Source organism: Aquarana catesbeiana, linkage group LG01, assembly GCF_042186555.1.
Source record: "Aquarana catesbeiana isolate 2022-GZ linkage group LG01, ASM4218655v1, whole genome shotgun sequence".
NCBI lineage: Eukaryota > Metazoa > Chordata > Amphibia > Anura > Ranidae > Aquarana > Aquarana catesbeiana.
The window spans coordinates 208,954,868-209,026,956 of NC_133324.1; positions in this window are offsets into that span (position 1 = coordinate 208,954,868).

Below are 72,089 nucleotides of genomic sequence, written 5' to 3' on the forward strand. Positions count from 1 at the left end.
GAAACCCAACATGGGACACAGTATTAAACGCACATTCCGGGGTGACCCCAATGAGGGGCAACAAGCAAAGAAACTAACCCTTGAAATTCCTAAAAAAACCTATCCCCCCACAGGTACACAGGAACCAATTCCTAAAACACTTAATGCACAGAGCAATACACACACCCCGATAAGGGATACGAATCCCCAATCAAACCCCTCGACAGTCACAACATTGGACACAATTTCCAATGACCCATCTTTTTTAGAGAAAATCCTGATGGGTGTACAACCCACACAATCCAACCCCAATACCTACACTCAAATAGCACTTTAACTGTCCCTGACACTGATCAAGAATCGAAACCCAACAGTCTCAATATCATCAACCTTTCATCATATAGACTCTCCCATGACGAAACCAATGTCCTGCAAAAAGGCTTAAACTTTTGCCCTAATCAAAATTTGGACAAGTTTGAGATCTATAAGGATCTGCAACTGTTTATACGTAAGCTTATTCTAAAAAAACTATACCACAAGCAGGAAAGACCCACTAATTTGACGCCACAGGAACACCAAGCATTAGAGCAACTGGTATCCCTTCTTGACGAGAACGATCCAACTGATCTCATAGATGAAATTAATCTATCTCAAATACTAGATTCCATCGAAAGACCTAATGAACCCCCGAAGGGAAATACCTCCACACTTAAAAAGAAGTCTGATTTCTGCCCTGCGCCAAGTATCCATCCGAACGCAGCAGCCTTTTTAAGGTTAGTTGGCAAAGAATTGGATAAATTAAGAATTTACAACAAATCCCCTGAAAATCTCACTAAAAATGAGAAGATAGCACTCAAATCATTGTCAAAAAATGACAGTATTACGATCAAAAATGCAGATAAGGGTGGGAACATTGTAGTATTTGACAATAAAGATTATATTAAGATGTGCAATAGATTACTGGACAACCGAGAGTGGTACCGCCCTATACCGGTGAGTCTGGTCAGTAAATATAATAGGGATTTTTATACACTGATAGATACGGCATATTCCAACTCTACTATCACTAAATCCCTATGGCAATTTATCAGAAATGATTTTCCACGTATACCGGTCTTCTATGCATTACCCAAAGTCCATAAAGACATCAAAAATCCCCCCGGTAGACCGATTATCTCCGGGATAGGGGCCATTAGTGAGAATGCGAGTAAGCTGATAGACGAAGTACTAAAACCATTTGTCCACGCCCTCCCCTCTTTTGTAAAAGACACAGTACATTTTCTACAAATTATTGACCAACAAACAATTCCCGAACATGCCTTGTTCGTTACGATTGATGTCGAATCTCTCTACAGCTCTATCCCCCATGAGAAGGGTGTAGCAGCCATAAAACATGTCCTTCGCACAGCACAAGATCTGGACCCTACATACAGTGAATTTATCACCTCACTTTTGGAACACATTCTTAACCACAATGTTTTTGCTTTTAACGGCTCCCACTACCTCCAGGTGCAGGGGGTTGCGATGGGGACATGTTGTGCCCCATCGTATGCCAACCTGTACCTGGGGGAGTGGGAGGCCATGTTCCTCAATGATGAGGGCTTGTCGATGTACACGGACCACATATTGTGTTGGTACCGGTACATCGACGACCTCTTCATCGTGTGGGACGGATCGATCGACCTCCTGAGGGAGTGTCTACTGAGGATGAACCGCAACGACTTCAACCTCAGTTTCACTATGTCATTCGACAAACAGTGTGTTACGTTCCTCGATGTAGAGGTCTGCAGAGGTGAGGAAGGCAATATCACTAGCAAATTATATAGAAAATCAACTGCAAGTAATGCCATATTACATGCAAGTAGCTTCCACCCCAAACCCCTCCTCAACTCTATTCCATATAGTCAGTATTTGAGAGCAAAACGAAACTGCTCCGATATTAATACCTTTAAATTAGAGGCAGATAAGCTACGTGATAGGCTACTACTAAGGGGGTACTCCCATGCATCTCTGAAACGCTCTTTTAAAAAAGCCCTCGGGCAGTCAAGAGAGGAGCTATTATACTCCAAAAAAGCAAATAAATCTGATAAGAATGATATCGATACTCTTAGAATTATTACTAAATTCAACAATCAACATAGACAGGTGAGGAACATTGTGACGAAATATTGGCACATGCTACAATGCGATCCAGCATTAGGACCATTGGTTCCACAGAGACCTCTTTTTACATTCAAAAGAACTACCTCTCTGGGAGATAAAATTACAGCTAGTGAGTTTAAGGTAGGGAATAATAAGACACATTGTAAATATAAGGGGACATTTATGTGTGGCAAATGTAGATACTGTAAATATATGCTTACAACTAAAAACCCGATCCTTCCAAATGGTCAATCCTTCCACCCCAAACATTTTGCCAATTGCAGGACCTGCGGGGTGATTTACCTACTTCTATGTGAATGTACATGCTTCTATATAGGAAAAACTAAGACAGAATTTTGGAAGAGGGCATATAGACATATAAGCATGGAAACTGGTGACCCGGACCTCCCACTGGGAAGACACACCCTTACAGTACACAATGGCATATGCCCAAAAATCAAATTTCTTATCTTGGATCGGGTACATCCAGAGTCGAGGGGGGGGGACTGGAACAAGACACTGCTGCAACTAGAGTCCCGGTGGATATACAATCTAAGAGCCACCGAACCCCCAGGCCTAAACGAAACCATTTGGTTTAAACCCTTCCTCGAAGGCTTTTCATCCGGTGGTAGAGAGCAGTAGGAAAGATCACCCCATAGACAATCATACGTCTAGGGATGGACTGGAGACTAGTCGTTTATCCCTAGTCCATCCATTACTACCCTTTATATAGGGGACACCGCCATTGGCCATATGGCCGTCTATACATCTGGTGAACCCCCACCCACTTGCTATCTACACCTACTTATAGGTAAGGAAAGGCTCTAAACTTAACATCCTATGCAGCAGGTGAGCTTGACTATTATACACGGGCCCCCCCCTTAGTCTTCTTAGAAAAGGAAACCTCTACTGTACTACAGGACGTACGGTCGATATACTATACATTGTGCCACTCTGGGACATAAATAAAACTGTTGTTATCTATTCTGTATATTGCATTATATGACACTTAAGGTTACTAATGTCTAGATCATATGTATATATACCTGGTGTCATGTATGACTCTTATCCATGTAACATGCCTTCCAGCTGCACATCCCCTATATCTGTATGTAATTACCGTTTTTGCTATATGTCCCTCCTTTAGGTTACCTTCCTAACCCGTATCATACTGCCCACCAGTTCTGCTTCTCCGCTATAGCAACAAAATTCAGCATACTATTACTTTTATCTTTTTCTTTTATTAGATGCACATAATATGTGCTTTAACTCATTGCTTATTGGTCCTACATTACGATCTGCCATCCGCCCGGCACGAAAAGAGCCGCCTGAGCGAGTCTGGACTCATGGCGGCGCTGTGTGAGGTACAGTATTTACTGTCCTCCATCTTGCGACCCCAACGGACATGCGCAATCCGTTGGGGAAGCTAGACGTGCCGGCGGGTGCAGTGGGCGTGGCCACGCCTCATGACGTCGGCGCACGCACGCGCTGTGGGAGCCTGGCGGCGCGCACTCCACCCGGGGGGCCAGCTAGAGTGTGTCCGTCCCTCCCTCACCATAATCAGCTGTTGCCTCTTTTCATCAACAGCTGATGGATGGGGAGGGCTTTATATGTCCAGCTTTAGCTCACACCAAGCGTCATCTGCTGCAGACAGGACGCCATTGGTGTGAGCTGCTGTGTTATACGGTTAGTAACTTATTACATACTTATGGACTTAGACCTCTTTATTGACATCCCCAGCCATTACCCTATCTGTTACCTGTCTTGCTCTATTTACTTCATCGGTCACCTGCTATGTCCTATGGTTCTTCCTTCCTTTACAATACACTTAACGATCCAGTCTTTTCTCCACTAAAATCACAAGCCATTTCTGCTACTTGGATGTCCTTTACTTTTCTCCTGTTCTCGGTTTCTTCGCCTACTTTCTTTCTTTATTCCTCTCCCCTTCATTTTCCCTTTCTCCCCTTTTCCCCCCATTTCCCTTCCCTTTCTGTTTTTCTTTCCCCCCCCCCCCTCCTTGTTTTTCCCTCTTCCCCTCTTCCCCTCCTACTTCCCATTCCCAAAAAACCCCCTCCCCCCCCTCCCCCCCCCTCTCCTTTCCCCCCCCCCTTCTTTCCCCCCCCTCTCCCCTTCCTCTTTCCCCCCCCCCCCTTCCCTTCCCCCCTTTCCCCCTTTCCCCCCCCCCTTCCCCCCCCCCCCCGCTGTTTTTTCTTTTCCCCCCCTTCCCTTGCCCCTCCTTTCCTCTTGTCTCTGTTTCTTTTCTTTTCCTTCCTTCCCCCCCCCTCCCCCTTTCTTTCTTTATCAATCAGGGTAGTGATATATTTTCTATTTCCATGTTGACTCTCCAGTGATCTGGGCCTTACCTGATCCACACCCACCATCAGCCACTGTCCTCCATACTATAGGCGGACCAGGTAGGATACACTTTTTTGGACTTTCCATGTACTACTCTGGCTGTTCATATGCATGCACATTTATATATATATTTTCATGACTTACAGGACACACATTCGGCCCCAGTGTGATCTCAGATCTAAACTGCTATACGCCCTCGATTAATGGGCCTCTCTTTCCATTGGAAGGAAGAATAAATTACTTCATATATTCATACCTATCCATTTCCACCTTGACAGTGGCTATATGAATATTTTTGCTATACTCTACTAAAGCTCTACACACTATGACCGGGGAATGCGTCTGACGGGCAGTATGTGTCAGTACATTTATGTTCTTTTAAACCCTTTCTGGAATGCATAAACCAATATCTATAGATACCATTGTAAGTATAAACAGAAAAATATATTTATACAGATTTATGCAATCATAGGTTTTCTGTTCATGATTTCTATTGTGTACTTACTATGTTTATGTTATATATACCATTTCCCATATAGATAATTCTATTGCAAACCCTACAATCACCCCTGAAGAAGGAGGCATAAGTAACTCCGAAACGCGTCGGGTACTAATGTATTGGTATCACTAGTTTTGTATCTATGGAACTGCATTCCGTGTTTTTAATTATGTGATTGTGTGATATTCACTCGATGATTTTTTGTAATAAATAAACTGTTATTTACTTTATATATTTTTCCAAATGTTTTTTTGAAAGTGCCTTTAAAGTCCACTAGGGGATTTCCTTTTGCTTCAAATTTGAATTTAGGATGTGGCACAATTAGCAGATAATTGGTCGATCAAAACTTTTTGCTCTTCCACATGAAAGAACAAAATTACCCATGAAGACTCCTGGTATGTATGATATAATTTTGGACCAGGCCAGGAACAGGAAAATAACTTAAGAAGTGTAAAAAAAATGTAAAACAAGTTAATATAATATACCTTACTATCTATTTGCTAATACTAGCAGCATAAGGATTAAAAATAGTTAAAGCACTTGTTAACCCAAAAATATTTTTTATCCTGCTCATTTAAAGTATGTTATTTGACACAGTGCTTGTGCTGTGTCATTTGGCCCCCTGTAACACCTGAAATACATGGCTTATCCTGCCAGTTTCTGCCCTCCCCGCCCACTGCTTGCATAACTGTAACATGTATGCACCACCAGCACTGTCTCCTATTGTAGTGTCCCCTTCTGTGTGTGATTTATAAAAAAAAATATTGTAAATATCTAATTTTAGAGCGGCGATCCACGGGCACATGACCGGCCGCCTCTCTCCTCCTCCTCCCCTCCCGACTGACATCAACAAGGGAATCTCTGCCCTGCCCCCTGCATCTGTCAGATGGGGAAAGGGGAAAGCTGGCCATTCATGTGATCTTGGATCTTGGCTCTGAAATGAGGTATTTACAACATTTTTTTAAATCACACACAGAGAGGGACACTGCAATAGGAGACAGCGCTGATGGTGCATACATGTTAGAGTGGCTTAACAACCACTTTAATGTTTAGTGAGAGTAAAGTTCCAATTGAATGCTATGTTAAAAGAAGGGGAACACACCAAAACATGCAGCAAGCGCATCCTTGCATAGTGGGTCCCACCAAGTGTGAATACAAATAGATGTCCACAACTCTTATGCAATAGAACAGAGAAAAAGGCATTAAATCTATCACAACAAAGCAGGTGGTATCTGCTCCAGGACTGTGTGTGGATTTAGGACTATAGGTGTGTCTTGTTAATTTGCCTTATATTATGTACCATCTGGTACACAGGGGGTTGTCCTTTAACCCTTTTCTTTTTCACTGGGAACAGGATTGTATTAGCAGGGGATGTTATTGGTGCAGAATTCCTTTCTCACAATAACCTTTACCCTGTTCATTTATACCTTGTAGTTTTTTTATACTAAGTGAGTACTGTGCATGTCTAGACAGAGGGGTACCATGTTTAACTATATCACTACAGGATTTACTGTCAAAATATATCATATCATATTGGTCTTTAACCCACAGTGTATGGGGGCCTGTACTAGATTAACAGAAATTCAAATTATTTTTGCAATAACATCAGCTGCAGATTTAGCTAAAACGTCTTCCGTAAGAACATTTGTAACCTGCACCCCTTCTAGAGTGTGCTTTATACAAGCTTGCATTTGACTGTCGCATTTCATATCCGAGAGGGCATTTATGATCTTTGTATTACACTTCTGGTCACTCCAGTATTCACCAGACAATCAATTTGTTAATAAATGACAAAATCAATAATAGGAACTGACTTGGCCTTGGAAATAAATGTTGATAATGTGGACACACTGCATTCATTATTTTCTTGCATAGGAGGAGTTGAGGATTGTCTCTCTCAGTCCAGTTCTTTACAATCAAAACAAAAGAACTCGCTGCTCCAGGTGAGACAGGAAGCCTAATGAGATCATGGGTGCCTGCTTGGCTCACCTCCGCATAAGATCAACACTGAAGAAATAGCTGCACTCCAAGATCCATCAAAATTCTTGTTTAATAAACGAACATTCCAAGTGTTACAAACAGTGTTATCAGTTCTTTACAATAGTGAGTAAAATAATGCATTTTGTTACAACTATAACTCTTGACCTTTAAACAATCCTTTGGGACTTTGTGCTGCTATTGTGGCTGTTTTATTCTTTTCTGTTTTGTTATCCTATTTATTTGCTTTGGGCTGACTTGCTGGTTAGAGACCACATACATCACTTTCTGTGTTTTTTTCTTTACTTATGATCTAGATCACTCTTTATATTTCTTGCTACAGGCAATTAATCTAAATGCCTAGCTCTTCAGTCTGGTCTTACTATCTACGACCTTTTCCTAATTCTCCTTTTCAGCCCATTCACCTTTGACTCTAATGCCGCGTACACAAGAGCAGACTTTACAGCAGACTTGGTCCGGATTTCGTCGGACAATTCGATCGTGTGTGGGCTCCAGTGGACTTTGTTTTCTCAAAAGTTGGACGGACTTAGATTTGAAACATGTTTCAAATCTATCCAACGGACTCGAGTCCGGTCGAAAAGTCCGCTCGTCTGTATGCTAGTTCGACGGACAAAAAGCCACGCTAGGGCAGCTATTGGCTACTGGCTATGAACTTTCTTATTTAAGTCAAGTTAAGTTGTATCTATTATGTTGGGAAAAACATTACAGTAAATCCACACATTGCTAGAACACTGTAACAATAGCCTGGCCTTGCTTTCCAGTCAAGAACACATATCTTCTGTTGGTAGAGATTCTTTTCAGAACAATTCAGAACACCTGTTTTGAATTTTCAGAACAATAGTTTGACCTTGCCATCTGTCTAAACCTTTATGCCAAGGGACAAGATGTAGAATTAAAGTAGTGTTAAACCCAAAAGCAAACATTTATTATATTGCAGTTCACTGATTTTTAGATGTGTTGGGTGCATTCATTTTTATATTTTCATCAATTGTTTTTTTATTGATTTAAGAGTATACAGAAGGAATACAATGTGTACATTGTCTCACGATTTACAGGTTATCATAAAATGACAGTTATGGAATATCAACTTGTATAGTAGTCGTACATAGGAGTAAATGAAACAGTATGACTATAAAGAAGTTGCACTAAAATGCTAACCCAATGGGAATATATACATTATACTCGCGGTTACCTCCCCTAGACACCCCAGTGGGATCTCAACTGCGTCTCGAGGGAGGGTGGTGTCATGGTAATTGAGTTCAGCATAGTATCTAAATCTACATTCTAACAAGAATAGTGTACTGCATAGCCTGCGATCACAGTAGGACTATATCAAGGTATTAGTTGTGGATGTTTTAGGAAACCGGCGGCTCCCAACCACTGTTCCCACGGTGTCCACTTATTTTTTTCTTTGGATAACAGACCCTCACTGGAGGCCATCATCAATTCATAGCTGTAGTGAAGATAGACAGTTTCCAGAAGCTGATTAATGGAGGGAGTCTTGTCCATTTTCCATAACCTAGTTATGGACAGTCTAGATGCCAGGAGGATGTGGGTCGTTACATGTAAGTGAGTAAGGTATTTCTTCTATGGTCAGGTTTAGAAGAGCTAGTCCCAGAGTAGGGGGGATATGTAGTCTTGTTACGTCGGTTATGATTTGAAATACGGTATCCCAAAAGGTCTGAATTTGTTTACATTTCCAGAAAATGTGAAGGATATCTCCTTTGGTAGAATTACACCTCCAACATATGTCTGGTAGCTTGGGGTTGTACGATGCTAACCGCGAGTGAGTTAAGTACCATCTAAGGGACAGCTTTTGAGTTAGTTCCCACAGCGCGGAATATTTTTTGGCTTTGTAGATGGAACTTAATGCTCATTCCCATTGTTGTTCTGTGAAAGTCATTCTCCCAGTGAGTATGAGATATTGATTTTGTGAATTTTCATTTTAGGTGCAAGATGTTATATATGAGGGATATGCCTTTTGTTTTAAGGGAAGGAGAATTCAGGTATTCCCATGCTGCTGCTGGGATCGTTTAGAAAGGAGGTCTGATCTTATCAAGGCAGTGCTTCACACGGATATAATTAAAGAGGTCCGAGTTGGACAAATTAAATTCATTTTGGAGGATAGAAAAGGTTTTTAGATGAGAATCCTGGAACAGCTGTTGAATAGAAGTGATACCTTTCCTAGGGGCGTGGACTGGACGGGGACCAAGATGGTAGCATAAGCTGATAGCTCCTGCGACCCGGGGACCGAATCCTGCCTAAAGGGGAGCCTACACCTTACCATTATTATGAGCAGAACCACCCGGAGCTCCTCTGCATCCCATGCTGCTATGGACCCAGGTACACAACTGAGCAGAAACATCCTGGAGATTTTCCGCTCACAAAGGCTGTCCGCACACGTGGCATTACAGGCCCAGACCCCGAACTCGCCTAATGCGATGCCTGACATGCAGACCTCGGGAAGTTCTACTCCTAGCCTCGGACAAGCGCAGCCACCTAGTCTATTCAACCTTGAGAAAGTGGCTACAGATATTAAGAATACAGTTACGGCTGCGATCGCTGACTTAAAATCGGACATTCATGCGGTTGCCCAACACATTGATACTGTGGAGCAAACCGCCCAGACTCATGCGGCCACCATTCGTCAGGTGCAATCCACCTACGACTCTCAACTTTGCCAACTGTTCAACCTCCACAGATATGTGAAAGACCTCGACAATCGAGGCCAGAGGCATAACATTAGAGAACGAGGAGTCCCTGAAAATGCCGACCCGAGCTCACTACAGCAGGTCCTGTGTACAATATTTAATGATCTGATCGATCGCCCCGCAGACTCTCCTATTGACATGGAAAGGGCCCATCGTGCTTTACGCCCCCAACCCCGTGACAACGAGCCACCCAGAGACATTATATGTTGTCTGGTTAATTTTCCCCTGAAGGAGGAAATTCTTCGTAAAGCGAGAGAAACGGGACGAGTATTTACAACGGCACTGAAGAGAAACTGTTCCAAGACTTGTCTCAGATAACACTCCAAAATAGAAGAGCCCTGCGCCCCCTGCTGAATGCTCTCTGTGCCAGAAACATTTAATATCGATGGAAATTCACGCACTATATGCGTCCGCTAGGGGCCGCTCTGCCCTACTACGCACACCGGAAGATTTAAAAGGCTTTTGCGACCTAGTTGACCTTCCTCGGGTTGAACTTCCGGACAGACATGTGCAGGATGAAAAAATTCGTTTAGTTTAGTTTCGTTTCGATTCGTTATTTAACTAAATTCGTTTAGTTAAATTCGTTGCATTCATTACATTCGTTTTCGGAATTTGTTTCGTTTCGTATTCGAATTCGAAAAAATTCGACCGCATTCGAAAAAATTCGACCGTATTCGAAAAAAACTATCAAATTCGAAAAAATTCTAACACATTCGAAAAAAGCTGTCAAATTCGAAAAAATTCTACCACATTCGAAAAAACTATCAAATTCGAAAAAATTCTAACAAATTCGAAAAAAACTATCAAATTCGAAAAAATTCTACCACATTCGAAAAAACTGTCAAATTCGAAAAAATTCTACCACATTCGAAAAAACTGTCAAATTCGAAAAAATTCTACCACATTCAAAAAAAACTATCAAATTCAAAAAAAATTTTACTACATTCGAAAAAAATATCAAATTCGAAAAAATTCTACCACATTCGAAAAAAAACTGTCAAATTCGAAAAATTTCTACCACATTCGAAAAAAACTAAAAAATTCGAAAAAATTCTAACACATTTGAAAAAACTATCAAATTCGAAAAAATTCTACCACATTCGAAAAAAACTGTCAAATTCGAAAAAATTCTAACACATTCGAAAAAAATATCAAATTCGAAAATATTCTACCACATTCGAAAAAAAACTGTCAAATTCGAAAAATTTCTACCACATTCGAAAAAAACTATAAAATTCGAAAAAATTCTAACACATTCGAAAAAACTATCAAATTCGAAAAAATTCTACCACATTCGAAAAAAACTGTCAAATTCGAAAAAATTCTACCACATTCGAAAAAAACTGTCAAATTCGAAAAAATTCTACCACATTCGAAAAAAACTGTCAAATTCGAAAAAATTCTACCACATTCAAAAAAAACTATCAAATTCGAAAAAATTCTACCACATTCAAAAAAAACTGTCAAATTTGAACAATTTCTACCACATTCGAAAAAAAACTATAAAATTTGAAAAAATTCTACCGCATTTGAAAAAAACAATAACTGAATTTGAAAAAGTAAACTATATGTATGGTTATATATATATGTATATATATATATATATATATATATATATATATATATATATATATATATATATTATATATATATATATATATAATATACACATACACACACACATATATATATATATATATATATATATATATAACCATCTTCCGAAATTTGAATTTCTTATAAAATGAATTCGAATTTGAATAGGAAAGATAGAAAACAGAATAGAAGAAAATATAATATATATATTATATTTTCTTCTATTCTGTTTTCTATCTTTTCTATTCAAATTTGAATTCATTCTATACGAAATTCAAACTTCAGAAACCATGTACCGAAATTCGAATTTCGTATAGAATGAATTCGAATTGAAAAGACTATTACAGAATATATAATATATATATATATATATATATATATATATATATATATATATATATATATATATATATATATATATATATATATATATATATATATATATATATATATATATATATATATATATATATATATATATATATATATATATATTCTGTAATAGTCTTTTCAATTCGAATTCATTCTATACGAAATTCGAATTTCGGTACATGGTTTCTGAAGTTTGAATTTCGTATAGAATGAATTTGAATTGAAAAGACTATTATAAAATATAAAATAATAGAAAAGAAAAGCATAAAAAAACAATAGAAGAGAATAATAAAAAAAAAAAAAATTATATATATATATATATATATATATATATATATATATAATTTTTTTTTTTTATTATTCTATTGCTATTGCTTTATTATTTTATATTCTATCTTATTGTTTTTTTTTAGAAAAATGTCTTCTATTTTTTTCGAATTCGAGTATGTTTTCGAATTCGATTCGAATATGTTTTCGAATTCGATTCGAATATGTTTTCGAATTCGATTCGAATATGTTTTCGAATTCGTTCGTTTTTTTTTCGGATTCGTTTAAATTCTTTACTTTTGTAATTCGGAAATTCGGATGCATCCGAATTTCCGAATAATGAAAAATTCGTCCGAATTTCGATTCGGAACGAAACGAAATGCACATGCCTACTTCCGGACTGGTATGAGCTCTACTTCCCATTGGAACCATGGCTCCCGGTCACTCTCAACCCATCACCGAAGGCTCCACGCCAGAGATCGCGTAGACACAAAATGGATCCGGTGTCTCCGAAAGCCCACTCATCACGCCGCGACCTTTACCAACCTAGCCCGGAACACTCACCTTCGCCTCCCATGAGACGGGACCGTCCAGAGGCCTAACCTACCTCGCTCCAGCCATACACTGCCACTCTTGAGTAAACTCCTCTACATATGACTCCTTCTTCTTCCTCCTGCTGTATGATGTACATCCTGTTATGCATTGCTTTCTCTTGTTGGACTACCTACCAGGCTTTCACCCAGCCTGCTTTACCCTTCATCCCCTAGCTGCAGTCACTTTACTCTATATCCTAGATGGATACGGAAGAGAATTTCTTTTGCTCCACACACATTGCCCGGACACACCCGGACTGCAAAACCCCATTCTGTGATGATTACAGCTATCTCATGATCACCAAACGTAATCAGTTTTGCTTCCGTAGGTCTTATCCTACATGAGGTAATACTATCCCTTTTACACTCACACTGAAAATGACTCTGCCCACAGGTTCAAGATCTTGGTGGATTCAACTGATCTCCTGCACACCAGTTCCCTGCAAATTTCTAGGGGGATTTCCACCTTTTATTTACAACCCAATACTACAACATGTTGCCTCATGGGACTACTCTTTTACATCTTCTTTAGAAAGTGTATCTATAGGAGCAATGATACTCAGTAATGTTTTACTTTAAACAAAGTTGTGGATTTGTGCACAAGACCGTAATTGATACTTACCATCCTGAATACCAGGGATGTATCATTAGGATACTCTCAAAATACTTATAAACCCCTATCTTATGTTGCTGGCCGTGCATACTAATCTTTGAAAAATATCCACCTAAGCCACCTAAAGGAGGTTATATGCTTCTAGCGATCTGGTATGACATCCCTGGTTTTCAGATACTTATGCAAATTAATCAGAGATAATTACACATTATGCCGTATACTTAATTTGCTACTGTTGCACAATTGATCCCCTAAGCATCTAGCATCTAATTTGAACAACATGCTCCCATTTAGTGCCCTCCTACAGACCTACTGAATAGGTCTCCCCTCCTATCCTACCCCCTTTTCCTTACCCCTCACCCCTTATCTATCTCCCGCCCACTGACATATTTTAATAATCCTATGGGGGGGGAAACACTAAATAATGGGGAGAAAAAAAAAAAAACGCCTTTTCTTTGCTTCCCCTCCAGACCCTCCCCTCTCCTTCCCTCCCTATTCCCCTCCCCTTCCACTCCTCCCCTCCTTCCCCTTACCCCCTTCCTCAATCCTCACCCTTCCTTTCCCCATACCCCCTCTTGCTTCTCTCCCCCCTCTCCTGAGAGAGATCCCTTTTGCCCCAAACCTAAATTTGGTTTTGATACACTAGAGGAAACTGAAGGCTCAACCTTTTCTATCTGCTCACTCTTTGCTTCAGTGATGGAAATAGGCAAAAGCAATGTATGGCTGGTCTGCTATAAATGTTATAAGTGTTAATACTAATGTTTCTACCTTTCCTGTTTTGGTTACTGTGGTAGCATGTTTATATTGTTAGTAGGCTCCCCACTTAACTACAATTTTTTTACACTTTATGTGTATTTTCACCACAATTCTATGTTCGACCCCTGGTTCACAAACACCCTGAGGTTCCCGCCCTTTCTTTCACCCCCACACAGCAGTCCCCTTGGGACGTTGGCTGACACCCCAGGCTTTTCCTTTCTTCAGGTGGTATAGAGCAACTACTACCACCCCTGGTTTGATCTCATCTCCCTCTCTTCTTTTTATATCCTTCCCTTCGTTCTTGTTTTCTTTCCCTTTATCTTCCATTCTCTCTTTCCTCCCCTTCTCCTCCTCCTACTTCTCCCTCTCCTTACCTTAAACCCTTCCCCTCTTCCCCACCCCTCTCCTCTTCCTTCTTTTGGTTCCAACACCCTTCTCTGGACTGGGTCCACACCCACCCCTCCCGGCTGACTACTTGAGTCTTCCAAATTTTTATTAGCACAGTCCGTTCTTGATAAAAACAGTCACAAATCAACGCTTTGGTCCCATTATGCAAACCAAATTACCAACTAATTTATCCCTGATGTTGAAATGCATATCCCTTAATGTGAAGGGCCTTAACTTGCCGGAAAAACGATCCCAGGTCCTGTCCTCCATCACCAAACACAGAGCTCACTTCATTTTTCTAAAGGAAACTCACTTTCATTCAGATGCCATGCCTAAACTCTCCAACCACATATACCGAACGGCCTTTCACGCTACCAACCCTGAAGCTAAGATGAAAGGCATCTCTGTCTTAATTTCCAAACACGCAAATTTTCACCTGTCAGACTCTCTTATTGACCCAGATAGATTTATAGATTTATTTTTCTCAAGGGCTCCTATGCATCTAAACCAATAACATTAGCAAACATATATTGCCCCAATGATCATCAGGTTACCTTCTATAGGAGTATCTGTGACCTTTTGGCTTCCTTTCGGGAAGGCTTAGTCATCCTGGGTGGGGACTTGTTCCCCTGAACCCATTGTTGGACTCTTCTACAGGAACTTCCGCTTTAACATACAAAGCACTGCGCCAGATCAAAATTCAACTGCAAAACCTTACCCTACATGACACATAGCGCACGTTGTCTCCTTCGGTTAAAGATTATACATTCTATTCGGCCCCACACCAAAAATATTCTAGGATTGATTGCTTTTTTCTTTCCCAATCAGACCTGCCCTTCCTACAACAGTCCACCATAGAGCCAATGTTCTTGTCCGACCACCACCCTATAATGGTCACATTGTCTTTCCCTGAAACCTGCTCGAGAACAAAGATTTGGTGCCTCCCTACTCAAAGATCCAGTCTCACTTGAGCACATACGCACAAGCATTCAGCATTACTTTATCGAAAACTCTAGTCTGGACGTTTCTCCAATATCCCTTTGGGAAGCGCATAAATGCGTGATGCCGGGGTGAATTGATATCCCTAGCAGAAAAGGCCAAGAGACTAAACCAGGAAATGATTAATGCCCTTCTTGAGTCAATTAAATCTCTTGAAATAACTCACAAACGGACACAGGCACTCTCCACCTTACAGGACTTGGTCCACACCCGCTCCCTCCTTAGGGAAGAACTAGACAAACACACCAGAAGGCGATACATTATTGGCCAGCGGATATTCTATGAACATGGTAACAAATGCGGCCGCGTCCTGGCATGCACGGTTCAATCCTCTAAACCATCCTCCATAATTCATCATATACACAATCCTAGGGGAAATCTTCTGGTCAAGAATGAGGATATTACTAAAGAATTTGAAGACTTCTACTCAAAGCTCTATAACCTCCACTCCGATCATATGACCCAGACTACCCCCGAAACGCGTACCAAACTCATCAAAGACTTTCTTACCCAATATAGCCTGAAGCCAATATCTCCCCAACAAGCATTTTATCTTGAAAGTCATTTATCTGCAGCAGAACTGGAGGCGGCCATCAAACAAATGAAACTGGGCAAAAGCCCGGGGCCTGACGGCTTCACCCTCCAGTATTATAAAACTTTTGCTGAGATCCTTTCCCCCAAACTTTTAGCCACCTTCAATGCCTTATCAGAATCCCAGAACAATCCGTCCAGAATGTTAGCTGCCCACATTTCCGTATTACCCAAAGAGGGCAAAAATCCCTTGTTAGTTGTGAATTACAGACCAATATCCCTATTGAGTGTGGACATTAAACTATACACAAAGATTCTAGCTAAAAGATTTCTCTCCCTGTTGCTGGACCTCGTCTCCTTAGACCAAGTGGGTTTTGTCCCTGGAAGGGAGGCCAGGGACAACACCATTCGCACACTAAACCTGCACCACTGGCTGACATCCTCCAAAACACAAGGATTCCTCCTTTCACTTGACGCCGAGAAGGCGTTCGACAGGGTGGCCTGGGACTATATGCATGAGGCTCTCCTGGCTATTGGACTCGGAGACCGCATGCTTTCCTGCATAATGGCCTTGCACTCCGGACCTTCAGCCACAGTTAGGGTTAACGGCCACCTGTCGAACACCTTCTCTATTAGTAACGGCACACGTCAAGGATACCCACTCTCACCGCTGATTTACATTCTTACTTTATTATTATTATTATTATTATTATTATTATTATTATTATACAGGATTTATATAGCGCCAACAGTTTAGGTAGCGCTTTACAACTTGAGGGTAGACAGTACAAATACAATACACTTTAATACAGTAGGAATCAGAGGGCCCTGCTCCTTAGAGCTTACAATCTAAGAGGGAAGGTCAAGAGATACAAGAGGTAGTTTAGAACCATTTCTTAATAAGCTACGGCACAACCCAGACATCCAAGGAATTACTGTGAAGGGGAGAGAATGTAAGGTTGCGGTGTTTGCCGATGACATTTTGCTCTCTTTGCAAGCACCCCGTGTCTCCCTTCCAAACCTCCTTCACGATATTGACCTTTTTGGTAAAATATCCAATCTAAAAATTAACCATGCAAGGTCTCAAGACTTAAACATCTCCCTTCCTCCCCAAGAAATGATGCCCTGTCAAGATTTCTTCCCTTTTCACTGGGATAAGAACGCAATTACCTACCTCGGTATTCAGATTCCAACTCACCTGTCAGACCTGTACCCATTGAACCTCCATGCAGCCCTACTCAAAGTCCAAAAACTTCTTAAAGATTGGAAGGCCCTAAACGTCTCATGGTTTGGGCATGCAGCCCTGATCAAGATGCTCATTTTACCACGTTTATTATACTTGATACAAGCAATCCCGATAGCCCTGCCATCCAGCTTTTTCTCAACTTATCAAAAGGCCTGTTCGGTTTTTCTATGGAGGGACTCCCCCCCACACATCAAATACTCCCGACTCACCCTATCTAAACTCAGGGATGCCATTGGGTTGCCGGACTTATGTAAATATTACATGGCCTGTCACCTTACAAGGATTGCAGACTGGAAGATCCATGCTTACAAAAAGTCCTGGATATTCCTTGAAAAATGCTTTCTCGTTTGGTCCCCTACATCTTCTCCCATGATTACACCTAAAACATTGGTCACAAACGCTAGTGACACACCCACTAATTCATCCGTCCCTCTCGGTTCTCAGGAAAGTGTCAGTTAGTGGGATTCTCGCCCCCATCCCGGGTCCCCTAACTACATTAAGAGGGAATCCTGACTTTCCTCCAGGCGACTCCAACAACTTTTTGCAGAAGGAATGGCCATATGAGGACGTGATAGCCCTTCAATTCTACTCTGATGAAAAACCCATTCCCCTAGAAAACTTAGAGTGACCTCCAAAACGACTTCATTCTCCTTTTGGACATATAGACAAATGCAACACTTCCTTGATACTCATACTTGCCAAACAAACTGGACAAGACAACTTACGCCATTCGAATCTTTGTGCCACCATAAAACGCCACAAAGACATCTTATTTCGCTCCTGTATTTCGCTCGCTCTCAGAACCTGCGACTCCAACCCTTACACCCTCACAAATCTCATGGAATAGGGACTTACAAACACCCTTAACAAATGAGGAATGGACTACGGTCTATGAGTACACACATAAGGGCTCATTGAATGTTGCTATCCAGGAGAACAGGTACAAAGTAGTTACTAGGTGGTACAGGACCCCCTCACGGCTCAACAAATTCTCATCCAATATTCCTAATACTTGCTGGAGGTGCGGACTGGAGGTGGGTACAATGCTTCATGTGTGATGGGACTGTGTGAATCTCCAACCCTTTTGGAAGGAGGTCCACGGTTTAATCACACATATTACCACATTCACTCTTGACTACAACCCGTCCCAATTCCTCTTACACCACACATAGCTATCCAAGCAGAAATACTACAAGTCCTCAGCCATGCATATGGTTAATGCAGCCAGACTCTGCATCCCCAAACATTGGCGCTCCACGTGCACTCCAACAATCAGGGAATGGTTTGCATGAATCTTTAAAACAAAAGATATGGAGGAACTCATCCATATCTCACAAGATAGAATACATAAGTTTCCATCAACTTGGGCATGCTGGACGCACTTCACAACCACTGATAGATACCGCAATATGTCTCTTAGGCTGCCCAGTGGAAAATGCATCGGTAATACGGATCTCTTTGGTGGCGGGGATGTGGGTGTGGACCCACTTCTGAACCCTGACTTCCCTGATGAATGTCCCCTGTCTACCCTTCCCCCCTCCTTTCCCCCCTCTCACTCTTCCCCTCCCTCTTCCTTCCCTCTATTCTCTGTCTTTTTCTTATTTCCCTGCTTCTTCTTTTCTTTGGTCTCCTACAGTCAGGTCTTCTTTAATACTATACTCTTATAGCTCCATACGGAAAAAATAAACATGGACAATGGTATTTGTTGATGACCACATTTCTTCTTGGATACCATATATGCCTTGTTGGGAATTAGTATACCTTGGACCTTGGCTAGGATCGGTTTCATAACCCATCCCCTCCTCTGGGCTCCCAGGGGAGGACTTAGGGGGAGGTGAAAAATGAGAAAGGATCCTCCGCCCTTTGTTGCTGACTCTCATTTTTATTACCTGTTCCTGGCTATCTTTTCTTATAATGAATTCCCATGATGTTTCCTTTAAAGGGTATGGTTATCTTGTCCTGACCATATGCTGTCATGTAATAACTGTTTTGCTTTGAATGTTTATTCTTGTTAATACACTGAATAAAATCTTTATGGAAAAAAAAAGAAGTGATACCTTTCCTAGACCAATGTATCAGTGATAGGTCAGGTGAAATATGGTGTAAAGATTCTGTTGGAATCGGAATTTGCTGAGTGTTTGGGCCATGGTGTATGTCTTGGGTTAGGTTTTGCCATGCTTTGGCCGCAGCCACCATGGTGGGGGGAAGGGCTTTGGGCAGTTTGGGTCCTAATGGAGTGCTCATTAACCATCCCTTCAAGTTGGAGCGTATTAGTGTTAAGTGTTCAATCATACCCCTAAGTTTCCTTTGATGTTGTTGGAATCAGTCATTGGTTTGACCTATTATCGCTGCTGTGTGGTAGTCTTCAAAATCAATTGACCCTGAGCCTCCCGCTAACTTATGTTTCCTAAGTTTTGAGTGTACGCTCCTAGGTTTGGTGCCATGCCATTTACACTGGTTGAGTAAAGTTTGTAGTGATGTGAAGTAATATTTGGGAATGGGGATGGGGAGGGTTCTGAATAGATATAAAATTTGGGGTATCAGCATCATTTTGAACGCTGCTAATCTACCAGACCACGATAGTTTTAATCTAGTGATCTTTTGAGAGCTGAGGTATAGCCTGTTCAGAAGGGGCTTCAAATTGGATGAAAAGAGTTGTCTGGTAGATCTCGTGAGTTGTATTCCTATATAAGAAATGCTGTTGTCTGGTTAGGCGAAGGGGTACTGGGCTTGCAATAGGTGTTTTGTAGTGGCGTCCAGTTTTAGATCTAGGATGTGTGATTTGGTGACGTTTAGTTTGTAGAAGGAAACGCGCTCCAAACCATTCCAATATTTTGTGGGCTTTGGCTAAGGATGAGGTAGGGTTTGTTAAGCTCAGTATTACATCATCCGCAAAGAGATTAATCTTATGTGCGGTGGTCCTTATATTTATGCCCGATATCTTGGAGTTCATGCATATGTGTTCAGCCAAGGGTTCCATCACTAGGTTAAAAATCAAAGGTGACAAGGGGCATCTCTGTCGGGTACCATTTGAGATATGGAATGGTTGCGATAGCATACTGGCGGAGAACACCTGTGCTGATGGTTTAGTGTAGAGCGCCATGATAGCATTGTAGATGTGTTCCTTAAACCCGAATTTTAGCAAAACCTTCTGCAAATACGCCCAATGCACCCGATCAAACACCTTCTCTGCATCTAAAGAGAGAAGCAGAGAAGGCGTTCCGCTGGACTCCACATGGTGTATCAGATCTATCATACATCTTGTTACGTCTGGTGCTTGCCTCCCTTTGATGAACCTGGATTGATCATTGTGTATCAGGTCTGGCATAATTGTCATTAAACGTCTAGCAATGGTCTTAGCGTATATCTTTAAGTCAAGATTAAGTAGGGGAGATTGGTTCAAAGTTTTGGGGGAGGTCGGTTCTTTCCCGGGTTTCGGCAGCATGATAATGAGAGCATTCAATGACTCTTTTGGGAACATCGAAGAGGAGGCAGCATTATTGAAGAGGTTCGTTAAATGGGGAAGCAGGTATGAAGAGAATTGTTTAAAGTATTCCTCTGTGAGGCTGTCAGGTCCTGGGGCCTTGCCCATGGGTAATATCGCAATGGTTGCAAGAATTTCTGGGGCAGAGAACGGTGCGTTTAAGGAGGTCAGTTGAGATTCTGTCAGTGAAGGTAGGTTAATATGGTTAAGGAACTCATCGATTTGCGCAGGGGATGGTTGATGTGTTGATGAGTCTTTATGGAGATTGTACAGGTCACTATAATAATCACTAAAAGTGTTTGCTATGTCTTGGGGGTTGGATAATTTCTCGTTTGAGTGTGGGTGGAATAAATGGGGGATTTTAGATTTGGTTTTTACACCTTTAATACGTTGTGCTAATTTCTTACCGGCCTTATTGGAGGTAGAGTAGGAGGTGGCTTTGAATTTGCGTTGCATATACTAATATGTGTGAAGAAGGAGCGATCTAAGATCTTGTCTAAGTGTATATAGTTGGGCCAATACAGTGGGGTGTGAGTTGGTCTTGTGTTCCGTCTCAAGTTTGGCAATTTCGGAGGTGAGGGAATCAATTTGCTGCATCCTCTTCTTTTTACAGATTGAACTTAATTTCATAATAATACCTGCTTTGTGCGCATTCCACACCATGGCAGGGTCCCCCACCGACTTCAAAGCATTCTTTTAAGTGCTCAGCAATTTCTTTAGAGTATGAGGGATGTTGAAGTATGTAGTTGTTGGCACGCCAGGGGAAAGTATTACGCTGGGGAGAAGTGTCATTGATGGTTATCGAGATTGGATTGTGGACTGACCATGTCATGATGTGGATAGCTTATGCACTCACATTTTGTATCAGCCATTTGTCAGCAAGAAACATATCGATTCTGGAATAGGACTTGTGATGTGGGGAAAAATAGGTGTAGTCCTTCTCTGATCCGTGATGACATCTCCAGACATCGTATAGATCGAACGAAGTCAGGAGCTGTCTCAGGGGAGAGGATCTCCTTTTTGCAGCTGAGGTGGTATCCATATGAACATCTGCCACTAGATTGAAGTCTCTGCATACCAGGAGATGACCCTGACGTATAGTAAGTACCCGGGAGATAATTTTTCTTGATGAAGTTTGTTTGGCGAGTGTTGGGAGCATAAAGATTTAATATTGTGTATTTGGTCCCGTTAATGGAGCATATCAGGATTAAGAAGCGGCCATTGGGATCATAGACTTCTTGTATTGGATGAAAGTCAGTGTCTTTCTTAACTGCTATGAAGACTCCCCTCTTTTTAGAGGTGTAATTGGAGCGGAAGATATGAGGGAATTTGCTGCTATAACACAGGTTTGCTGACGATGGTGTCAGGTGTGTCTCTTGAACACAAAGAATGTTACTTCCAAGTTTCTCCACTGTATGCCATAAAGAATGTCTCTTTGCCGGGTGGTTAAGTCCCTTGGCGTTTAGAGATACAACCGTGAATGGCATATTTAAGTTGTGGTCAAAGGGTGTTTTGAGAAATACAGAAACGCCTACAGTTCGAAGGTATTAGGTGGATCATAAGGCAAGCGATTGTATCCTTGGTCTGTGATGTCGCAGGCTAGATATCGTCTGGTGGTAGGTACACTGTTGATGTTCCTGAAACAAAACGATTAGTACAGAAAGAAACAAGTTGTAAACTGAGTAACTATATTAAACGGTATGCAGCGGCTTGTGTTACACACAGGAAAAAGCCTAAAGTAGCTCTGCCACTGTGGAGGGAAAGAGTTAATACCAGTGGGACAAAACATCTTTTCAGAAGTGGGTTTTTGGACCCCTTAAGAACCAGAGACTTCCATTGGTTGGTGACTCCTGGGTCCCTGGGTACGCTGGTATGGCAGAGGATTCCGCTGTTATAGAGGTGGGACAGTTTCCTTAGGGTGTTCCAAGATTATTCCCCATTTCCGTAGTAGACGAATGCCTTTTTGTAGATTGCCGATGACGTGTGTTGTTCCATTCTTGCTGACGAGCAGAGTCACTGGATACCGCCATTTATACAGCACTTTGTGATTAAGAAGGCCTTTGGTGATTGGGTTCAGGTCTCTCCTAAGTTGAAGTGTGTATTTGGAGAGGTCAGGAAATATTTGTACTCCTTCAAACGGGTGCGGTAGAGGGCCTTTGGTTCTGGCTTCAGACATAATTTTTTCTTTAATATGAAAGAAATGGATCCTCATAAGCACGTCTCTTGGCACCAAGGCAGCCAGGTGCAATGGTTTCGCAATTCTATGGATCCTGTCAATAACAATGTCTTGAGGCGTAACTTCTGGTAGAATTGTGTGAATTAGGTCTTTGGCGTATTTGGGTAGGTCTGGCGGTGCAACATTTTCGGGGACCCCCCTAAGTTTGACGTTATTTCATCTGGAACGATCTTCCAAAATCGGCCAGCTTCGCTCTGATCCATTCCTGTTCCTGTTTCACTTCATCATAGGAGTCTATGAGATCGTTCACCGTATATGAACACTCTGACATTCCCCTTTCAATAACAGACACCCTGCTGTCTAATGAGCTCACATCAGCATTCAGCTTATTAAACAGGGTTGATAAGTCTGTCATCAGGGAAGACTGCAGTGATATTAGCATGTCCTTTAGTGTGGTATCCATGACCGGCTGCCCTGATATGGGGAAGTATGCCATGGATGAGTGTAGGGCCTGATTTGATTGCAGGGGGTTTTAAGCCTGGGCCTTGATTTTTGGCTGGGATGGCCGTAATGACGCCGCATCCATCCGAATCGGTGCTTTTACGTGGCTATTCAGAATGGGGTCTGAACCGGGCTCTAACGTAGGGGACCGTGGAATTTCTCCAGCGCTCATTTCTCCCAGATTATCTTCAAGGAGATCTGTGTATGTTTCTTGCGGCGCGGCTAGGCCACCGCCACCATCTTAGATATGACTGACCTGATCATCAGGAGGAAACAGCATCGTGGTAAGTTTTTTGGGCTGTGACCACCCATCCGCTTGTGGTACATTGTTGGCCCAGGTGTCTGGAGGCTGTAGAGTGATTTTGGAGAGAAAATATTGGTGGGTCCTAGTCATTACAGTCGTTCCCCTCACTGTGGAGCTCTGCTATTAAGCGTCCATCTTCCGTGCCGGCTGGCCACACCCCCTGCATTCATTTTCTTTTTTAGACTATATTTCTTATATTTCCCTCCCCATATGTATGTACCCCTGCCCTGCACTTTCCAGGAAGGTTTTGACAGCCTGTTGAGTGTTGTTCAGTGTGAAGGATTTTTGGACGACAGTATGAGATATGATTTTTGGATGGTGAGAGATATGAAATGTATGCTTTTGTATAATTTCTGGTGTTCTATTAAATGTTTTATTTTTTATTCTAGAGCATAAATGACTTCTTAAGCTCCTGATGTAGTAGAGTATGTAGATCTGAGAAACTCTTTGAGCTGTTTTTTCTGTCACACCACTATCTGAATGTGTTAATGCCTTGTATTAAAGGGTGTGTGGGGAGATTTTTCCTTCCCCTTTCTCTTCTTCTGGGGCTGGAATACTGTATTGGTTTTGTGGATGACAGAAAATATTTATATCGTGATGACTAATTTTGCTTAAATCCATACATTTTATTGTATGTTTTAAGTATTTATAACAAAAAAAAAAAGTGATTTTACATTAAGTCTATAGTGCCTCAAAAGTCCTGCCTCCTGTACCTATTTTGTAAGTACATTTTGACAATAGAGAATGTGGCACTTTTAATAAGGGTTGTTTCTATTGATCTATGTACAATCCTTTATCCCAAAAAGAAAAAAAAACAGTTTGCTGTAACTGCTGATGAAGTGTGGGCTCAAGTTTGGCTTCAGTTTGTTAGTGCATCTAAATTTGCCAGTCTATATAACACTCTCCTCCCCCAGATTAATGATGCTGCTATCCAAAGGTTCCTCTGTGTCCCTTCACCTAGAGGTGTCCATTTATGAAACTGTGAAAAGCGTTGATCCCGAGGATCGCCACTGATCACAGGCCATAAACGGTTTATGAAACAGATAATCGGGGGAGAACATGTTTGAACATGTTCTCACTCCCATGATCTCCACACACAGAGAATCCTCATTGACTGACAGAGAAATGGCCAGTTTATGAAGCTGCGATCTCAGCGCTTCTCTGGCGATCTGTGTCAGAATTCACACTCCCTGATTCACCAGCTCAGAGGTGGAGAATCGGGGAGTGAAGGAGGAAAGAGGAAGATTATTAACTTCCTTCTACCTCAATCAGACCCCCCAAGACAGTAACCATGCCCCCCTGTCACCTGTCATATTTATGTGTGTATATATATATATATATATACACATACAGTGGGGACGGAAAGTATTCAGACCCCCTTAAATTCTTTGTTATATTGCAGCCATTTGCTAAAATCATTTAAGTTTACTTTAAGTTAATTTTTTTCCTCATTAATGTACACACAGCACCCCATATTGACAGAAAAACACAGAACTGTTGACATTTTTGCTGATTTATTAAAAAAGAAAAACTGAAATATCACATGGTCCTAAGTATTCAGACCCTTTGCTCAGTATTTAGTAGAAGCACCCTTTTGCTCTAATACAGCCATGAGTCTTTTTGGGAAAGACTGGATTTGGGGATCCTCTGCCATTCCTCCTTGCAGATCCTCTCCAGTTCTGTCAGGTTGGATGGTAAACGTTGGTGGACAGCCATTTTTAGGTCTCTCCAGAGATGCTCAATTGGGTTTAAGTCAGGGCTCTGGCTGGGCCATTCAAGAACTATCACAGAGTTGTTGTGAAGCCACCCCTTCGTTATTTTAGATGTGTGCTTAGGGCCATTGTCTTCTTGGAAGGTAAACCTTCCGCCCAGTCTGAGGTCCTGAGCACTCTGGAGAAGATTTTCGTCCAGGATATCCCTGTACTTGGCCGCATTCATCTTTCCCTTGATTGCAACCAGTCGTCCTGTCCCTGCAACTGAAAAACACCCCCACAGCATGATGCTGCCACCACCATTCTTCACTATTGGGACTGTATTGGACAGGTGATGAGCAGTGCCTGGTTTTCTCCACACATACCGCTTAGAATTAAGGCCAAAAAGTTCTATCTTGGCCTCATCAGACCAAAGAATCTTATTTATCACCATCTTGGAGTCCTTCAGGTGTTTTTTAGCATACTCCAAGCAGGCTTTCATGTGTCTTGCACTGAGGAGAGGCTTCTGTCGGGCCACTCTGCCATAAAGCCCCGACTGGTGGAGGGCTGCAGTGATGGTTGACTTTCTACAACTTTCTCCCATCTCCAGACTGCATCTCTGGAGCTTAGCCACAGTGATCTTTGGGTTATTCTTACCTCTCTCACCAAGGCTCTTCTCCCCCGATAGCTCAGTTTGGCCAGATGGCCAGCTCTAGAAAGGGTTCTGGTCGTCCCAAACGTCTTCCATTTAAGGATTATGGAGGCCACTGTGCTCTTAGGAACCTTAAGTGCAGCAGAAATTTTTTTGTAACCTTGGCCAGATCTGTGCCTTGCCACAATTCTGTCTCTGAGCTCTTCAGGCAGTTCCTTTGACCTCATGATTCTCATTTGCTCTAACATGCACTGTGAGCTGTAAGGTCTTATATAGACAGGTGTGTGGCTTTCCTAATCAAGTCCAATCAGTATAATCAAACACAGCTGGACTCAAATGACGGTGTAGAACCATCTCAAGGATGATCAGAAGAAATGGACAGCACCTGAGTTAAATATATGAGTGTCGCAGCAAAGGTTCTGAATACTTAGGACTATTTCAGTTTTTCTTTTTTAATAAATCTGCAAAAATGTCAACAATTCTGTTTTTCTGTCAATATGGGGTGCTGTGTGTACATTAATGAGGAAAAAAATTAACTTACCGTATATACTCGAGTATAAGTCAAATTTTTCAGCCCTTTTTTTTTGGGCTGAAAGTGTCCCCTTCGACTTATACTCGAGTCATCGCCATCTGTCTGCATGATCAGCGTGTCATGCAGGCAGACAGCGTCCGGCGTGTGATGATAGTGTTCGGCAGCTATTTCAGCATTCAAAAGCCGTGCCTCCTGCTCGTCTGTGATAGACTGAACAGCTGTCAGTGTACAGCCTATCACGGACATTCTCTCATCCTCGTCCGTGGTATGAGAATGAGAGAATGTCTGTGATAGGCAGTCAGCGGTCAGCCTATCACAGACGAGGAGGAGGCGTGGCTTCTGAACTGTGGAATGGCCGCCGAACACTATCATCACACGCCGGCCGCCGTTTGAGGATGGAGATCGCCACAGGGAGGATGGAGATCGCCACAGGGAGGCTGGAGATCGCCACAGGGAGGCTGCACAGGACACAGGTAGGCTGCACATTCACACAGGACATGTACAGGACACATGCACACAGGGACACAGGAACACAGGGACACAGGAACACAGGGACACAGGACACATGTACAGGACACACATGTACAGGACACACATGTACAGGACACAGGACACATGCACAGGGTACAGGTAGGCTGCACAGGACACAGGGAGGCAGGCAGCTGCAGATGGGCATTGTTGACCCTCTGCATTTCTCACCCTTGTCTTATACTCGGGTCAATACATTTTTCCCAGTTTTTTGTGGTAAATTAGGGGCCTCGACTTATACTCGGAACGACTTATACTCGAGTATATACGGTAAATGATTTTAGCAAATGGCTGCAATATAACAAAGAGTGAAACATTTAAGGGGGTCTGAATACTTTCCGTCCCCACTGTATATAATATGTGTTTTTTTATATATATATATATATATATATATATATATATATATATATATATATATATATAAAACGCGCGTGTATATATATGTGTGTGTGTATATATACATATATATATATATATATATATATATATGTATATTGTAGGGGGCTCTTTATTTTATTAGCATTAACCATGCCGTCTGTCCGTGTACTGAGCCGTGATAATTTATCACTGCTTAATAAACTGACATCTCGGTGTTTCAGTGAATTTCTGGTACTGTAGTATCATAAAGTCTCACAAGAATCCAGTATCAGGGGCCGTTCTGCACTGTTTGAAGCGTTTGTAGATCGATTCACTCCTCCAAAGGAGATGCGATCTACACCACTTCATAAACTGGAGAAGATCTCCTTTGTAAATGTCGGAGAATGAAGCAGTGAAATTTTTTCACTGCTTCATATACAGACACCAGAGTGGCAACACTCCAATACAGGAGGTGTGTTACTGGCCAGATCACCAGGTATAAACAAGGGAAAAAAGCCTGAAAAAAAGAAAGCTAATGCAGCCACTACATCTAATGATTGGTAAGCTGCAATATATTAAATTTTTTGTTTTGTTTTTATTACCTCTTTATTTCACACATTAATTTCTATTAAAATTTCACAATTTCACTTCCATTGCACTACTTAGGGCTTAGTATGGAAAATGGTTTACCTACTTATAAGCTTTCTACTGATTATATAGATTATATAGAATTAAGAAAACAACACATAAGATATACCAAAACTAAAACCAATCAAACATTTCACAGATTAAGGTTTTTTTTTAGGAGGCTTGGTGCATCAAGTCTGTGAGGGGAAGCCTACCTGCTAGCAGAGAACTGTATTGAGAACATTGTATTGTTCTGAGACACAACTGCTGCTTTATGGACTGGTTCCAACAGTGATTGCTCCTTCTGGGTTTAAGAACCAGCTTTTTCAGATTTCTTCAAAACAACATTAGTCAATGGACCCAGATTGGTAAACAATATTTCAATTGTAAGGGAATAGACAACACATGTATGTGTATAACAACTTGTCTGGTTTATTGAAGCATGGGTTACAGTTTTATAATCAGTGAGTTAGTTCTGGGTTACATGATGCAATAGAAGGGAGCCCTGGGCTACACAATACAATTAAAGAGAGCTATGTGTTACACAGTAGTATGGTGTCCTGGGTTACACATACATAAAATAAAACAACTCATATCAGTAATAAAAGGATGGGGGTTAGATTACAAAATGGCTGAACTTCAGTGTAAGCAAACGTTTATAGCCCCTTCAGTATCTTATCATTGTGCTAAGCTGCAAGCATTGTTTCTTGAAAACCAAAATGTGTTTCATGACAGACCGAACTGATTGTGAATAGAAAAGAAGTGGGCAAAATACTCTTGTGATTTCTTTTTAAAAATCCAGCAAGATTTAATGAAACACCATATCTTAAATTCAACAAAACACAGAAAAGGCTAAAATGGATTAAAGTGCAAATAAAAACATAGATTACTACCCACACCAGCTTCAAAATGTGGATAACAAGAGATATAAAGAGTCCACAAGTATTTTAAATCTGTGATGGCCCTTTTTAAGAGATCTTTACAAGGTACTACCACAAGAGTGAAACAAGCTTAGACTCCTCTGCACCTTTCATTCATCAGATTACATTTCAGGTTTCCAGAGTAATGATGGGCAGAACACCCCCGGGTTCTGTACTGCAGCAGAACTCCAGAACAGGGGAAATATTCTGACCAGAACCCTATTAAAGTCTATAGGACCAGAACGCAAAAAATCAAAAGTTCAAATTTTTAGGGTTTATATGCAAGTTATTGCCTATAAATGGGTATGGGGGCCTGGGTAAAACCCCGGGGGAGATGTATCAATGAGGCTTATAGTGAAATAATAAAAATGAAAAATTCCTTTAAACATAGTGCCGGGGGGGGGGGGGTCCCCTTAGTCTGCCTGTAAAGTGGCCCATTTGTACCATGTATAGAACCTGCTGCATACATACAGTATATAAAGAAAAAAGTACATTTAAATTGATTATCCCTGCAAGTTTTCTATATTTTTGTAAACAGCCGCTTGGGGAGCCAGTCTTTATGAGGCCACATTTTAGTGCACTCAGAAAAAGATTAGAGATAAATTCTGGTCTCTTTGGCAGACTTTGGATGGAAATAACAAACTTTTGTACTACAGTGTGCAAGCCTTATGTTAAGAAGTCAAATTATAGGACACTGGCCAAGATTAACAATTTTCTTAGATAAAGTCTGGTGTCTCTTTTGCAGATTTTGGATAGTTACAAATAGTTACATAGTGGGAGAGGTTGAAAAAAGACACAAGTCCATCAAGTCCAATCTATGTGTATGATTATATGTCAGTATTTCCTTGTATATCTCTGTATGTTGCGGCCGTTCAGGTGCTTATCTAAGAGTTTTTTGAAACTATCGATGCCCCCCGCTGAGACCACGGCCTGTGGAAGGGAATGCCACATCCTTGCCACTCTAATGCCCTGTACACACGATAGGATTTTCCGATGGAAAATGTGTGATAGGACCTTGTTGTCGGAAATTCCGACCGTGTGTAGACTCCATCACACATTTTCCATAGGAATTTCCGACACACAAAGATTGAGAGCTTGCTATAAAATTTTCCGACAGCAAAATCCATTGTCGGAAATTCCGATCGTGTGTACACAAATCCGACGTACAAAGTGCCACGCACGCTCAGAATAAATTAAGAGACGAAAGCTATTGGCTACTGCCCCGTTTATATCCCCGACGTAAGTGTTTTACGTCATCGTGTTCAGAATGATCAGATTGTCCGTCAACTTTGTGTGACCGTGTGTATGCAAGACAAGTTTGAGCCAACATCCGTCGGAAAAAATCCTAGGATTTTGTTGTCAGAATGTCCGATCAATGTCCGACCGTGTGTACAGGGCATTACAGTAAAGAATCCTTTATGTAGTTTAAGGTTAAACCTCTTTTCTTCTCATTTTAATGAGTGGCCATGTGTCTTGTTAAACTCCCTTTCGCGAAAATGTTTTATCGCTATTGTGTGGTCACCAGTACAGTATTTGTAAATTGAAATCATATCCCCTCTCAAGTGTCACTTCTCCAGAGAATAAGTTCAGTGCTCGCCACCTTTCTTCATAACTAATATCCTCCAGTCCCTTTATTAGCTTTGTTGCCCTTCTTTGTACTCACTCCATTTCCAGTACATCCTTCCTGAGGACTGGTTCCCAGAACTGAACAGCATACTCCATGTGCGCCCGGGCCAGAGTTTTGTAGAGTGGGAGAATTATCGCTTTATCCCTGGAGTTAATCTCTTTTTGAATGCATGCCAATATTCTGTTTGCTTTGTTAGCAGCAGCTTGCCATTTCATGCCATTGCTGAGCTTCTCATCTACTTGAACCCCCCAGGTCCTTTTCCATCCTAGATTCCCCCAGAGGTTCTCCCCCTAGTGTATAGATTGCATTCATATTTTTGGCACCCAAATGCATTATTTCACATTTTTCTACAGTAAACCTCATTTGCCATGTAGTTGCCCACCCCATTCATTTGTTCAGATCTTCTTGCAAGGTTTCCATGAGGGATGAGCTGAATACCCCCCGTTCGGTTTGCACTAGAACTTGCGAACAGGCAAAAAATTTGTATGAACACACTAACACCATTAAAGTCTATGGGATACGAACATGAAAAATCAAAAGTGCTCACTTTAAAGTCTTATATGCAAGTAATTGCCATAAAAAGTGTTTGGGGACCTGGGTCCTGCCCCAGGGGATATGTATCAATGCAAAAAAGTTTTAAAAACAGACTTTATTTCAGGAGCAGTGATTTTAACCACTTGCTGCCCGCCATATAGCAGAATGACAGTGGCAAAGTGGTTGTGATATCTTGACCGGACGTCATATGACGTGGTCAGTAGGGATGAGCCGAACACCCCCGTGTTCGGTTCGCACCAGAACATGCGAACAGGAAAAAAGTTCGTTTGAACACGCGAACACCGTTAAAGTCTATGGGACACCATGAATAATCAAAAGTGCTAATTTTAAAGGCTTATATGCAAGTTATTGTCATAAAAAGTGTTTGGGGACCTGGGTCCTGCCCCAGGGGACATGGATCAATGCAAAAAAAGTTTTAAAAACGGCCGTTTTTTCAGGAGCAGTGATTTTAATAATGCTTAAAGTCAAACAATAAAAGTGTAATATCCCTTTAAATTTCGTAGCTGGGGGGTGTCTATAGTTTGCCTGTAAAGGGGCGCATGTTTCCCATGTTTAGAACAGTCTGACAGCAAAATGACATTTCAAAGGAAAAAAGTAATTTAAAACTACTCCGACAATACACATAAAAGTTCATTGATAAAAACGGCATGGGAATTCCCTACAGGGGAACCCCGAACCAAAATTTAAAAAAAAATGACGTGGGGGTCCCCCTAAATTCCATACCAGGCCCTTCAGATCTGGTATGGATTTTAGGGGGAACCCCGCACCAAAATGAAAAAAAAAAACGGCGTGGGGTCCCACCAAAAATCCATACCAGACCCTTATCCGAGCACGCAACCTGGCAGGCCGCAGGAAAAGAGGGGGGATGAGAGAGCGCCCCCCTGAACTGTACCAGGCCACATTCCCTCAACATTGGGAGGGTGCTTTGGGGTAGCCCCCCAAAACACCTTGTCCCCATGTTGATGAGGACAAGGGCCTCATCCCCACAACCCTGGCCAGTGGTTGTGGGGGTCTGCGGGCGGGGGGCTTATCAGAATCTGGAAGCCCCCTTTAACAAGGGGACCCTCAGATCCCGGCCCCCCCCTGTGTGAAATGGTAAGGGGGTACTTGTACCCCTACCATTTCACTAAAAAACTGTCAAAAATGTTAAAAATGACAAGAGACAGTTTTTGACAATTCCTTTATTTAAATGCTTCTTCTTTCTTCTATCTCCTTCATCTTCTTCTTCTGGCTCTTCTGGTTCTTCCTCCGGTGTTCTCGTCCAGCATTTCCTCCGCGGCATCTTCTATCTTCTTCTCCTCGGGCCGCTCCGCACCCATGGCATGGGGGGAGGCTCCCGCTCTTCTCTTCATCAAAATTCCTTTTAAGGAGCGTTGAATGCAGGAGAACCATTTATCTCGTTCCCAGGAAATATCAAGGTCCTTTTCCCAGGATATGGCATAGAGAGGTTTGGACACCACTGAAGCCAGGGAAGCATAAATGGTGGAGATCCCCCCTCTCTGATCCGTGGCACTCGCACACCATGATTCATAGTTAGTGACCTTGGGAGGGTCTGGTTTATTTGGCCAAATGGACTGAAGGAAATGTTGTATTTGTATGAATTGGAAACGTTCAGCGGGAGGCATCTCAAGCTTACTGGTGCTGAATGCAAGAGATAAAGGACCTGTGGATGTGAAGTAATTTCCTATTCTAAGTAAGCCTTTATTCAGCCACCAGCTAAACGCTAGAATGTTCATTCCTGGTGGGAAGTCGGGGTTATGAAATATATGTGTCAGGGGTTTAAGGGCAGAGATCAAGGAGGGATTTCTATGTAATCGGTCGCATAGAGCCAACGAGTGGGAGAGTGCGAAAGCTAAAATGGGCGGCCTCAGCTTAGTCGGAGACCAAATCAAAAAGTCAATAGTGTGGAGAGGGACTGCTTGACGTTCTATTGATACCCAGTCTGGTTTTGGGCCCTTTGAATACACAATGGAGATCTGGGCCAACTGAGCGGCCTGATAGTACCACCAGATGTTGGGTAAGGCTAGACCCCCCGTGCGATTTAAGCCTGAATAGGATGCTTTTCGAGCACCGACTGCCCTTTGATCCCCATATGAATTGTACAATTTTGGATTGGAGCGTCTGTATTTGTGACTTCTGGATAGAGATGGGTAAAGACCTAAATAAGTAAAGTATACGAGGGAGGAGGGTCATTTTGACTGCGTTAATGCGGCCTAGCCAGGAGAGATTATGCTTATCCCAAATAGAGAGGTCTAAGGCCAACTTACGGAAAATGGACGGGTAATTCGATGAGTAGAGGGAGGCTATACTAGCGGAGAGATTGACCCCTAAGTAAGGAAGGGACGATGAGTTCCAGGAAAATGGGAAATGGTTTTGTAAGCTACTTAGAATATTGGAGGGAACCGTTATATTTAAGGCCGATGATTTGGAGACATTAACTCGAAGGCCTGATATTTCGCCAAATTTATCAAGCAGGGAGAAAATGTTAGGAGTAGATATCAGAGGGGAAGTTACAAAAAGCAGCAAATCATCAGCAAAAAGAGCGCACTTATGCTCTTGTTTACCACAGACCACTCCCTTAATATCAAGGTGATTTCTAATAGCAATAGCCAGGGACTCCATTGCTATAGCGAAAAGGAGGGGGGAAAGAGGACATCCCTGTCTGGTACCCTTTTCTATAGCTAGGGGTTCGGAGTAGTAGCCCTGCAGTCTGACCTGTGCACTTGGGTCAGAGTACAGGGCTTGCAATGTGCCCAAGAAATGTGGGCCAAAACCCCATCGCTCCAAGACACTAAATAGATAAGGCCAGGTTACTGTGTCGAAGGCTTTTTGTAGGTCGATCGATAACAAGTAACCTTTTTGTTGGGGACCTCCATCCCATTGGGAATTGAGGAGGGAGATGATGTCAACTGCTCTTCTAATCTGATCCGGTCCTTGTCTCGCCGGGATAAAGCCCACCTGGTCTTTATGAATGTAAAGAGCTATGCAAGACGCTAGTCTGTTAGACAGAACTTTTGTTAAAATTTTTAGGTCATTATTGATTAAGGAGATAGGACGGTAATTGGAGACCAAAGAGGTATCTTTACCAGGTTTCGGAATGACCGATATTAATCTAAGGTTTAGGGCTTTATCCAAGGGAGAACCAGACCTGAGAGAGTTGAAGAACCTGACCAAATACGGGGCTAAAATAGGGCCAAATTTTTTGTAATACCCGACGGAAAAACCGCCTGGGCCCGGGGCTGAGTTTTGTTTAAGCTGTTTAATCACCCCGAGAACTTCCGATTCCGAAATCGGTTCATCTAGGAGCTCCGAGTGTTCAGAGGATAATTTTGGAAGAGGGAGATTATTCAGGAAATCTGATATGGGGGGGTGACATGCTGATTGCTCTTTTTTATATAATGAAGTATAGAAATCATGGAATGTTTCCATGATGCGGCTTGGGTTTTGAGAGAGTTCCCCCGTTCATGTCCGAATTTTGGGGAAGGTGAATGATCAAGGTCGTGGAGAGAGTTTGGCTGCTAGCTTAGCTCCTATTTTATCCGTCTGATAGTAGAAACAAGCTCCTGACCATCGAAGGTGTTTCTCAGCTTCGGTGGTGAGTGCTAAGCTTAGGGATGTCCGTGTCAATTCCAGGGCTTTCCAGAGACTCCCTGGTGGGGTTCCTTTTATGGGCCTTGCTCAGGGAATGGAATTTTAACTGGAGGTTGTTGATGTCTACTGTACGTTCTTTTTTAAGGCGGGAGCTGATTTGGATAATCTTCCCTCTGAGTACTGCTTTGTGGGCTGAGCCACAATGTTTCCGGAAAGACCTCCCCAGTGTTGTTTAGTCGGAAGTAATCTCGTATTTCCTGCGCTAAGATCGTACATTGGATTTGATCACCTAAAAGCCCTTCGTTAAGGCGCCATATGAATTGTTTGCCAGGATTGTGAGAGTGTTGCATATATAAAAGGACCATAGAGTGATCTGAGATGGTGGTGTCCCTGATGACCGCTTTAGTGGCTGAGGGGGAGTTGTGGGATTGAATAAAGATATGATCAATTCTGGTGTGAAGATGAAGGGGGGCCGAATAGTGTGTGTAATCTTTGGATCTGGGATTAATTTCTCTCCAAATGTCCACAAGGCCAAGGGAACACAGTGTGGAGGCTATCCTAGTACTCTGTCTGGGAGGTTTCCTAGACCGAGAGGGGCCTGGCCCCGATTTGTCCAGTGAGAGATCAAAAGGGAGATTTGTATCTCCGCCCAGGATTATTTTCCCCTCCAGTTGTGGGCCTAGTGTGGACATCATAGCGGAAAAAAAGGAAGCCTGACCCTTGTTCGGGGCTTAATAAGATACGAAGGAGTACTGGACCCACTCGATAGTGCCTTTTACTAAAATAAACCTGCCTGCTTGGTCCTTAATGACATCAGAGGGGGAAAACTTAAGGTGTTTTGCAAAACAGATGGCTACCCCCTTAGTTTTGTTGTCTGCTTTGGAGAGAAAAAACTGGGGATAGTTCTCATGTAAGAAGGAGGGGTTGTACGAGGATGGGAAATGTGTTTCCTGTAGTAGAAGGACTGCGATTTTTTTGTGATTTATAGTGAATTAACAGTTTACGTCTCTTAACTGGAGAGTTCATCCCTTGCACATTGTGCGTAGCAATACAGAGGGGGGAGAAGAAATGAGTGTGTCAGAATGCACGGATCAGAGGGGGGACATACGCATCACATAAAAAGTGCTTACCTGGACCTTCGGGATTTGGTTACGTGTCCAAACCCCCGTAGCCTGAGAGTTTTGTAGGCTAGGCAGTAGACGTGTTGTTGGGTGTCTGAGTGACCCTAAGGAGAGGTGGGAGAGGGGAAGAAGGTAGGAGAAGAAGGCCGAACCTGAGAAGAAGAGACAGGACATGTCAAGAACAATGTAAAAAATAACAAGACAGGCATTCGTCATGTAGCATAAGAGCAACCTAAGTTCCCTTGTAGGAGGAGGGAGCATCGTGCCACCCCCGTAAGTTTTTCCCAAGAACCGAAACCCCAAACAGGGGGGGTTATAGAGTAGTCTCCGAGTGTGGGAAAAAATACCACTCCGAGACAGGTGGAGGCGAAGTGCAGCCGCTCCAGCCATACCGCTAGAAATAAAACCGAATAATGAAATTTTGGAGGAGGAAAAGTGAAGAAAATAACCATTCAAAAAAAAAGGGGGAGGGAGGGGGGAATCATAAAAAATAAAAGAGTTAGGTGAAGATGTGAGGCAAAACGATAGCGTCACATCATCATACGTAGATCAAGCCCAAACCCTGCCAGAAGGGTAAGGGGGACGTGCAGAGTCAGAGTCCCAATGCCGGGTGAGACCGTCAAAGAAAGGGAAAATAATGTTGATTGCAGACTTCTCATTAAGGTGGACGACCATCTTTAGATCTCTTGGCTTGTTGTTTGTGCCATAAGGGTTGGATGGGGCTCGTTGGAGGTGGTCTTTTCGCAGAGTTTGGGGTTCTGGAATCCAGAGCAGAGGCAGATGTTGGAGAGTGGGAAATAAGACCCAGTTGAAGCAGCAGATGTTCCCCATCACCAAAGTTCGTGAAGCTGTGGGATTTGTTTAAATAAGCAAAATTGAGGCGGAAAGGAAACGACCATCTATAAGTGATCGATTTTTGAGACAGGATAAGTAGGAGGGGTTTCAAGGATCTTCGTCATTGTATGGTGAAGGGGGAGAGATCAGCAAAAATTTGAATGGAGTGTCCTTAGATGGAGAGGTTTTCAGCTTCCCTGGCTTTATGCATGACTTCCTCTTTAACTCTGTAGAAGTGGGGTTTCACCACTATGTCTTTGGGCAGACCGTCTTGGCGGGGAGGTTGGAGGGCCCTGTGTGCTCGATCTAGTTCCAGCTTATAATCTGGTATGTCAGGAATCAGATTTTTGATGAAAGAGCGAACGATTTTGTCGGTGTCCTTGAATGACTCAGGAAGGCCTCTCAGTCTGAAGTTATATCTGCGCAATCTATTTTCGAGATCGTCAACTTTTGAGTACGCCATATCTAGCTGTTCATGTAAATCATGGATCCTGTCAGTGTTCTGATTGGCAACTGCCGCCATTTGATCGGTCTTAGCTTCGATCGTTTCAATTCCTGCTCCTAGATGCTGCAGGTCAGCCTGTGTGGTGGAAGTGATTTGTGAGGCAGTGTGAGCAAGACCCCTTGAAAGCATATTTGAGAAAGTCTCCATTAAAGATGAAAAGTCAGTGGGAATAGGGGCAGGGGAGCCATTTTGAGCGCCTGGGTGAGCTGGGATGTAATTGCAATCATCCATCGGTGTGAGGGGGGATCATCCATGAGCCTGCAGTGCATGGATTCTGAGGTGGAGGGAGATAATAGACCATCCTGTGGATTACTTACTGTTTGGAGCTGCTTCCCTGCAGTATGTGAGGGCAGAGGTGGAAAATCTTCCAGGGATTCCTCTGGATGTTGTGTTAGGCCTCAAGCCACACTGGGGGCTGCCATTTTCGCTGGGGCCGCGGTCGGAGGACCTGAATTGAGATGTCGGGATAAATCCCGTCTGGCAGAGCCCCCGGTCATGCGGGGGAGTCCCTCCGGTCTTCAGGGACTATCATGGGGGTCCAGTCGACTTGTTCCTCCGCTAATGATAGCTGCGGCGGCGAACAGAGGCTGGAGCGGAGCGGAGCTCTCAGAACGTGCGACCGCTCATGGAGCCACCGCGCATGCGCCGATCTCATTTAATTTTACTGCACTTTACCTTACTTTACATATTGGCAAGAGATATACTGAATATATTGAACTTGGTAAAAATTCTAGCAACCTAGCACAGTCTGGAAGGAAGACTAGTAGTGTTGATAGAAGCAGTGGGCTTAAACAGAGGACATGTAATCAGGAACAAATTTAGGTCATGGCCACAAGCAGGCTGCATAAATTATATACTAGCTTAGTTTCCAAACCACTATGAATATTAAGGTCAGTAAACAATGATAGATAATCTGGGCCAATAAAATAGCATGACAGTTCAATCACTTGTACAGGAGTCAGAACCACGCAAATAGCACAACATTTTTTCAAAATAATCTTAAGGTTATCATTATGCACTTGGCATTGTACACTACTTATAACTTCATTTAGTACTTTGATTCAGACACTTTTGCCAGAAAATGTTCCTTGCCTCATTTATCAAATGCAATGCACAGTAGTCTCAGAAAGGAAGAGAGCCTCAGCATGGCATGTGTTTGCATGAGTAATCTAAACATACTTAATTTGTTCTTTATCTACATACTGACTTATCCTGCTGCAACTTAAATATTGTGTATGCAATACTTTTTCACTTTTTTTGATGGTGGTGTGTCACAATATTTTGTTTATTGCATCAAGAAGAGAAATATTTAGCTTTTAATGGTTAAAACTGAATGTAGGTTAAATTGTTTTTTGCTACAATTTCAGTCACGTAGCTTACCTGTTTTGAAGTGTATCTTTTGTCCTGCTGACTGCTGCTTACTGTATAAATCTTTTGAAGTCAGCTCCTTTTCACAGCGCTGAACTTCTGGCACTGCATGGGTTAACTGCCTCAGGTCTAAAATGTAAGTATGATGAATGAGAGAGAAGTGGAATGACACTATCCTCTCCCCATTCATGGAAGGTGTTTCATTCTGTGAAAACAATACAAGGACTTTCAGCAATGATAGAGAGGGGAGGCAGGGCTGGGCACTTGTCAGTAGGTTTTTCAACATATTTCCACTTTTTTGCAAGTTGTATACCTTCTGCCACTGAAGAATTGACATAGGTGTGTTTTTCTCTGCTAATTAAATTTTTTTTAGGAAAGCCCTAGGAGTTTGGAATTTTATGGTTTTGGAAGAGCTTGGTTAGGGTTGCTAGTTTTCTGCGTGCAAGCATGGTGTGCTGTGATAGATCTGCATAGACAGAGATGTTCGCATATGGGTCAGGAAGTGTAGGAGTTTCCCTGGCAAACCTCATTAGGTCATCTTTAACATGGAAAAAATGGATGCGTGCGATGACATCCCTTGGAATTTTCTCACGCAGATGCTTTGGTTTGGGTAAACGGTGAGCTCGATCCACTTTCACCTTTTTGTCAGGGGTGTCCAGGAGTAAGGCAGAAATTAACTTTTGGACATATAATCTGAGTTCAGATGGGGTTACAGATTCCTCAAGCCCCCTCCTCTCCACAGCTTAGTAGTTTTTCTGTGCGACCTATCCTCAAGGTCTGCTAATTTGCTTTTAATAGCTTGCATATCCTCCTCAGTCTCATTATGTGTGTCCACTAGTTCATTATGGGCAGATGCAAACTCCCCCATCTTATCCTCCACATGGCTCACACGGTCTCCTATGGCAGTAATTTTAGATTTTAAATGACTAACACAGTCCATCATGTCCCTGTGAAGGGAACCTCCTAATGTGACCAGCATATCTCTCATCACAGTATCACTGAACGGTTGCCTTGTAATGGGGAGATCACTTATATGTTGAACAAATTCCCTGGTGCTGTCCTGTGAGATGTCACATCCCCCCTGCTCACCTGCATATTTATGAGAAAAGGAGCGCGTCTGTGATGATTTCTGTGGGCTGTTAATGTGAAGGGGATCCACGTTGTGACATCTTATCTGCTGGATGAGGTGGTCTGTGGTGCTGGCTGCGCCAAGAACTGGAGATCACATTGCCATTTTGAGGCCTAGGTGTACTCACTGCCCCGAAGAAATCTGTAAGTTTTCGGGGCCTAAGGCCCAGTTTTCTTTTGCCCATATCGATCCCAGATGGTAGTAGGATACCTTGTGAGAAGGACTGAGGATCATCCTTGTTCTGATGCCCTACGTTGCCCAGTGCTGCTGGATGCCGATGGATTGTGCAGGAGCTCTTTCCTCAGGCTGCCATCAATGTTAGGCTAGAGGCAATGAACTCATACAGCACTGAGTGCTGTGACATATAGCTAACTTCACTGAAGAAAAGATTTCTACAGTAAGCAGCAGTCAGTGGCACATGGGATATACTTCATTACAGGTAAGGTAATTACATGTAAGATATGGAATTAAAGCTGTTTTCAAAGACATCATTTTAGTTAAACTTCACCTTTAAAAAAAAATAACAAAACAACATACATCTCAAGAGTCATAAGTGGGTTTTGTAATCCTATGAAAAGTGCACTTGTCTTCTTCTTTACATAACTTGCCAGATGTATTATGGTGAAAGAAAATTAACAATTATACCAACCCTTTTTTGCATGTAGCAATACCTCACGGTGGAGCTGCTGGTTTATTACTGGGCCTGTCCTCTGATCTTTTCACCCCTCTTAAAACTTATTCTTCTCCCCTTGACACAACTGTAGTGCAGTGTTGTAACGACACTAATGCCAACTTTAGTCCACAATATACACTTATACATATATTTACCTCTACCTGATTGCTTGTAGCTCCACCTGCAGGAGAAATAACAACACTGCACACCGACTTCTGTAATAACCAAAATAACTTCTTTTTACTGAAATTATATATATAAAAGTTACTACAATGGCTACACTATCACACCAACGTAGTGTGACAGTATAGTGAATAATTATAACAGTCTTTGTAACATACACAAATATACCTAAATATATATATACACTAGGGAGCTCCCCCTGCTTTAAACCGCAAAGTCACTATCCTTTATAACTAGATGTAGGGCCCTGCAATAGAAAAAAATAGTCCTGACGTCTTGAATCGTTGTTAGCTATGGATCAGTAATTGTAATCCACAGAGAGTTCTTCTGGAGTGTTGCGCAGTGCAAAGTGATACACAAAGGCAATTATAATCCAGCAAATTGATTAAGTGTTCTTATTTGAAGAAGACAGACATCCAGTATTAGTTCTTGGATATGGAAGTTTGTGTAAATGTAATGTTTTCCAACTCACTTGTTCCGTGGGACTATCCATCCCAGCAATACTCTGTAACAGTTTTAAATGTGTGTAGTGTTAAACAAACTTCTGGGTGTTAACCCTCTCGCCGCACCGGATCTGGACAGATGGATGTCTCCATTTCTGCAGTCCTCAGTCCGTGTAGAGCCACAACCATGCTGTCACACTGTTCCATTTACTAACGACCAGGAGTCCTCGGTTACCTCCTCCACGGGTCTCCGGAATGATCACTTCTGCTGCTCCAGCACACTGTGATACGATGGCAGGATCCTTGCTACTGCTCCGCTCCTTCACAAAGTAGGCCACAACCCTGTGGGACACACACACCCACAGAGTTCTGCTGGCAGGCCATGCATCCCAGGAACAAGAGACCTAAGATGGCCGCTCCCAGCCCTTTTATATCCTCCCCACAATACAGTTCAATTTTCCTCTGGTCCTTGAGCATTGTAGGTAGGTCATAGTTGATGTCCAGAAGTAAACAATCAATCATTTCCATGTCACTTCTCAAAAAAATGACAATAAAACAGATTACATCCTTATAATTAGCCACTAGATGGCACTATATCAACTTATTACCTTTACAACAATGCATATGACTAGAAACAAAAGTTGTCAGCTCTACATGCATATTATAGTTGACAAAGAGATAGCAGTTTATGTTCCAATACATGAAGTAACCTTTGGACGTTCAACATAATTTAGAAAATGCATACCTTGAGAGAGTGGGGTTGATTTACTAAAACTGGAGAGTGCAAAATCTGGTGCAGCTGTGCATGGCAGCCAATCAGCTTCTAACTTCAGCTTGTTCAAGTAAGTTTAGACAAAAACAAACGGAAGCTGATTGGTTTCTGTGCACAACTGCATCAAATTTTGCACTCTCAAATTTTAGTAAATCAACCCCACAAAATTAAAAACAACTATCACACAATTCAAAATGATACAAATTTATGTTTTACAACACCAATTTTATTTTGTACTAAAATCACCTCTGAAATGTTTTTCTATTTTTATTTGGTTTTAATTCACATCTTCACTGAATTGTTCAGTCTTTGATATAGTATTTATAAAGATGAATTTTGGTAAGTAAGGAAGGGCTTCTGGATAATTTGATATTTCACTAGTTCTTGTATCAGTTGTTGTATTCATTTATTAAGCGACAATGCAATATTCTTGAATAAAATAATTAACCATAACTATTTAGGAATTGGATCTCCAGCTACTCTAATGAACCTTCATGCCATTTATTCATTCTGAGCTAAGAAACCTAAGAGTGAAGACGTGATTGAGCTTTGCTTTTACAGTTTTAACCCTATACAGGATTTTTAATGAAGTCACAGTAAAAGACAGCAAAAATCCTCATGCAGTATTTTATCTAATTTTTACTAAAGTGTGGTGAAGGTTTTTGTTGTCCAAAAATTATTAAAAAACTATTTTACTAAGTGTACTTATCTAAATGTAAACAGATATACCCTTTTACTAAATCATATTGCCCCCTCAAGTGGCTCATTTGGACAGGGGTTAGTTCACCATGTTGGTGGCAGGAAAGTTGTACATACAATTTGCAATTCCTACATCAGCTTCCATACTCCCTTATGGTTGAGGAAGCATTCTAAAAATATTGTTCCAAAAATAGTGTATGCTGGTCAAAAACCCACCTGCATTGGGTGGATCTTAAACCCAGTACTCTGATCTCTACAGGTCTACAGGTCTACATCTCTACAGGTGAGGATTAATTAATTCTGCTGTAGATACAGCTGCAGCCTTAAAAAAAATATCAGCATTGTCTCCAGCTAGTCAAAGTACAAACTTGTATCAAAGACTTTCAATTCAGAGCATAAAGTCATACTGTATATGTATACTGCTACCCAACAAAGAACTATTTTTTTAATTAAACAATAATCCTGACCATGTTTCTATGTCTTTATTAACATCTTCTACCAGGTGTTTAACTTGTCTCATGACTACACAGACCTCTCTTTCTAGAACTGTGGCACTGAGCTTTCTTTGTTTTAACCCAGATGCCAGACCCTACTTAACTATTCACATTTTAACATCTAACCATCTGGAGTATTATAGTATGAATAGACACGGCTTTTGATTTGGAATGAAATTAATAACATTTGACAAATGCATTAATTGCTTATTTTGGATTTAAACCATGTCTTAACAGTCAAACATATCAGAATTATATATATATATATATATATATATATATATATATATATATAGTATATCAAAGGAAAAAAAACTCAAAATGAGACATTAATTGGCAGGGTAGTAGAGAAATGGTATGTAGCAGAAAATATAAATCTATCCAATTATTATTCAAACAAACATGAAAAAGAAATAGCACTCTGTTGAGGCATGATTGGCCAAGCATCTGGGCTTTCATTCATGCATAATTAAGCTTTAGACAGCTGCAGGCTTTTCCAGTGCAACAGGGCATAGGATATCATAATAGGCTTTAGAAGCCATATCAATGAAACAGTTTTAGCATGTACTTGAAAATTGTATAAATAGGCATAATTGAAATGTAACCATTGTTCAAGATTGAACAGGACAATAAAAATAAAAAAAACCTTTGCTTAAATGAATGTAGAAAAATGTGCACTTATTTTTCCACTTCCTATGGATATACATTTCCAAAATACATGCCACAAAAAAGATAATTATAGACCAAAAATAGTTCAATGGCCATAGTGAAATGACTAACTAATCGTCCAACAAATTTCATGGATTTATTATATGTTCCACACCCCTTTTATAATATACTGTTGACATATGCTTTATTTTTTACTCATTAAATATTCAAAACCAAAATATATCACTGTGTATAAATAAATAGATCATGCCTAGGAAACCGTTTAGAAATTACAGTTTATTTACTTTTCAATTAAATTGCATATAAAAATATTCCTGCTTGTATAAATACATTTTAAATACCCAAATGTGTTTTATTTGTTAGGCGTTTACACTACTGTAAGTGCAAAGTGCCTCTATTGATAATTACTGGAGACTGGATAACCAATTTATGATCTCCAGTTTTGCTTGTGGAATGTAAATTATGAAGCTTTAAAGAGAGGGAGCTGATTTATTTGCATATGATTGCACCCCGATGCAAAAACTTCATTGGCATTGGCAAACTTGGCATGATCTGCCATGGTTTACACATAGAGGTGTTACCACATAAAGTTTTGCTTGTGTAATACATTAACCACTTTAGCTCCAGAAGATTTACCCCCCTTCATGGCCATTGGCAATTTTTGCAATATAGCACTGCGTTACTTTAACTGACAATTGCGTGGTCATGCAACGCTGTACCCACACAACATTTATATCCTTTTTTTGCCCCACAAATAGAGATTTCTTTTAGTGGGATTTGATCACCTCTGCAATTTTTATTTTTTGCGATATGAACAAAAAAAGACAGACAATTTTCAAAAGAATTCCCAAATTTCTGCTATAAAACATATACAATAAAATGTTTTTTAAAAAAATCAAATTTTTTCATCAATTTAGGCCAATGATTCTATTACATATTTTTGGTAAAAAAAACCCCAATAAGTGTATATTGCTTGGTTTTGCACAAAAGTTATAGCATCTACAGTTTTGACACTTTTTTGGGGACCAGTGACACTAATACAGTGATTAGTGGTAAAAAAATGCACTGTCACTGTATTAATGACACTGGCTGAGGAGGGGTTAAAAATCAGGGGTAATCAAAGGGTTAACTGTGTGCCTGACCAGTGTTTTAGTGTACTGTGGGAGGTGCTTTTACTAGGGGAAGGCATGAATCCATGTCCCTGCTTTGCAGGAACACATGATTCATGCCTTCCCTACAGACAGAACAGCGATCTGCCTTGTTTACATAGGCAGACCACCATTCTGCCTCTATGCTGGATGACAGGCGGCTGCCTGCCAGCAGGCATTAACTGCGTGATGCCAGTAGAATGGTTCCCACTGGGTATAATCACAGTGGGAGAAGTCTGCTGGCGGTGCGCAAGTGCAGCCCAGACCCAGAAGTGTTGGATCGTGAACTAGGTACTAGAGATGGGCTCGAACATCGGGTGTTCGCCCGTTTGCTGAATAGCGAACATTATGGGGTGTTTGCGGCAAATTCGAGCACCGTGGATCATCACAGGGGAAGAGAGAGTGGGGGAAGAGGAGAGCTGGCGGATCACAGAGCGCGGATATAGCCCACCATAACAGCTTACATTACAATTGACGTCTGCTCGTGGTTACACATAGCCCCGCCTCCTGACCTGCGCCTGTGATAGTATTTCACCAGCATTCTGTCTATCACAGGCACAGGTCAGGAGGTGGGGCTGTGTGTAACCATGAGCAGATGGCAATTATAATGTAAGCTGTTACAGTGGGCTATATCCACGCTCTCTTTCCCCAAGGTGATCGCTGGGAGAATGACTCCCTGCTGGTGGTGCTCGCCCCCCCTCTTCCAGGCAGCCCACAATCGCAAGCCCTCATTTTCCATTCTCAAAATGCATATATATATATATATATATATATATATATATATATATATATATATATATATATATATATATATATATATATATATATATATATATATATTTATTTATACACAGTGCAGTCAATGTACAGTATATAATACATTGTATTGAAGTGGTTAAGGGGAACCCTATGACAGAATTAAGAAAAAAACGGCATGGGTTCCCCCCAGTCCACACCAGGCCCTTTAGGTCTGGCATAGATTTTAAGGGGAACTCCATGCCAATATTAAAAAAACAGCGTGGGGTCCCCCCCAAAAACCATACCAGGCCCTTTGGGTCTGGCATAGATTTTAAGGGGAACTCCATGCCAAAACATTTTAAAAAATTGGCGTGGGCCTCCCAAAATCCATACCAGACCCTTATCCAAGCAAGTGGCCTAGCAGGCAAGCATGTTGATGGGGACAAGGGCCTCATCCCCACAACCCTGGCCCGGTGGTTGTGGGGGTCTGCGGGCGGTGGCTTATCAGAATCTGGAAGCCCCCTTTAACAAGGGGGCCCCAGATCCTAACCCCCTATGTGAATGGGTATCGGGTACATTCACCAAAAAAAGTGTCAAAAAGTAAAAACCACAAAAGACAGTTTTTGACAATTCCTTTATTAAAAAAAAAAAGTCCATCCATCTTCAATCATGCCGCCAGATGGACCCAAAAAATAGAAGAAAAAAAGCTCTGCCTCGATGCCGCTGACTGCTGTCTCTTGGCTATGACAGTGTTATATAGGCAAGGGCGGGGCCACCCAGTGACGTAACCGAGTGACCCACCCCCCTCTGATGTCATGTGCTGTTGGAGGGGGTGGGTAATCCAGTTATGTCATCAGGTGGCCCTGCCCTTGCCTATATAACAGCTGTCACAGCAAAAAGACAGCAGTATTTTTCGGGTCTGTCAGATGGCGTGATTGGCGATGGATGTACATCGCGGGACACTTTTTTCTTGTTTTTCTTTTTTAATAAAGGAATTGTTAACAACTGTCTTTTGTGGTTTTTACTTTTTTACACTTTTTTTTGGTGAATGGGTAGGGGTACAATGTACCTGATACCCATTCACATAGGGTATCGCGTACCCTAAAGGGCCTGGTATGGACTGGGGGGGCATGCTGTTTTTTCCCCTGATTTTTATCTATGTTGCCGGGAGCCGGCAATACATTATAGCCGCAAGCAATTTGAATTTGTTTTCCTTTAGAAATGTCATTTTGCTGCAGGACTGTAAAACACATCACACAGATGCACCACTTTACAGGCAAACTAAGGGGACCCCCAGGCACAATATTTAACAGAATATTTCATTTTTATTGTTTCACATTAAGCATTTAAAATGGTCATTTTAAAAACTTTTTTTTTGCATTGATATATGTCCCCTTGTGCAGGACCCGAGTCCCCATACACTTTGTATGGCAATAACTTGCATATAAGCCTTTAAATTGAGCACTTTTGATTTTTCATGTTCGTGTCCCATAGACTTTATTATGTTTCGCATGTTCACACAAATATTTTGCCTGTTCGCATGTTCTGGTGCAAACCGAACTGGGGTTTTCGGCCCATCCCCCTACTTAATACGTGATCCGGTGAAGCAGTGCCACATTGCCACTGTATAAGTAAGTTACATGGGCCGCAAGTGGGTAAAGCAGTTAGTTTACTTTTATAGGCTTTTATTCTTATATTTTCTTCTAGTAATCCAGCTAGCAAGTCTGTTGTTTTTCACAGCACAAGCTCTCCAGCAGAATGTTTAAGTTTGTATGAATGAAACAAACCACTTAACATAGGAAGGAGTGATTAAAATGATCAGATTTTATGTATTTATGCAAAACTTATATCCCGAAAGGAAAAGATGATTGTTTGCTGTAACTGCTTATGAAGTGTGAGCCAGGGTTTGGCTTCAGTTTGTTAATGGCGCTAAATCTACCAATACATTTACTACTATTTTCCCCCCATTCTGACAATGCTGCTGTCTGTTGTGTCTCATATGCTCGTTCCTTCAGAGTTGTGTCTCTCTAAGACAGGAGGTGTGTTACTGACCAGATCACAAGGTGAAAACAGAGGAAAAAAACCCAAAGAAAAAAAAAAAACTGATGCAGCCACTACATCTAACGATTGGTAAGCTGCAATATAATACATTTTTGGGTTTGGGTTTAATACCACTTTAATTAGATATTTTGATATATGGGAACATATTTAACCATTGTATGTGTTTCTCCACATATTATACCACTGTCAGAAACCATGAAATCAGACCAAGACAGAAGTACAGTTAAATCACAATTGTTTAATAATAAAAGTAAATAGAACAAACATAGTCAAAACATAGCCAAAGTTTGGTAACCGGAACAGATAGTAAGCCAAGCCAGAAGGTCAGGGATCAGTGTAGTGGGACAGCAAGCAGGATCTGTAGCCAGAAGGCATGTCAGCCAAGCAAGTCTTTAAACAGGAATGCAGGAGATAGTCTCTGTGATGTTGACCAAGGCGAAGGCAGAGATCCTCTGGGCAGGACTGACGAGCAGGATATCATCAACAGGTGAGTAGCTGTAGGGAGATAGGAGCTGGCAATTAGCCAACAGCTGAGCGGCCAGCTCAGAGAAGGAAGAGCTGAGCCCCCTCAGATGACCACCAGGCTTGAGGGGAAAAAATCTATGGAGATCACGGAAGAGGACAGGGGCATGTACGTCCAAGGATGAGACCCAAGAGCATTCCTCCGGACTGTACCCCTTCCAATCCACCAGATACTGTATGCACCCACGGAACCTATGGGAGTCAACAATGGACTGTACTTCATACTCCTCATGGTTCTCAACCTGTACAGGGTGAGGACATGGCACTGAGGTGGTAAAGCGGTTGCAGACCAAAGGTTTTAATAAGGAGACATGAAATACATTAGAGATACGCATATTAGAAGGAAGGTCTAATGCGTAAGCCACTGGGTTAAGCCTGCAAAGAATACGGAAAGGCACAATAAACCGAAGTGCGAACTTCAGAGAGGGAACACGAAGTCGGAGGTTGCGAGATGACAGCCAAACCCTGTCCCCAACCTGGTAGGAAAGCGTAGGCAGGCATGGAGTCTGTACCTATCATTAGCATGTTGCAAAGCCTCCTGGACTTGTGCCCAAGTGGAACAAGTTGAAGGGCGGTTGTAAAGGTAACCTGTTACCTTGTCTGGATTTGGAAAGGGAGACATTTATTAAGACTGGAGCAGCCAAAGTCTGAAGCAGTTGTGCATGTCAACCAATCAAATTTTGTAAAGTTTAACCGAACAAGCTGAAATTAGAAGCTGATTGGTTATTATGCACAGCTGCTCCAGTTTCTGCTTGCTCTAGTTTTACTAAATGCCCCAATTTTAAAGTTACTTTAACCTTGCCTTTACTCACATTATCCCTAGAATGCACTTGTAAGACAGTAAAATTATTAATACATTGTCAGTCTTTTAGAGACCATGACTGATATGAATGATTCCATGTTTTCTGTGAAGTGCTGTAGAGTAAATAAATAGATAAATCTATCTGACTTTACACTTTTTGCATTATACTTTTACAGTACAATAATTTGGCTCGTTTTTCTGCTGTAGCGGGAAAGAGGATTTAATTGAATTGCTCAGTCTATCTGGCTCACTTATAAACTAGTCTGGATTCATGAATACATACCTTTTTACAATCTGACCAGTAGTAAGAAAGATGAGCTTATTATTTTCTATTATTATTTTTATCTCTTTCCATTTTGCTGTCTCAGGTTTCCTTTTCTGATTGTGTATAGCAAACCAATCTCAGCATTAAGAATAAAATGCATTAGGGGATTTTGATGTTCTTAAAGCAGTCTTATGAATTCTGTGCAAAGGGAAAAAAAAAAAAAAAACAAGTTGACCCTTCTGTTGTTGATATTGGATGTGGTATGTCATTCAAGATCTGCTGAGCACACACTGAACCTCAGCTAAAATTGATTTCCTTTTTTTTTTAGAGAAATAAAAAAGCAGCTGGCATTAAAATGAACGTCCTTCTTTCAATTTTCCTTTTCCACTAGAGCATTCAGTGAATGTAGCAAGTATAATAGGCTGAAGTAAACAGTGTCAGCTTCTGTTATATCAAGAGGTCTTTTAAACCCAGCAGACAGTATCTGATAACCAACAAATTGTGTCAGTTAGAGAAAATTAGTTTGTTTCCCAACAAGTGTTTTGACAATGTTGTGAAGAAGTAGAGGAAAATGGCATGCTAATTATTGCATCTTCTGCATACACTATCAGGATTTTGTTTCATTAATGAGCAAAAATAGCAGCCTCAGTGAAAATTGTCCTAGAAAATAATCATTATGAAAATTAGCAGTGCAGCTATAGACCCTGATGGGTTTCTTCATGGGAATTTATAAGTTGCTAGGATAAGCAGCTGCTACAGAGCTAAATCAAAAATGAAATCAATATCATATCAAACTAATTTATATCCGGTGCTTACTGTGGGAGAATGATTCATATAAAGAAAAACTAACAATTTGACATTGCAATAAATAAATTAAAATGCTAAGATTTTCTGTAGAAATACTAAACACACCAAATGATTTTATGATCTTGAAGATAATGAACAAAGGTTTTTAGCAACATTTCTCTCTCTCTCTCTCTCTCTCTCTCTCTCTCTCTCTCTCTCTCTCTCTCTCTCTCTCTCTCTATATATATATATATATATATATATATATATATATATATATATACATACGAACATGGTGACTAAGTGGTAGGCATTCTTTTAATGCAGTTGTTCATAGCATTTCTGGACGCATTTGGAGAGTATTTTCCTTCTGTGAAAAAATGTCTCTTTGTTTTATCCTGCGGTTGAAACTCTTGTGATGTCTACTGACTGATGTAGCAGGCTGCAAGAAATGGGCAAAGTAAATTGATTTGCAAACTGGGGAAGGGGGGAGCTGTACTGCATTTCCACTTATTTATATGGGTGACCAACAGATGTTCTTGTTTAAAATCACAATCTAAAAACACACTGGAAGTATACATGGTACTTGGCTTATTGTTATAGTATATATTTATTCTCTGTACTTATATTGTGCCATCAATTTATGCAGCACTTTACATATACATTGTCCATTCACATCAGTCCCTACCCTCAAGAAGCTTACACTCTAAGGTCCCTAACTCACATTTATGCATACTAGGGACAATTTAGACAGGATCCAATTAACCTACCAGCATGTCAGGCACAGGGAAAACATGCAAACTCCAGGCAGGTAGTGGCATGGTTGGGATTCAAACCAGCAACCCTTTTTACTGCTAGGCAAAAGTGCTATCCACTACACCACTGTGCCTATATATATACACACTGTGTATTGCCTGAAAAAGGGGGCTAGTATTCACTATATTGTAGTACACAGAGATGTCATTGTAGTACACAGAGATGTCAAATCTAATTTCTGCTAGATATTGTTAAATAAAATCTTCCTACCATTGTATATCAAACTCTAAGTTTTAAAGCCCCCGACCTAACCATACAGTACAAGATATATATTACAAATCTGCATCCCCTACAGTCAAGTAACTTGTTCAGGTCTAAAACTAAGGTGGAATTTTATATAAGACTGCTTTGTGCAATTATTGAGCATATAAGAAGTGGCTTAGATAAATCCATAAGCTTTTCAACTTACATGTTTTGTTAAGGCATGAAAATACATTAAAGTGCCAGCAGGATACTAAGTACAGAGCAATGAACACATTCACACATAAAAGCGTTTACTTTGGTGCTCTTAGAAGAGAGTAATTGAAAGCTATTTCTCATGTCTCATGGAAACAAACTCTGAGCTGCATTTGCTTTGTTAGTGTAGGTGTTATTAATGTTCTATCCACATCTATTAAATACAAATTGTCATGCAAATAGTCATTTGGAAGTGAAAGCTTACCGGAACCCTTTCAATAACAAGTGTGGGGAAATATACTGAATTGCAATGTCTATTCTGATCTATAAAAGCTTTAGCACTATTCTTGTGAGAACATTTTCCCTTTTTATGCAATATATTTAAGTCTATTTGTACTAAATTACCTGATACACTTTTGAGTGTTGATAACATAAATCAATATTTTATCATGTTTTTACCATTTTACTTCTAGTTAATATATATAAAAAAAGGTGTCCCAATGTCAGAATATCCTTATAGGATAAACCTAGAAGATGCACTTTTTTGTTAACACAGTTATGTTTGTTCTAGATGAAAAATTAAAGAGTGTACATCTCATAGTACAGTAACGTAGAGAAATATTTAATGTGAATATGGGACAATAAAATAATGCACTTGCCAACTAATATGAAAGGGTGTGCTGTACAAGGCAGGTTGCTGGAGCTGATGTGATGCCGTGTGAGCGAAGGCTGGCTCCCCACTGTGGCCACAGGCTGGGGAGAGGTAATGGCTGCTGCTGGAGGATCTGAAGCTGCAAGGAGAGAAGAAGGAAGCCACCGGGGTCCAGGAACCACACTGGAATGAAACCTGCACTACACCATGATGCTCCCCTGTTTACAGGAACATGTTTCAACGCAATTCAGCTTCTTTGTCAAAGGTTGACAAAGCAGGTGGCATTCCAGTGTGGTTCCTGGAACCTGGTGTTTTTTTTCCTCCTTCTCACCTTGCAGCGTTGGATCCTTCAGCAGCAGCTATTGCCTCTCCCCAGCCTGTGGCCACGGCAATGAGCCAGCCATCCCTCATATGGACTTCACATCAGCTCGGGCATCTTGCCTCGTACCACACCCCCTTTCCCATTTGTTTGTGAATGCATTATTTTATTGTCTTATATCAACATTAAATATTTCTCTACCTTACTGCACATATAGATTGTATCGCTCCCCCCCCCCCCCCCCCACGCAGCTAACCAGTAGCATTACTCTCATTGCTCAGTATCCAGAGGACTGATTTTTGTTTTGGACTTTACACTTTTCACTCGGTTTTTATTATTATCCACTGTTTTGAGTTTTTGAATGTTAACACTTTTAAGATTTTTCAGTCCTTTTAGGGCTGCATTTATTTTCTTTTATACTTGGACATTATTTATAAATAGTTTTATGCATGTTGGTCTGTGTATTGCATGTTTCAAGGCCAATTTGCTTCCCTGTGAGGCATATGGCTGACTAATTACTACCCACACACGTTCTGTGGGCGAGCGCAGTTTAGTCCATAGGTTTTTCTAGTGGCTCTTTCTAGCTATATTTGTTCAAGAAAGACACATGAAGTTGTTTAAAAATATTGTATCTTCTCATCCGTTATATGTTAGTTCTCATATAACTATTGTACTAGAGCATCCCAAAAATCTCAATCATACCTTTGTGAGTTTAAAGTTTCAGTCATTAAACTAAAATTAGTCAAATTATTCAAACTGAAACTGTAAAAGATTTTGGTAAATTGAATTTAACTCTTTAAAAAAAAAAATATGTTCATTTTTTTAACATTTTGTAATGATTTTTATTAAAAACTGTATTATTCCACTAATGAAGGTAAATTAAAGGAAAACCCTTGTATAGAGCTGGGTCATCTGGTATATAGTGTTAAAACATATGTTTCATATTTACCTGTTTAAAAGATCTACAAGTTGATTTACCAAAACTAGAAAGTGCAAAATCTGGTGCAGCTCTGCATAGAAACCAATCAGCCAGTTTTTGGTTAGAAGCTGATTGGTTACCATGTACACCTGGACCTGATTTTTGCAAAAATATATTTGTATTACTAAATAAAATAAATAAATACATTAAAAATCACTATGGATTCCCTTTATAGAATACTATGAAATCGCAAAGAATATGACAAATCATTTGGACAATGAAAATACAATATCTGCACTCAAAGTAGTATCATTCTATGGGGCTTTCATTTTTTTATTTATCTGATCATCAAAGGGCTCAGAAATTTTTACCACTTGTGTCCCAAGTGCCATTTCAAAATGATGCTGTGTTTACACTTGCTTATTTCAATGCCAATAATATCTTAAAATGCTGCTGTCATTTTGTTTTTCGTGTATTGTTTTTGCTATTATATTTATGTGCATATATGTTTTTGTTTTAAATTTGTTTCCATTCCTCACGTTTTACTTCCTAAAGACATGCTAAACCTTTTTCTTTCCATTGCATGTTGTTCATGCTTACTCACTGTTTGGTTTATAACTGTAACTAACTTGCACCAATGTCTATTAATGTGCTACACTACGTGCACTCCATGTCCATAGGTACACTCAATTCTTCCCTCATTTCCAACTAACCACCTGTCCAACCATGAACACCATGGGCCTATTCTGCTGCAAATTCCTAGAAAACTGAAAAAGGGGTTTCACGGAGGATGAGGCGAGTTCTGAGTTCTGCCTGAGCGATGATATCCAAGTCCCAGGGTGTCACAGTACCTACCGTGCCTTGCAGATGGCCAGGCATGGTTGCACCCCAAGTGGATCTGGGTAGTATTGAACTCATGACTGTCTGTTCTTGCTTCTGTTTCTTTGCCTCTGAGCCACACCTCAGTTCTACTCAGCCTGCTTTCCAGCCATGTCTAGTTTAGCATGAAGTACTGTGTTTGTACCTGTCACTCCTGGATCAGCTGAGGCAGGTTATCTAATTAGCTGGGTATAAAACCCTGTCTCACTCTGAGGGCTGTGTCAGTTCATTTTCTCATGTTTGCCAAGTGTTCCTGTTGCAGTGTTCCAAGACTGACCCTGGCTTCAGACCCTGGCTTTGTTTATCATTATCTTGACTTCTGGAATCCCTGACTACGGCTTTACCTCGACTATACCTTGGCTATTCTTGTCAAGCCCCTGTGCACAGATTCACAGCCCAGGTAGCTTATCTCTTTGTTACCATGGGTTGCGTTTATTTGCAAGGGTGAGAGCACATATCTGCGCCATGGCCTCCGACCTAAGTAAGCCCTTACATAATGAACTGACAAACCTGGAGTCTGCAGAGATGTACAGGATGCTCACCTCCCTTGCTCTGCAAGTCTCCAGCTTGGGCCAGACTGTTGCTGAGTTGCAGCAAGGAGTCCACTTGTTTAAAGGCACAGTACGCCCAACCCTGGAACCTGCATGTCTGGAACCATTTGTTGTGATGCCTGAGAAGTTTGATGGGAATCGTGCATCATTCTTGAACTTTAGCATGAATTGCGAGCTATTGTTTGCTCTTAAGCCTAGGACCTATGCCTCTGACTTTATAAAGGTTCGCACATCCATCAACCTGCTAACTGGGATAACCAAGATATGGGCTTTTCAGCTATTACAGGAGAGGAGTCCAGTCTTGGACAGCTGGGAGGCTTGCATGTTTGCTCTAGACTCTTATATTACAGTTTCTAAGAAAACCAGTGTTCCCAAGTCTGCTCCTAGTTCACGTGGCCTACGGGTACCCAGGGACAGGAATACCCTTTACAGATACCACTCCAAGCCATCCCAATCTGTGCCAAGTTATGAAGCCCTAACCCCGGGGGGCGTGGCCTGGACGGAGACCTAGATGGCAGCTTAATCCGTGAGCTCCTGTAAAGCGGGGACCAAATCGCATTTTTAGGGGAGCCTGCACCTCCACCCTGGCATGAGCAGACTCACCCGGAGCTCCTCAGCCTCTCGTGCCACCATGGATCCAGGTACTCAGCTGAGTAGATACACTCCGGAGCTTTTCCGGACTCAGCGTCAAGCCTCACATGCAGCCTCACAGGCCAAGACCACGAGCTCACCTAGCGTGGCATCCAGCTCACAAACATCAGGATTGTCTGTTGCTGACCCAGGACAGGCACAGCTCCCAAGCATTTTTGATTTGGAAAAGTTTGCCCTGGATATTAAAAGCTTGGTGACAGCAGCCATTTGCAGATCTTAAAACGGACTTTCAGGCAGTAGCTATCAGGGTACTCACCGAAGCCGAAATGCTGAGAGGGGCTTCCCTTGCAGCTAAGCGCACTCTACCCCTGGAGGTGGTACAGAGGGTATAGGGCACAGAGAGGCACGGGTCACCAGCAGGTAGATGGTTCTTGAGAAGAGGACTTCTGCAGTGTGGAGATGAGAAGCAGTGATGAATCCGGCCCCAGGACTGGGGTAGAGGGCCCGGCTGGGGCTCTAACCCACACAGCTCAGTAGAAGCTGGGCAGAGTGCTGAAGGTCAGGCACGGGAACTCAGTGGCAAGTTCTGTTTCTATTACTTCTCTGACAGTGCCCCCCCAAGGGGCAGCCTCCGGATGCCCAATCTGGCCAGTACTCCCGTGTATTTCTTGTGAAATGCTTGTATTAAACGTGGGGCGTGTATATTGGAAGAAAGGTCCCAAGAGTTATCTTCTGGGGGGTATCCCTTCCACTTGACCAAATACTGGACACGACCACCCCTCCTTCTACAGCCCATTATAGCCTCCACATCAAATTCATCTTCGCCTTCAATATTGATTGAAGGAGGTGGCAATTCTTCCCTTCCTGGAAAAGGGCTGGGAGTTACTGATTTCAAAAGGGAAGTATGAAAAACGAGGTGGATCCTGTAAGAGTTAGGTAGAGCAAGTTCAAAAGCCACGGGGTTCACTACTCTTTTCACCTTGAAGGGACAAATACATTTTGGGCCCAGTTTGCTTAAGGGACAAGGAAGTTTGAGGTTCGTTGCAGATAGCCAGACTTCATCTCCGATTTTAAAAGTTGGATTGCTCCTCCTTCCCCTGTCATAGTACTTCTTGTAGTTGTCCTGAGCCTTCTTCATAGCTTCCTGAATTAATTGAAAATTAGTTTGGATAAAACTTATTTGGTCTTCTACCGCAGGAACTGACACTTCCTGAAAAGAGTTAGGCAAGAAGTTAGAAGGATGAAATCCATAATTGGCCTAGAAAGGAGTTTGGTTGGTGGCTGTGTGTATGGAATTATTGTAGGCAAATTCTGCACAGGGGAGGAGCGAAACCCAGTGTCTTGGGAGCATGAGCAGAAGCAGCGAGAGTACTGTTCCAGAGTTTGGTTCATCCTCTCTGTTTGGCCATAACTTTGGGGGTGATAGGCTGAGGACAGACATACCTTGATTTCTAAGGATTTGCAAAGGTCCTTCCTTTAAGGTGAATTGGACTCCTCTGTCTGACACAATGCTATTGGGTACTCCATGGAGCCTAACCACTTCCTTAATGAATATATCTGCAGTATCTGAGGCAGAGGGCGTGCCTTTCATAGGTAAGAAGTGAGCCATTTTTGAAAGGCGATCGACCACTACCAGAATAGTGGAGAACCCCTCAGCAGGTGGTAGGTCAATGATAAAGTCCATAGCCACTTCCTTCCAGGGTTGCTCTGGTATGGGTAATGGTCTTAGTAGACCCCAGGCTTTCGCGTTGGACCCCTTGCTGCGTTGGCAGACAATACAAGATTTCACATAGTTCTTACAATCCTGACTCCACCCCAGCCACCAGAAGGACCAATGTATTAGTTCAGAGGTCTTTTGTACCCCAAAATGTCCTGCAAACTTGTTATCATGAAAAGTATTGAATATCAAGGGCCTCACTTGTACTGAGACAAATATTTTTTTTTAATTGTTTATTTTTCCACAATTTTAACAATTATAAAACATTGTATCATAAGGTACAAAGATCAAGCCAATTTAGCATCAAAGAAGAAGTTATATATATCAAAGCAATAGACGAAATAAAATAATACATCTTGATGGGGATACCAGTATAGTCAAGTGTCAGCGGCTTCCATCATTGGATCATTTCAACAAAAAGTGTCCATACCGTATCTGAATTTAGGTCAAAAATAAAGTGAAATGTGTCAACTACACAATTGGGTATAAAGGATGGTCAAAGGGTATTGCTAGTGGCCTTTAAAAAGGTGTGACAACAACAGGTTCAGAAGAAAATATTGAAACATCCCAAGCCTTCCATATTTTGTCAAATAGTAGAAAATTACCTTCAATCTTAGCAGTCATATGCTCCATCCTGCGTATATCTTCTACTATGGAGAGGGTATGGTGCAAAGTGGGGGGGAGGTAAAGAGCCAAAGCCTAGGAATGGCTCTTTTCGCTGCTAATAATATGAATGACGCAAGTTTCTGTGATGATTTGGGGATATCCGGGAAAGGAAGACCCAGAAGAAAATGTATGAGATTTAATGAAATGGTTGCAGAAAGGAGTGTTTGTAATAATTTTTGGACCTCACTCCAATATGGGCCTAGGATGTGGCATTCCCAAAAGATGTGGAGGAGAGTTCCAACAGACTGACCGCATCTCCAGCACATATTAGAAAGGGTAGGATTCTGGGCATGTAGCAAATCAGTTCTGTACCAAAAGAATATTATCTTAATAGCGGTTTACTTTTGTGCTACACATCTTGAGATTTTAGAAGATGATTCCCAAATTTTCCCCCAGTCTAACAGTGAGATTGGACGATTTAACATCCTAGATCATTTTACCATGTAGTTATGTGTGGTATCAGTTAGAGGAGGTACTGCGTGGAGCATTTTATATATAGAAGAAATTAGTTTAGTTCCATATGGGCCATTTGCACATAGCATTTTGAAGTCTGTAGGTTTTTCTAAGGATAATGAAGATGAGACGGTGTGGAAAAAATGTTTAATTTGTATATAAGAGTACTCCATAGAGGCGGGGAGATCATGTTTTTTTGGGAGATCTGAGAATGATAGGAGTATGCTTGTATAACCGGATGTACCAGATGTCGCAGCTGAAATATACCCGCTTGAGTCCATGGGGTTGTTTGTACAAAAGACAGTCCATCTGGAATGTCTGGATTAAAAAGGACGTTCTGGAGCGGGGAACACAGTGAGGAAAGAGAGAACTTATCTGCACATCTCTTCCAGATAGATAAAGTAAAAAGCATCAGGGACAGACAAAGAGATCTCAATTGGGTCATGAATTTGTTTGAGAAAGGCCATAACATGTAACAGGGATGTACTGGAGCCATGATCCCCATTTCAATTTCAGCCCACCTACTCAGAGCTTTCCTTGAGGTCCAGGTAGTCAATACCCTGAGGTTGGAAGCGTAGTAGTACTTGATGAGGTTAACCCCCCTTTAGTTTTGGGGGAAAAGACTACTGATTGAGCAATTCTATGGGAGGCATTGTTCCAAATAAAATTAAGGCACTTTCTCTGGAGATTTTTCAGCTGTGAGATTGGGACTGGGATTGGTAATGTTTCAAATAAGTACAGCAGTTTGGGCAATATCGACATTTTGAGGACGTTGATTCTGCCCAGGAGAGAGAGTGGGATGGGGGTCCATAGGTTTAAAAGTCTTGAGATTTCTGCAAATATAGGAGGGAAGTTGGCTTGATAGAGCGAATTATATGAGAGGGTAAGGTGAATTCCTAAGTATTTCAAAGAGGTCTGACACCACCTGTATTTAAATCTGCTTTGCAAAGAGCTAAGCATGTCTTGGGGGTATATTGATAGGGAGGGCTTCTGTTTTAGTCTGGTTAATCTTAAAACCGGACAAGGCTCCAAAAGTGGATAATATATCATGTAAAAAGGGTAGGGAGATGTCGGGATGGGTGATGATTAGTAAGATATCATCCACAAATGGGGATAATTTGTAGTCTTGTTGGCGCAAAGAAACTCCCCTGACTTCAGGGTGGGATCTAATGGCTGCTGCTAATGGTTCGAGACTCAATATGAACAGTAAGGGTGATAAAGGGCACCCTTGTCTAGTGCCATTGCTAAGGGTAAACCTTTGTGATGTCTGGGAAGACATCTGAACTTGAGATGTGGGGTGAGAATAAAGGGTTTGTAGGGCTTGTATAAAGGGACCTGAAACTCCAAATTTGGCCAGGACTGCAAACATAAATGGCCAGCTCAAACGATCAAATGCTTTTTGTGCATCTAAGCTTAAGACTATAGTGGGACGTTTAGTTTTAGTTATTAAATCAATCAAATCTATGGTTCTTCTCGTATTGTCTCCAGCATGTCTTGTGGGTACGAATCCCACCTGGTCTCTATGAATCAGGGCTGGTAATAGGGGAGATAGTCTATTAGCTAATATTTTAGTAAAAATGTTATAGTCCGAATTTAATAAAGCAATGGGGTGATAATTATCTGGTAATGCGGGATCTTTACCTGGTTTAGGAATAACTGTGATGTTAGCATGCAGGAACTGTGAATGTGGGATGGTACCTTTAAGAAGAGAGGAGTATAGAGATTAGAGATAAGGTGTTAAGGTCTGTGAAAATGTCTTATAGTAGGTGTACGGAAGGCCGTCAGGGCCCAGGGATTTGTCAGCTGGCAGGTTTTTAATCACTTCTCCTATCTCTTCCACGGTGATCGGGGAGATGAGAGATGTGATATGTTTGGCGGAGAGTTTGGGTAATTTTAGAGAAGACATGAAATCATCAAAATGAGATTGTGAGAATTGAGGATGTGAGTCAGGGCCTAAGCAGTTATACAATCGAGTATAAAAATCTCCAAAGACTTTTGACATAATTTTGGGACAATATGTGGGAGTACCATCAGGCTGCGTCAAATGATTGGGGATTGATAGAAAGGGCCGTGGCTTTAATTTGTTAACTAGAATTTTATGTGGTTTGTTTGCAAAGTCATAGAATTTCTGTTTTGCACATAGCATAGATTTAGAAATTTTGTTCAAGTCAAACGACTTGATTCGGTCTTGGATAGCAGTAACAATTCTCAATTTTTCCAACGTGGGGGATACCAACAGGCACCCTTCTGCATTCTGCAATTGAGTAAGTAAGTTGTTTTTAAGTTTTGCAGAGTCTCTCTTTAAGCGGGAGCTTGCAGATATACATTCACCTCTAAAAAAAGCCTTGTAGGCCTCCCACAATGTGGAAATCTCAGAGACCGAGCCATCATTAATTTGGAAGAATTCAGTTAGTTTCTGTTGTAGTTGGTTTTGGGATATTGGGTCTTTAAGCAGAAATTCATTAAGACGCCAGTGGCATGTTTTAGTATAAGTTGACGTCAGCAGGACATCGAGTTCAATGGGTGCATGATCTGACCAGGTAATAGGATTTATCTCAGAAGAGAGTACATAGGGAAGTAAAGGGCCTGTAACCAGAAAATGATCTAATCTAGAATATGACTTGTGAGAGTGGGAATAGAATGTGTAACTCTTTTGGGTTGGATGTTTTACTCTCCAAGTGTCAAATAGATTATGAGATCTGATCAGTTTACGAAAAGAGGCAGATAATTTCTGGGAAGCAGATTGTGGGGCAATTTGGAATAGGGATCTTCAATCTCTGGTCTCATGCACACATTGAAGTCGCCTCCTAGTATCATAAAAGGCTGAGAGAAAGATTGTAACTTTTCAAAAACGGTTGTGAGAAAACCGATTTGTCCCACATTTGGGGCATAGATGTTAGCTAAAGAAAATTGAGTGTTGAGGTGACTACAATTCAGGAGTATAAATCTGCCATGAGGGTCCAGGTAGGAGGAGAGTATCCGAACCGGGCATGATCGCCCAATAAGAATAGCCACCCCCGCTTTTCCGGATGGATCGGATGCCATATAGGCTCTAGGGAAATATCTGGAGGCAAATTTAAAGGAGCCTCCAGCTTTAAAATGAGTCTCCTGAATCATAATCGCCTCCGCTCTAGATTACCTAAATTCCTTTAATGCTTGCCATCGTTTCCCAATGGAGTTTAGACCTTTAACATTGCATGAGTAGATCTCAAGAGCCATGTCTAATCAGAAGACGTAGTGCTAATGTTATATAAAATGTAAACAGGTAAATGAACATCCTTAGGTTATAACATACAAAGTTGTACGGATATCGGAATTGACACATTATTGTAAGCATATCATTGAGTACCATAAAAAGGTCAAAAAAGGAAGAAAAAAAGGACCTGTAAATTGAAAAGTCAAGAAAAAACAGAAAAAAAAGAAAAAATGAATAGAAGAAAAAAAAATATAACAGACCAAAAAAATAAATTTTTTTTTTGAAAAGCCTGAAAATAAAAAAATTTCAGGCTACCCAGGCAGAAGCCATGGGCTACAGTGAGGGGCATGGTAGCCTACAGGTATTGACGGGGGGGGGTCCCCGGCTCTGCTCAAAAAACAAAACAAAAACTGGCTCACGATAAGCTGAAGAAAAAATAAAGGAACGTAATAAAAGGGAAGAAATTACTTCTGATGCCGCGTACACACGACCGGACTTTACGGCATACTTTGCCCGGCGGACTTTTCAACGGACTTTACGACGGACTTTACGAATTAACGGACTTGCCTACACACGATCAACCAAAGTCCGACGGATTCGTACATGATGACGTACGACCGAACTAAAACAAGGAAGTTCATAGCCAGTAGCCAATAGCTGCCCTAGTGTCGGTTTTTGTCCGTCGGACTAGCATACAGACGAGCTGACTTTTCGACCGGACTCGAGTCCATCGGATAGATTTGAAACATGTTTCAAATCTAAGTCCGTCAAACTTTTGAGAAAACAAAGTCCGCTGGAGCCCACACACGATCAAATTGTCCAACGGACTCCGGTACGCCGGACCAAGTATGCCAGAAAGTCCGCTCGTGTGTACACGGCATAAGAGGTTTACCAGTAAAACCAGCATCGAGGGGTAAATCTCTCTATATTATGAGAGAAAGTGACCTATCTTCAGGAAGGTCACCGGAGTGGCCATGACACAGATCATCTAGTCATGGAGTAACAACAATGAAGATTAGTGGTGAGAAGGTTCCTTCAGGTCGGAAATCTGTAGGATTTGGATCTTTGCGGTGTGGAAAAGGCCTTCTGGGATTTTCGTCGGACTGGGGTCCAGATCTTGGCTGGGGTGGTGAGTGGTTTAGGATTCGGAGCTTGAAGTGGAAGATCTTCTTCGGGTAATGGTGGAAGGCCCAGGTTGTGGATGAAAGCTTCACTTTCGAAGAGATCTCTCAATGAATATTGGACGCCATCTTTAGAAACGGATAAGCGAAAGGGGAACCCCCAGCGGTAAGGGACCTGATAATTCTGTAGGCGTGTAGTGACAGGTCGGAAGCTGAGCCTTTTGGCCAAAGTTATCGGGGATAGGTTACTGAATATCTAGATCTTATTTTGCTTAAAGTCAATAGGTGACTCATTGCGTGTTGCAGCTGTGAGGGCTTCTTTGCTTTCGTAATAGTGGAAACGAACGATAACATCTCTGGGGTTAGCGTTGGGAGGAGGTTTTGGGGTTAGGGATCTATGTGCCCTGTCCAGGCGCCAATCTATGTCTGGTATATGGGGAACTAGAGTAACAAACAGGCCCAAAAGATAGGGACGTAGCTCCTTGTCATTTACCGCCTCAGGGATTCCTCTAATTCTCAGATTCTGATGTCTTTCGCGATTCTCCAAATCTTCCTGCTGTAACTGGAGTTGGGAGACTGTATGCAGGCATTATCCTCCTCGAGAACATGTACATATTGGGTCAGTTCATCAAACTTATTCTCCAGAGTATTGGTACGTTCTCCTAACTGGTCAATTTCTCCCTGCAACTCGTGTGCTATTTTACCAACCTCTTTGGCATTGCTGTGAGTCAGGTCAAGAATTCAATTTCAAATCGAGGACGGCCACCGTCACAGCATCTGTGGGGTGTTCGGGTGGATGAGTGTGCTGGGCTTGCTGGGATCTGTTGTCCTCCATGGATGCATTTCCCGGTGTCATGCGGGAGACAGCTGTGTCCGGTGGGCCGGGTTGTTCACTCGAGGCCGGGGATTGTGGCTTGTATAAAAAACGCTCCATGCTGAGAAAAGGCCGCGACGGTAGCGGTGGGATAAAGCCACTATAGATCGCTTTCTGGAAGCCAATCTTACCCATGCAGTGCCAGGGGGTATCTGGTAGGCTGCCGAGTAGTTCCTGGAGTTAAAGAGAGTCTGTAAGCTTTGTAGGAGACGCGGATAAAGAGACGGGGACCGGAGCTATCCTCTTATGTGTCCGCCATCCTGCACTGCCCCCTCGGGACCCTGGGTTTATTTAGACAGTATCTATCTTATAGGTAAGATTGTGCCTTATTTGGATTAACAGAACCACCAGTTTACAGCTCCACCTCCCCTCACCATCAGCAAGACAGGAGGGAGACAGTCTCTGCAAGCCTAGGTGCCTTATGAGGGTTCGGGCAGCCGAAGGAGCAGAGGGGATAACTGCAGGGTATATTGTGGAGTCCCAAGATGGCTGCCGGCTTCCAGGAGTAGGCCGAAGCCACAGTTTATCTTAAGAGACAGCCGCTGAGCGAGTGAACACAGCCGCCTCCGATCCCTAGATCCCCTCCGGGACAGGCAGTGGTGGAGGACCGGGTAATCTAACATCCACTGGGGACTTGACTGCGGGTGGATGCGCAGTATGGGCTACTCACTGCGTCCCAGGGGAGCATCCTCAACCAAGCCCACAGGCCGCGATAGAGTGGAAGGCCACAGGATGCCGAAGGTGACTGTTGGAAGTACTCCCACGACTTCTCCGAGCTGATGGGCTGTCCCGTGTGTTCCTCAGAGGTGGATTGGCTGTCTGGTATGGATAGATTGTCTGTCCACCCTCCAGAACGTGGGTCCAGGCTGCAGGGATCACCAGTCAGCCTGTAGGCCCAAAGATGGCGGAGGCCTCGATGGTCCAGAGGGAGCCTCAATAAAGAAGGAAATCCGGCTGGTAAAGTCCCAAATAGGCACCGGGATCAGAGCAGCAGGGGTCTGGGGTCAGAAATATGTTTTCTGCGGCAGTGCAGCATAAGGCAGCGGATGGCACTAGATTGGTGCGGGGTATGAGGTGCTGAGCTTGTACACGTCTCTCCAGCTGCACATCCGGACACGCCCCCCGAGACAAATATTTTGTTTTGAGCCCATAACAAACCATCCTGTTTCCTCAACTAAGGTACCTCAGGGTCTAAACATTGGCTGGAGGCCTGTTCAATGGCAGTCCTTAGATCCGGCTGGATTAAACAAAGACAATTTTGCGAGGAGAGAATAGTACCAGGTTCTGCTGTCTGGGGGGGTCTCCGGGAACATCCAGAAAGAGCGTCCACTTTCCCATTTTTGGAACCTGGCCGATAGGAAATGTGAAAGTTGAACCTGGAGAAAAACAAAGCCCAGCGGGCTTGCCGGGGTCTGAGACGTTTTGCTGCCCTGAGGTACTCCAGGTTCTTGTGATCTGTGAAGATCATAATGGAATGAGATGCACATTCCAAAAGATACCTCCACTCTTCAAGAGCAAATTTGATGGCTAGTAGCTCACGCTCCCCAACGGCGTAGTTCCTTCCTGACGAGGTTAATTTCCGAGAGGTGAAAGCCACAGGGTGAAGAAGAGCCTTATGGCCTTGTCTTTGAGATAGAATTGCCCCTAAAGCTGACTCTGAGCCAACACATAGGGCAAAGCAGGATCTGGGTGTAGTAATACCGGGGAAGAAGTAAATAGATCCTTCAGTTTATTAAAAGCTTCCTGAGCTTCTTGAGACCACTGAAATCGGCTCTGCTGGCGAGTCAATTGGGTTATGGGTGAAATGATTGATGAGAATCCCTTTATGAACCTGCGGTAGAAATTGGCAAAGCCCACAAATCATTGAACTCCCTTTTTATCGACAGGGGCTGGCCATTCCTGGATAGATTTCACCTTCTGAGGATCCATTGCGACCCCTTCAGTGGAGTTGTTGAACCCTAAGAATTGGACTACTGTTTTTTCAAACTCACATTTTTCCCCTTTTAAATAAAGTCCGTGTTTCCTGAGAATTGTGAGTACTTTCTTTACATGGACTTGGTGTAACTCAACGGTGGTAGAAAATATCAGAATATCGTCAAGTTAAACGATCACAAAGTTGTTCAAGTATTCTCGAAAGATATCAGTCACTAGATGTTGGAATGTAGCTGGGGCATTGCATAGCCCGAATGGCATCACTAGATACTCAAAATGTCCAAATCTAGACCTAAAAGCCGTCTTCCACTCATCCCCCGGGCGTATACGAACCAGGTTATAAGCGCCCCGTAGGTCAAGTTTAGAAAAGACTCGTGCGGTTCGGAACCATTGGAACAGCTCTGGGATAAGGGGAAGCGGATAGCGGTTTTTGATAGTGATCTTGTTGAGCTCCCTGTAGTCTACACAGGGTCTTAGGGTGCCATCTTTTTTTTCAATTAAGAAAATTCCGTTTCGGCTAGAGAGGAAGAAGGATGGATGAACCCTTTTTCAAGGTTTTCGTTGATGTAGGACCGAAGGGCCTCCAACTCCTTTTCTGATAGCGGGAATATACGACCAAAGGGGATCTCAGAGCCAGATAGGAGATCAATGGGACAGTCGTATGGTCGGTGAGGAGGCAAACTGTCGGCTTTCTTTTTATCAAAAATGTCCATAAATCCATGGTAGGCTGCAGGGACATGCTGAAGATGATCAGGTACTGGCTGGATGGTTAGGCAGGAGGCAGTGCTGATGGGACCAGAGGGTAAGCAATGCTGGGAGCAGTAGGCTGAGGAAAAGGAGATTTCTTTCTTATGCCAATGAATGTGGGTAATGTGAGCTTGTAACCATGGAAGTCCCAGGATGATAGGGAACATGGGAGAGCATATGATGTCGAAATTCTTGATGGCCTGAGTCTGTAATGGTGAGAGTGGGTTTAGTCTCCTGGGTAACAGGTCCTGAGCAAGGTGAAGATCCATCGGCCAGATGGATTTGGAGACTTTGTCTTTTATTTTGCAGAGGGATATGTAGGCTTTGGGCCTACATATCCAGGAAGCAGCTGCAGGTGCCAGAGTCAATAATGGCCAGTAGCCAGATCTCCTCGCCTGCCACCTGTAGGGAGACAGGAAGGACAAGGTGAGTTGAGGTTGAACCAGCTAACTGAAAGTTCATAACCTTTTGTGAATGAGACTTACTGGGTCTTATAGGACAATTGTGCAAGAAGTGGCCTGCCCCTCCACAGTGTAGGCATAGGTTGGCTTACCGCTGGCGTTGCTTTTTATCCAGTGTAGGTGGAGCCCGGACCAGGCCCAGTTGCATTGGCTCACTTTCCAGAGTAGAGGAAGCAGGGACTGAAGGAGAAGGATGAGCTGAAGGGACCCTGGGTAGCATCCAAGTAGGCCAGGGGGACTGGAAACGTTCAGCGCGTCGTTCCCGTAGACGTCTATCTAACTTTATGGCTAGCTGGATCAACTCTTCCAGGGTAGAAGCAGAATCAACGCATGCCAGTTCATCTTTAAGAGTCTCTGAGAGCCCCTGGCGGTACTGATATTTGAGAGCCACCTCATTCCATCCAGTATCCCCAGACCATTTTCGGAATTCGACCGCATAGTCCTTCACCGGTCTTTTTCCTTGGACTAAGGTATGTAAGATGGTTTCGGCCGTGGCTGTGCATTGGGGATCATATAAATTCCCCATGGATTCAAAGAAAGTTTCCACAGAGTTTAGTAAGGGGCTCTTCCATTGCAGGAGGTTGTGGGCCCAGGCTTGGGGTTCTTCGGACAGCAAAGAAATAGTGAACCCCACTTTCTCTGTTTCAGAACTAAAAGTCTTAGGTTGAAGAGCCAAGTATAACAAGCATGCGTTTTTAAATGCTCTGAACTTCTTTCGATTTCCGGAAAATCATTCAGGTGTGGGAACCCTGGGCTCTGGAAGAGTCATAACAACTGCAGGAGCTGTGCTGGAGGGTTCTTGCGAAGAACTTGCTCCACTGGAGGGTGCGGAGGCTGCATCCCCAGGAGATAGAGTTAGGTGCTGGAGATGACCTTCAAGTTGAAAATAGCCATCTTGTAACCTCTGGACTGCTTGTGTGAGAGCTGTTACCTGCTGGCATAGTGCTTCAAGAGGGGAGCCCGCTCTGTCGGCCTCAGACATGGCTGGTTTGTACTATCAGGGTACTCACCGAAGCCGAAATGCTGAGAGGGGCTTCCCCTGCAGCTAAGCGCAGTCTACCCCTGGAGGTGGTACAGAGGGTATAGGGCACAGAGAGGCATGGGTCACCAGCAGGTAGATGGTTCTTGAGAAGAGGACTTCTGCAATGTGGAGATGAGAAGAAGTGATGAATCCGGCCGCAGGACTGGGGTAGAGGGCCCGGCTGGGGCTCTAACCCACATAGCTCAGTAGAAGCTGGGCAGAGTGCTGAAGGTCAGGCACGGGAACTCAGTGGCAGAAAGTCTGTGGTGCAGGCCGGGAACCAACACTGGAAGCAGGTGAATAAGGAAGTCCTTAAAACAGGCCGGGGGTTAAACACAGGAGACAAGTAGTCAGAGAAATCCTGAAGGCGAGCCAGAGGTCATGCACTGGAGATGTATGGTAGAGGAGTCCATTAGACAAGCCGGGGTCATACACAGGAAGGCAGGAGAATCCTTAAAACATGCTGGGGGTCAAACACAGGAGGCAGATGATAGAGAAGTCCTTTGAACAAGCCGGGGTCAAACACAGGAGAGAAGGAGGGTAGGTCAAGTCAATCCGGGTCACAACAGGTAGTCACAGGTAGCAGAATTCAGGAACGGAACACAGGAAGCTGAAAGACAAACCAGCAATTATACAAGGAACAGATCAGTCTTTATATAGGCCAGCATGGGGGGTGTAACGCTAATGTGTGTACGTTCATTCGCTGTTATGCCGTTGCGCCGTGTCGTGAACCCGTGTGCGGCCTTTCCACTACATCACGAACCCGCATGCGCCGAAGCGCGACTCCGCCACGCAGATGCACAGGAACATTCCGATACTGGCAAGTTCTGTTTCTATTACTTCTCTGACAGTAGCTCACCGCATAGAGAATGTAGAGCAAACCACCCAGACCCATGCGGCCACCATTCGCCAAGTACAATCCGCTTATGACATCCAGATATCCCAACTGTTTGGCCTCCACAGGCATGTGGAGGATCTTGACAACAGGGGCCGGACACATAACATCAGGGTGAGGGGGGTCCCTGAGAGCGCGGACCCAGGAGTGTTACAACAGACCATCTGTTCAATTTTTAATGACCTCATGGACCGCCCGGCAGACTCCCCTATTGAAATGGAAAGAACTCATCGTGCTTTGCGCCCTCAGCCCCGCGAGAATGAACCGCCTAGAGACATTGTCTGCTGTGTGGTTAACTTACCACTTAAAGAAAAAATTCTTCGTAAAGCAAGGGAAAGGGGCAGAATCATACACAATGGAGTCGAGGTGAAACTGTTTCAGAATTTGTCCCAAATTACGCTCCAAAACAGAAGAGCTCTGCGCCCCCTGTTGGCCGCTCTATGGACTCGCACCATCCAATATTGTTGGAAGTTCCCATTCGGGCTATCAGCATAAGCTAGAGGGCGTTCTGCTCTACTACGCAACCCAGAAGATCTACAGAACTTTTGTGAGCAGCTTGATCTTCCACTCATTGAACTTCCGGCTTGGTATGCGCTGTTCTTCCCCTTGGGAACCATGGCTCCCGGTCTCCCTCAACCCATCTCCCAAAGCCCAACGGCAAAGAGCTCGCAGAAGTAGAGCAGACCCTGCTTCTCCTAATGCCCGCTCTTCCTGATGCGACCTGTGCCAACGCAGTCCTGGATCTCCTCCATCCCCGTCAGAAAGACGGGGTCATATGGATGCTTAAACCCTCTCACTTTTTACATACTGGAACCGCTGCTTGTGAGTAAACCCTTCGACTTGCACTATTCCCATCATCATCCCTCTCTGTGACTCTTACCTAACTTTATCTAATGACCCCCTTTCTCATATCCCTGTCTTCCCCCTCCGTTCTGCCTTCACTAGCCCAACAGCGGAACGGTTGTCCTGCCGAGGAGAAGATATAGGCACTGACTCTTCCACAGAATGGCCACAGCATTCTACCTTTCCTTAACCCTCTCAACCACCATCAGGGAAAAAGCAGTGGATTCTTCAACTTTGTGGCTAGCATATCACGACCTGAATGCGCCGAACTTGTGTGAGGTAATATCGCTTTTCTCTTTAGCACTACTTCAAGGATTGACCTAGACCTTACATTGGAAAAAAAACGCTGTCTCTATCATCATAGCGCCTCGGGACTTGATTCCAGCATTGCGACATGCCTACCTGCGCATTCGACATCTTCATTCTCAGATATCCATTGTTTTGCTACTAATTGTTTTTTATGATGGGGTTTAATGCTGTATCTGCATTTGCTTGAACACCCAGGATGCCACCATATCTGCTATTTGAGATTCACTGACTTGCCTTAACTCTTTTATTAGTAGTGGTGTTTGCAGGATCTCCAGCACTTCATGCCCACTTACTAATCCTACCAGTCATGGATAATTGTCATGCCTTATTTGCACTCCAGCGTCCCGTAATTCCAATCGAGGATTTATGCATTCAAATCAGATAGACCCGATATTGTGTACGCCTATTTAATATGATAGATCCCTTCCTTGCATTTAGAGATCCAGGATGAGAATGACCAAGTCTGTTTTGTTACTTCCCCTCCTGTCTTGTTTTTCTTCTCATTATATCCTTATTACTACCCTACCCATCATCCCCTCTTTCTTCAACATCTCACCTCGCTCCCTTATCTTCTCCTCGGACCCCTCTCTCAATCCCTATCTCTCATCTTCCCTCACTACGTCATCCTCTCACGTTACCCCTTTCCCCACTTCCTTACCTCCTACTTGTCTCCTCTTCCCTCTCATTTCTCCTCTGCTCCTTGACACAGAGAGTTGGATTGAATTTATTTGCCATTTAAGTTACGTTATTCTGTTTTGCCTTGTTATTGGAAAGCATGCTCTTCCTTTCTCTGGAGAGACTCGCCTCCCCGCATCAAATTTTCTCGTCTCACATTACCTAAACTGAGAGGGTGTATCGGACTGCCGGACTTGCATAAATATTATACTGCATGTCACCTCACAAGGATTGCAGATTGGAATATCCATGCCTACAAAAAGGCATGGGTATCCCTTGAAAATGCTTTTTCATCTCGACCCTTACACCTTTTACCTTGGTTGCCTCCAAAAAGTTGGCCGCAAGACCTAGTTAATCATCTCCTCATTCACCCCCTCACTTCTAGCATTTAATAAGGCCTCTCGGGATGTGGTAGGGAGGTGAAAAAATGAAAGTAAGTTTCTTTGCCCTCAGACGCTAAATTTGTGATAATTTCTTGAATGCCTTTACTGTATCCTTGGATAAGACCCTTACACATATTCAGGATTGTTGTATCTTTTTAATGGTACTTCTTTAATGCTCATATGTATTTTGATGTGTAATCTTGTTCTCAAATTGTATGTTTACCTTTACTTTGAATAAAATCTTTATGGAAAAAAAAATGAAGCCCTAACTCCTCAAAGCCTAGACGCTTCTGAGGTTTTACCCACTCCTACCCTGGATGATGTGGAACCCATGGAGATTGGGTCCATCCGGTCCAAGCTGTCTAAGGGGGAGAGAGAGCAGAGGAGGCTGTGGACCCTGTTTCTATTGTGGAGTAAGAGGTCGCCTTATCTCTCTCTGCCCAACTCGTCCACCTCGGCCAAAGTTTCATCAAGTGGGTACTACTAGGATCCTTCCTGCCACCCCTGAATCTTTGCCTGCTATCCAGTTTGAAGTTCCTGTGCCCCAGTCTGACGCCCCAGTGCCTGCTACCCAGTCTGATGTCCCTGTGCCCATGTTCCACCTCAAAGTTCCTGTGCCGGTGTCCCCGCTTGAAGTTCCTGTGCCTGTGTCCCCACTACCTCCTGACTGTACGTATGCCTCAAATGGCACCATAGTCTGTAAGCAGGACCTGAAGATTTTTGAAAGAGCCTTGCGAGCAACAAAAGTCTCCCCAGCTGGAACTTCTAAAATAAAGAAAGCCCAAAGGAAATAAGGCTGTTCCATGCTCTGAGGGCATTCCTAAGTGGAGGGAACTGTCATGGTCCCTACCATGTCTTGCAGACGGCCAGGCGTGGTCTTGCCCCAAGTGGCTCTGGGTGGTATTGAACTGATAACTGTCTGTTCTTGCTACTGTTTCTTTACCTCTGAGCCACATCTCAGTTCTATTGAGCCAGCTTTCTAGCCATGCCTAGTTTAGCATGAAGTACTGTGGGCGGATACTCTGTTTGTACCTGTCACTCCTGGATCAACTGAGGCAGGTTACCTAATTAGCTGGGTATAAAACCCTGTCTCACTCTGAGGGCTTTGTCAGTAGAGATGGGCGAATGGTTAGACCCGAGCATAAGTTTTGTGCGTTACTGCCAGTTTAACGTCATATAGTTCTGTGCATCACTGTACGTTTGGCGCATTATATTGCAGTATATTATATTGTATCCATGGAGTGTGTCTGTGTAGTGTGAGTACTCAAATTAAAGGGCACCAAACACCTCTTTACATTGATTAAAGTGCATCTACGTACAGATTTCAACTTCTCCTTTACATTTGCTTATAAGCACCACCCCCTCCCTTCCAATAATGTCTGCGAGAACAACAAGGAGAGGCAGACATTCCCTTGGCACTGTAAGGGGGCCAGCAACAAATGTGTCCACAGGCAAAGGTGGACATGGTGGTCAGTCCTCAGGCAGGGCATCTTTTCCTCTATTTAGTGAGTTTGCCCATGCTATCCAGCCACAGCATGCAGAGGAGGTGGTGGACTGGCTTACTAAACCTTCCTCATCCTCCTCATCCTCTGTCACACAAGCATAACAAGTGTGCAGTCCCCTGCAGTTGCCAGAGTGGATAAACCTGCCTCCTTGTCCTCATCTATTCCTGCCATAGCCCTAACAACAACATTGAGGAGTCAGCTGAATTATTTGACCACAGCATCAGCCACTTGCTCCTTGATGATGCCCAGCCATTACTGGATTCAGATGCTGGTTCTGAGGTTGAGGATGACAGGAACATGAGCCTAGACAGAGGGAGGAACACTGTTAGACAAATTGGCATTCATGTTCCCCAAGCCACAGCGTATT